The sequence below is a fragment of the Vicia villosa genome, linkage group LG3, assembly GCF_029867415.1.
Source record: "Vicia villosa cultivar HV-30 ecotype Madison, WI linkage group LG3, Vvil1.0, whole genome shotgun sequence".
Lineage (NCBI taxonomy): Eukaryota > Viridiplantae > Streptophyta > Magnoliopsida > Fabales > Fabaceae > Vicia > Vicia villosa.
In genome coordinates, this window is record NC_081182.1 from 81,930,094 (window position 1) to 82,002,182 (window position 72,089).

General features: G+C 33.6%; 2 protein-coding genes and 2 long non-coding RNA genes across 4 annotated transcripts; all 4 read left to right on the forward strand.

The window, feature by feature from the left end:
• Positions 1-7,638: 7,638 nt before the first annotated feature.
• Positions 7,639-9,521, forward strand: LOC131656208 (sugar transport protein 5-like). Its single transcript, XM_058925968.1, has 4 exons — positions 7,639-7,780; positions 7,877-8,196; positions 8,359-8,988; positions 9,081-9,521. Exons 1-4 carry the CDS (start codon positions 7,639-7,641, stop codon positions 9,519-9,521), a joined length of 1,533 nt encoding a protein of 510 aa, XP_058781951.1.
• Positions 9,522-20,753: 11,232 nt separating this feature from the next.
• LOC131656209 (sugar transport protein 5-like) lies at positions 20,754-26,809 on the forward strand. Its single transcript, XM_058925969.1, has 4 exons — positions 20,754-20,961; positions 21,131-21,450; positions 25,541-26,170; positions 26,251-26,809. The coding sequence occupies exons 1-4, from the start codon at positions 20,820-20,822 to the stop codon at positions 26,689-26,691; spliced, it is 1,533 nt and encodes a 510-aa protein (XP_058781952.1). The 5' UTR covers positions 20,754-20,819; the 3' UTR covers positions 26,692-26,809.
• A 12,332-nt stretch (positions 26,810-39,141) lies between these two features.
• Positions 39,142-41,758, forward strand: LOC131662051 (uncharacterized). The gene is made up of 2 exons (XR_009301376.1): positions 39,142-40,188; positions 40,866-41,758. It is a non-coding gene; the product is annotated as an uncharacterized LOC131662051 (long non-coding RNA).
• A 5,435-nt stretch (positions 41,759-47,193) lies between these two features.
• On the forward strand, positions 47,194-49,810 carry LOC131662052 (uncharacterized). Its single transcript, XR_009301377.1, has 2 exons — positions 47,194-48,240; positions 48,918-49,810. It is a non-coding gene; the product is annotated as an uncharacterized LOC131662052 (long non-coding RNA).
• The last annotated feature ends 22,279 nt before the right edge of the window (positions 49,811-72,089 follow it).

Below are 72,089 nucleotides of genomic sequence, written 5' to 3' on the forward strand. Positions count from 1 at the left end.
CGTGGCCTATAAAAGGTAATTCGCTCTTGACCCTCTTATTCTCACCCCTTACTCGTTTCTTCTCTGATTTGCGTTAGTTTCTAGTATTTTTTGAGAGCCTAGGATCACAACCTTAGTGTACAAAATCATAATTACTATGCCTTCTAAAAGAATTATAACCACTAGATGTTCATTTGCTTCAGTATTTTTCTCTGAAGACTTCTCAGCTCTAAAGAAAGAGAATGGATTCAAGATGGATTATGCTACCACATAATCTTTCCATCATACTACTTTGATGTGAGTGACATTAAAAACTGTGAGTTCTTCAAGATGCCAGATGAGGAAAATTAGAAAAGCTTCATCAAAAACGCATCAGGTGAGATTTTCCCAACTTTCAATAAGGATGTTTTTCTGTAACCTCAGATATACAGGTGGAATCCTTACTTTTGAAATTCAAAAGCATTAAATATCTCTATCTCTGAATAAGTTTGCCGAGATGTGCAATATTCTATGCATCATATCCCTCTACAATGAATTAGAACCAGATGGAGATTTTTTTTACACCGGTTCCCGCTCTTCTGTTAGATCTGAATGACAGTGTTACTTCTCCTTGACATATGTGCTTTAATTTTTTTTATCTATTTGTTTATTATTTTCTCCATTTTGATAATGGTAAAGGGGGAGAAATATACTCTCATGGAGAGTGAAGTATAGTCTCTTTATTAATCAAGAGGAGTTCAACAACTCTAATCCTTTATCTATGTTTTCCTATTTATTTCACATCCCTGAGAATGAGGGGGATGTGGATTTATGTGTTTGCATGTATAGTGTCTACAACATCTAGATGTTCATAATGGTTTTGATGATGACAACACTAAAGTGTGTAGTCTTTATAAGACAAGCAATGAACATAGATGAGGAGGTTAATGAAGGTGTTTCCATGAATTCTGGTGAAGAGGGATTGATCAAATGCAGATTTCTTTTAATTTAAGGAAAATAGTAAGGAAGAGAGTTTAGAAAACCACTGTCTGCTAGCCTGCTTCAAGCCTATAAGAGACTTTTGAACCTTTCAAACATGGTCAGGATTGGATGGGACAAGGACAGAAGGTGGTGTCATTTAAACCTCTTCATTAAGATCCCCATGAAGGAAAACGTTATTGACATCGAGTTAAATCAAATTCCAATTTTGTGAAGCAGCAATGGCGAAGAGTAACCTGATGGTGGTCATTTTAGGAATTAGAGAAAAAGTGTCCATGTAGTTGATACATACAGTTTGTGTGTATCCTTTAGCAACCAAATGAGCTTTGTATCTCTCAATTAAGCCATCAACTTTTCACTTTATTTTGTAGACCATTTGAAATCGATGGGTTTCTTATGAGTTAGTAAGGCAGACATGAGCCAACTGTTGTTTTGTTGTAGGGCTTGAAGATCATGTAACATATCTTGATTTCAACAATTGTATTGAGCAGCTTGTTTAAAGGTAGTAGGCTCATTTTGAGAGGTTATGATAATAATGTATTGGTTAGAAGTAGAAGGAATGTAGAGGTTAATGAGATAAGGTAGATAGTATGATGTGACAAAGAAAGGTTATTTCACACAAAGTTAGCATAACGTTTAGGAATTTGAATGACTCTGTTGGAAATTTTGGAAACAATAAGTTTGGGGTTAGGTGAAGTGTTGGTGGAAGGATTGTCTTGAGATGTGGCTGGGGATGGTGTAAGTTAAGGTGAAGGTTGAAAAGGAGTGATGTTAAAAGGAAAATGAGTTGTAGGTGGTGAATTGGAGGGTTGTGGAGTAGGAGATGTTTTTGGTGGAGATGAAGTTTCTTGAAGCGTGTCAAGTATTGGCCGAATATAATCAAGTATTTTATGAGTGTGTGAGGTCTGTATGGAGGAAGGAGTTTGGAAGGGGAAACAATATTCATACAAAGAGACATTTCTTGTGATAAATATTTCCCTAGTAGTAAGGTACATGACAACATAACCTTTGATTCCCTGTTTGTAACTAAATAATACACATTTGGAGGCACGAGCATCAAGTTTGTGGCGCCCTTGAGTGATGGTTGAGGAAAATATGAGCCCCCAAGAGTCGCGCACCTAAGCCAGATACACCTCTGGGCCCCTATCCGCCGTAAGCCGGTTACGCATATGGCTCTCTGTCTGCAACAAAGCCAGTTACGCCTCCGGAGCTCTATCCGCTACTCACTGCAACTTAATAGCAGTCACCTTAGTTGTGTGGTATAACACTTTTTGGAAACAAATTCACAACCACTGTAACTCTTTAGCTAAGCATTTCACCTTGGTACGCATGCTTCTTGCTTGGGGGAAATCATATATCATGTAAACCTGGTTATGCACTTAGAAAGAATTTTTTTTTTCTAAAACCCACAAGGGGCTCAAATCATGTTCTATAAAGCCATCTAGGGGCTAAAAACATATTACATAAAAAGCCCATAAAGGGCTAGAAACACTATTCGTTTCCATAAATGCTTAAAGTGGTACAAAATGCAAACATTACAAAAAAACATCTTCATAGATGTCTAATAGAAGTCACAAAAAGGGAATCACATAAAATCACACGCCGAGTTGTTAAAGATGGGGATGGTCATCAAGAGTCTAGCTATTCTCACGATTAATCTCTGATGGCTCCTTTTCAGCTCCACCTTCTGCTTCAGCCTCCGGGTTTTCGGCATCCATATCCACTAGCCAGTCGTCCAAGATGACTTTGAAGAAGTCCATCTCGGCAACATTAACGTCCGGCTAGAGAAACAAAGCTTGAGCTTTGGCCCTTTCAAAATCTTAATCCCCAACAGCTAACAGGTCAACCCGGGCATCTCTCAAAGAATGCTTTAATTGCTCGTTGGACTCTCTGAGCTGCAGAGCTTCCTGGACCAAGCTATCCAAGCTGGCCTTGACATTCTCTTTCTTTTTTGTCACTTCGGCCAACTGCTTTGCGGCCTCCTCCACCTTAAAGGTTTGATCTTTGAGATAATTTTTCAGCTAGGCTACCTATTTGGATAGCCGATGCTCAACTTGCTCAAACTCATCCCCAACTTCAAATAGAAATTGGGTCATCATAGAACATCCATCAGGTAAGAGCTCCCATTGGCAGCCAATTGTTGAGCCCCAATGGATTTGGACTTAGCAACATCTTCATTGGAGTTCAGATGGCCATAAAGGAACTTCATGCCGTCAAAGCTGTTGTCCCAGAATTTGAATTGAGTGGAGGGACACGACTGCTGAATGCTACTACTGTTCTCCCGCATTAAAGCCAAGATCGCTGGGTTGGATATTCTTACGGGGTCACTCGTCACGGTCTTTGCCTTTTTTACAAGGTTATATTGAGATGGATCGAGGATATCACTCCGAGGGACCGAGATCACCTGGGTTTCTTTGTCGGTATCCGGTTTCTTCCTCCTAAGGTTCCGAGTTTGGATACTGGAGGGGGTTAACTTTAAAGCATACTGATCAATTCGCTTGGCTCTGGCCTCGGTCATCAACTTCCTCTGTTCCTTAATGTTGGCAGTTGTCATTTTGCTGCAAAACAGATAAAAGCAAACAAAACATAAGGGGAGATACAAAATAAAAGGCATACAGTATGAGGCTCGTAGAATCCTTAGGCAAATATTCCAAGAGTTTCTCTTGCTCACCGAACATTTCCATTATGTTCTTTACTTTCATCATTTGGAAATAGTTCAGTACGGAAAACGCCTGGATTTCGTATACCTTTAGCTTGTCATATTAAAACAGAAAATAGGTTTTGGATTCTGTCCATTAAAAAAGGAAGCACTAACTTCCACCCATTGCATACAAAACATCGAGACATCTGTTTCCGCTCTTTACTCGGACAAACCGATCTTTGAACCCTTTATAGTTTAAGGTATAAGCTCGGAGGAAACTCCTTCTAGGAGCTCTGTTAAGGGTGACCCAACTTCCCTTGTCGGCACTTTTCAACTCGAAGAAGGAAAAGAAGAGGCCTAGAGTAGGGTTAATGTTCAAAGCTTCACATACAACCTCGAAATCAAAGTCGGAGAAAGGAATTTGAATTTCGAAGTCCTCGAAAACTCCAATATAAAAATAAAAGCATTCTTCACCTATGCTTTTTGGATGAAAGAGACAAACTCTCTCACCATCCTCATTGATTTGTAGTATAACAATCTCCTTGTTCCCGGTGGATGAAAGGTTTCTACTAGTGTAGAGTTTTCCTATGTCACTGTAGTTGACAGTACTGCATTTGTAGCTTAGAAATTTTGAATCTACTAAGGAGCCATCCGTCTCCATTAGAACTTTTATATAACCAGAAGATATAAATTTTGAGTTAGAATCACTAAAGGATTCATTAAGGTCTCCATAAACCTCTTTGATGATTTGGGAAAATTAGTTTCGCCCTAAATGTCCTTCATGTGATTTCATATATTGCGCCCAGAGAGCCTTTCTCTCTTGAGCGTTTTGGGGAACAAACACATTCCCCGATTCATCACACATTACAAGAAAATTTACAGATTGCGACGATTATTTTGGAAGATTACAACATTTACAGTACCGTCGCGGAATCGTGTGTCCCCAATGTATTTCGCGACAGTTGCAAAAAATGTCACACCAACCGTCGCGCAAGTTCACGAAGGTATGTAACTGACTTAAACTATAAATTGCGACATTTAAAAATCGTCGTGAATTTTTGCAGGATTTTTTTCATAGTTATTCGCGAAGGTTAAAAATTGTCGTGAATGTGATATCCTGACAGTTGGAACTGTCGTAAATATGATTTATGTATTCCTTGTTGCTCGCTACGGTCTAGAACGGTCGTGAATACGATATCTTGACGGTGAAAACCGTCTTAATTTGATTTATTAATTTTTAAAATAATTTATTTGGTAACGGTTTAAAGTGCTACTAATTATTTAATTTTATATTTAGCAACAGCTTAAACCATTATTAATTTTTTTATCTATTATATTATATTTTTATAATATTTTTTATTTAAATTTTTTATACTAAAATATTTTTAAATATAGTATTATTTTTTTAATATTTTTCAGTATTATTTTTTATTTTCTATCACTTTTTGACGTAATAGAATTAATTCAAATCAGAAACATTTAATATCAAATAAGCATCATAATATAAAATATGAGTTCCATAGTTATGTAGTACAAAAAATAGAAAAAACATATCAAATCCTAATCTTATAATAATAAGTATCATTATGTCAAAAATACATAAGAAAGTTCATAATCTAGTTATTTTTTTAGTTTTCATTAGTCATCCATGAGGATGCATTTTGTAATATTTTTGTACCACCTTTAAGCCCTTTGTGGCAACACGGTGTATTTCTAGCCTTTTGTAGGCTTTTTACGTAATATATTTCTAGCCCCGACTAGGTCTTTTATAACATGGTTTAATCCCCTTGCGGGTTTTCAGAAAGAAATTTCCTTTTTAAGTGCGTAACTAGGTTTACGCAATATATCATTTCCCCTAGTAAGAAGCTTACGTAGCGGGGTTAAATTATTTGATGAAGAGTTATCCTGGTTGAGAACTTACTTCTGAGAAGTGATATACCACACAATGAGGTTGAGTGCAACCAAGTTGTAGCAAACAGAGGCCTGGAAGCCCAAATTGACTTAGGATGGAAAGAGGCCCGAAGACGTAATCGGCTTAGGGCAGAAAGAGGCCGAGAGGCGTAACTGGCTTAGGGAAAACAGAGGCCCAGAGGCGTAACCGGTTTAGATGCCGACAGAGGTTTGGAGGCGTAACCGGCTTCAATGCAGACAGAGGCCCAGAGACGTAACCAACTTTAGTATGGACAAAGGTGCGGAGGCGTAATCACCTTTGGTACTCGACTTCCGTAGAAGAAGTGTTAACTTGACTCGGTGGTGTAGTTGATTATTACGCTACTCTCACAAGCTTGGATTTAACCCTATTTAGGGATAATCCCAAGACCATTTCCCTTGCAAAGGAAAAGAGTGCTACAAATCAATCTTCTTTTATTCAAAAACTTATTACAATGTTCAACTTGTAATAACAAGATTGGTTCTGCAGTTGACCTTGAATTTTGATGATAACTTTACATGGTATCTAAGAGAACAATTGTGTACTCTAATGGTTTCTGTCTAGTGTGTAGCTTTATCTCAACAAGTTCCGACTCTGGTAAGAAGGCGTGTGACGTCGTCAGGTTCTGAACTCAACACTCTGAAAAAATACCTTTGGTGTGTTACAAAGTTAAGTCAAGATTCTGGAATGCTTCTGATGCAACAGTTCTAAGGAATGTTAGTAGAAGAGCTTCAGATCATGACTTTGCAAGGAAGCTTTGTAGGCTTTCTAAAGCTTTGCTTCTTTTGTCCCAAGTTTTGAAGATGCTGAAGACAAGGTTCTGCTGAACAAGTTATAAAGATCTGAAGACACTGCATCTAAAGACCAAGTGTTGAAGACTCTAAAGACAAGGTTCTGCTAAACAAGTTCTGAAGACTCCAAAGACTTAGGTTACGAAGACTTAAGTTCTGATCCTTCTATAACATGCTTAAATCAACATACATCAGACTTAGGTTACAACTGTATTGTGTAAGACTGAGAGGGTGATTGGGTGGATTAAGGGATTCTAGTTGTACGATAGTAGTATGCATGAACTCAAGAGTGAATGTCTTGCTTATCCTTCAGATGGGAGCCCTTATTTATACCTCTGTACTGGTAAACTAAATCAATCATGGAGTGACTCTTGGAGACCTCCAATAATGGTAGCACTCGTAACTTCCATCGTCATCTTTATGGAGCTTAAAGTTCTGCATAACAGCTATGGCGTCCCTTCGCATCTGTAACGGTCGCAACCGACTAGGGATAGCTAGCGACCGAGGTATTGATTCGCATGCCCATTCCAACTTGGCCAGTGCCCCGAGTAGGGTTGACACTCAGGCCTACTCGGCTGAGTGCTACAGTCCGGTTTCCTTGCTATAGCTACTAATCTTAGTTTCCGAGTTTCTAAATCGGCCTTAGTAATTTTGATATATATATATATATATACTACCTCCGGCCATAAATATATGTGAAGATTTTTTTTTTAGGTTAATTGAATAATGAATGTATTTGATCTACATAAAAGACCAGATACATTCATTATTCAATGAATCTAAAAAAAAAATATTTGCTTATAATTATGGCCGAAGGAAATATATAATATATATATATATATATATATATATATATATATATATTATATATATATATATATATATATATATATATATATATATATATATATATATATATATATATATATATATATATATATATATATATAATATCTGGCCATAATTTATCTGTATTTAGATTTCTCATTCATCTTTATATATTTATTTTATATTTCCATTTATTATTGGTTTTTAATGGAATATTGTTAAATTTCATGTTTTTAGACTATTTCTTGGAAACTGAATATTGGAATAGTTTTTTTTCTCTGTTTTTCTTTTGATTTATTTCTATTTTATCAAGTTTTCCCATTTATTCACTATGTTTTCTTTATTTATTTATTTTGGTTTTTCATTAATTATTTTTCTATATATATTATTTTTCTTTATTTTTCTTATTTATCTACGCATATAAAACTACTGCTATATTTCAAAACCTGAGAAGTAGAAAAATCCATAGAAAAAACACAGGTAGTTTGAGAATGGCTGGTGGAGGATTCACAGTGGATAGTACACCAGTTACTTCCATCAATATTGGTGGCAAGTTAACATTCTCAATCTTCATATCATGCATAGTTGTTGCATCCAGCGGCATTCTTTTTGGATATGACCTCGGAGTTTCAGGTTTTCACTTCTTCTCCTTTTTTATTCCGTTAAACAATTTATCTATTTAGAAGATTCTTTCTCGATATGAATATTATTATTGATATCGAATTTCAGGAGGTGTTACAACGATGGTGCCATTTCTCCAAAAATTCTTTCCTGATATTCTAAAAAAGGTTGCTGGTACCGAAGCAAATCTGTACTGTGTGTATGATAGTCAAGTGTTGACATTATTCACATCTTCTCTGTATCTAGCTGGATTAGTATCATCCCTCGCCGCTAGCAAGGTCTCGGCTGCGTTCGGTCGGAGAAACACCATCTTCTTTGGTGGTATTCTCTTCCTTGCAGGTGGTGCTATTAATGGTGGTGCTGCAAATATTGTCATGCTCATTTTGGGTCGTGTTCTTCTCGGATTCGGGGTTGGCTTTACTAATCAAGTAAGTTTTTAGATGTAAACATTTTTTTTAATAAGTATTTATATAAAAAAATAATATTCAAGTATCTGATGTCTGTGCACAGCTACAAAATTATTTTGGTTTAGTAGTTATCTGCTAATGTATATTTCTTATTCTTATTATAACATTTTTCTATTGTAAAAGGCTGCACCATTGTATCTATCTGAAATTGCACCTCCCAAATGGCGAGGCATTATCGGCACAAGCTTTCAACTCTTCTTAGGAATTGGCGTAGTAGCTGCAAGTTGCATAAACTACGCCGCTTCCACACACACATGGGGATGGAGACTCTCACTTGGACTTGCAGTGTTCCCTGCGGCCATTATGACAATCGGTGCCTTACTCATCACTGACACGCCAAGCAGCTTGGTGGAACGCGGCAAGATTGAGCAAGCAAGAAAAGCCTTACGCAAAGTTAGAGGATCCTCCATTGATATTGAACTTGAGTTAGAAGAACTTGTTAAATCCACAGAAGTCGCAAAATCAGTGAAACAAGAGCCTTTTAAGACTATATTCAAACGAAAGTATCGACCTCAGTTGGTTATGGCATTCGCAATCCCTATTTTCCAACAGCTTTCAGGGATCAACATTGTTGCTTTTTATTCACCTAACCTCTTTCATTCTGTGGGTTTGGGGCACGAAGGTGCTTTACTTTCCGCCATTATACTTGGAGTTGTTAACCTTATTTCTATCTTTATCTCCGCGAGTGTTATTGATCGATTTGGTAGAAGATTCTTGTTCATAACCGGGGGTATTATGATGTTTGTTTGCTTGGTAAGTGAATTACTAAAACCTATCTATCTTTGAATTGATTTATATATTTTTCCGCTACTAATTATTAAATATTTTGCATGAACAATGTGAAGATCGCAGTGTCGATTCTGCTAGCAGTGGTGACTGGTGTTAATGGCACAACCGGCGTAACGAAGGGTCATGCAATATTGGTATTGGTGCTTTTGTGTTTCTACTCTGCCGGTTTTGGTTGGTCATGGGGTCCTTTAACATGGTTAATTCCAAGTGAGATTTTCCCAGTAAATATCAGAAACACTGGACAAAGCATAGCTATTGGTGTGCAATTCATACTAACATTTGTGTTATCACAAACGTTTTTGTCAATGCTATGCCACTTCAAATTTGGGGCATTTGTGTTCTATGCTTTTTGGGTTGCGGTGATGACTCTATTTATTATCTTCTTCTTGCCTGAGACTAAAGGAATTTCTTTGGAGTCAATGTATACTATATGGGGAAAACACTGGTTTTGGTCCCGGTTTGTTAAAGGAGAAGAAGATCAAGAAAATAAACCATGAAGTTTGTAGGCAAAATAATGGAAAAATATTGGTGTTCACTAAGAGGTGTTTGTCTCATGGATTTAAAATTTATTTATTGCTAGGATTAAGTTTGCCCAAGAACTAAGAAGAGAGTCTTAATCTATTGTATTTTTTTTTTATAAAATGTGTTTGGTGAATTTTTTTTTAGAAAGCAAAATATCATTAACGGAAGAACTAGGAGTTCCTCAATCCATTTACAAAAGCCGGAAATAGCCTACCAAAGAAAATATTACCAACCAAATAACAATTATGATAAGAAGAACATAGGGTCCTTAATAAACTCATAAAAAGAGTATTTGGAATCGGTAATATTCCCACAAAAAGACCATCTCCAAATAAGCAACTTAATATTTCAAACGGCATTATTAACGCTCCACTTTTCTTTCCTAAAACACACCCCATTCCTTAAAATTCACAAATGCCACGTTGTCGCAAGCCACACAGCACCCTCCTTTCTATGTTTCACCTTCATACAATCGAAATAATCATGCCATTCCATGAAGTTGGCTAAGCAATCTTCCTCCCTATTTTCCTCTTTACCAACCCAAATTGCTACCTCCCTCCAAATCCTTTTCACCACCGAACACCTAAAAAAGAAATGATTTCTATCCTCCAAACAACTACCACACAAAGAGCATGATAAATTATCAATAGAGAAAGACAAACCTCTAAAAGCCAAAAGATCTTTAGTTGGAAGCTTATTGAGAAAAAGTCTCCAACCAAAAGCTTTTATTTTAGAAGGTACCTCCAATTTCCATATCAAACCAAAAGCATCATCACTTTTATTTTTTGGACCAAACGGGATACGCAATTTTTCATAAAAATTGTAGCACGAAGCTACCGAAAAATCCGCATCCGAATTGACTAGCCACGCTACTTCATCCTTTCCCTCCGACCAACCCTCAAAAATCTCCAACCGCTCCTTTAAAGCACAAAAAGTCTCCAATAACCCGTTACTTTCCAATAAACCATTCGAAATACCAAGATTACTCCAATGCCATCTACCTTCTCTCCATCCTCCCATTGCCGTCACCGAAACATTTTTCAAGCAAGAAGCCTTGAATAATTCCGGAAAATACTCTTTCAACACCATATCCTCCAACCATCTAGCTTCCCAAAATGGAGTTTTAAAACCATCATGAATGGAAAACCTACAATTCTCAACCAATGGGTCCAACAAAAAACAACCACTTATCTTTAATAAATCCTTCCACCAAACAAATTATTTATGAAAATTATTTGAGTTTTATTTCCAATTTTTTATTGTTTTGAAAAAAACAAATTATATATAAAAATAAAAAAATGTGAATCCAATAAGCACAAAGTGTGCTCAAACAAGATCCAAAATATTGGTTCGATGAGGTCACACAAAAAAGAAAATAGAAACAATAAACATTATATTACAAAATGAAATACATTTTTTCAAGCACAAAAAAAATGTTAGTGCCACGTGGCATCTAGCTCAACATCTTTGCTATGTTGGCATTGTCATATGTCAGTGCCAAGTGAGCTCGACTTTTAGTAGTAGAAAATTTAAATTGTAGATGAAAATTTTTTTAAAAAAAATTATTCTTTAAATTTTTTTTTAAAGAGACTAAAATTAAAAAATATTATATTTAAAGGACGAATAACATATTTAAACCTTAAAATTATTTCTAACTATTTCTTTACTCGTATACATCATAATTGTTTTAATAAAATAAAGGCTAAATTACAGTTTTGGTCCCCCTATTTTGCCTAACTCATCACGATATGAGGTCCTTTATTTATTTTTTAAACAGTTTTAGTACCCCATGCCGATTTGTCAACCAAAAAGCGTTGAGTTGTACATTTCTTTTATTACGTGACATTAAAACACTTGCCATGTCATAGAAAATAACTTAAAACAAATTAAAATTAAATTAAAAACACTTAACTCTAATTAAAAACAATATATTGAAAAGTAATGTTAAGTTAAAAAGCAAAATCACTTTTCTGGAAAACAAAAGTGTGAAACGAGGAAGAGGAAGTTCCATTTTTCTACAGAAGACGATACGAGGAAGACGATCGAACATCTCCATTGCAGGGGTCGCATCGAAGGTATGTGTCTGATTATGTAATAGTTGCGAAAGGCATTTCTTCTATTTTGAAACTGAAACCCTAATTCTTGCCTCTTTTCATTTGTTGTGAATCTATAACAGTTGCAAAATGTCTTTCACTTATGGGAAACCATCGTCCATTACTAAGGAAGACCCAAAATTTGTCGCGAGATATGTTGATTACTGCACTGAATGTTGTTACCATGAACTGAAATATTGATTTGTTAAAACAAATGCTTTCACTGAATGTTTTTAACCTTACTGAATGTTGAAAAAAACAATTTAATGTTCGTGTATTTTTTTTGTTATTTTGTTCTAGACCATCTCAGACTAATTCAGTAAGGTTGACAATTAATCATGAGGGGTACATTACTTCAATATCCTTGCAAGCTTTATGTAAATGGAAAGGTTGAAGATATGAACTGGAAACGAGATATTGATATAATGTCATATATGGAAATTGAAGAAGTTATCAAGAATTTGGGCTATGTAACATTCAAATGTCTCTGGTATCATGATCCTAAATATTCATTTGAGCATGGTCTTAAACCTCTAAATAATGACAAATATGTTTTGAAATTTGGGGAAGTTATGTTTGGTTATGAAAGTGCAAATATATATGTTGAGCATGTAGTAGATGAACCAGACGTTATAACGGAAGATGAATTAAGGGCTTATGTTGAACCTATTCAAGAACCAATCATTATTGACTCTGACGAGACCGAAAGGGAAGAAGTGCAAGCTAAGGAAAAGGAAGATGTGTAGGTAGAGGAAAGGGAGGAAGTGCCGGTAGAGGAAAGGGAAGATGTGCAGGTAGAGGAAAGGGAAGAAGTGCAAACTGAGGAAAGGGGGGAAGTGCATGCTGAGGAAATGGATGAAAGTGGATATGTTAGCGAAGAGGATTCAGATTTTATCCAGGAAGATGATGATGACTTGGGTGATATTGAATTCAATGACTTAGAGGAAGAAGATTGGGATTGGACACATGAAGTACCTAGTTATACCTTTGTGCAAGAAGAGAATGATGGAAACCAAGTGTCTTCAAACCAAGAACCAACAATAGCAGCTGATTTTAATGAAGGAAAACAAATTGATTCAGATGACCTTGATACTCCCCTAGGAAGTGAAGATGAAGGTGATAAACTTAGGTATCCCAAATTTAAAATGTCTAATTCTGGGTAAGAAGTGAGATTTGAGCTAGGAATGACTTTTGCAACAAAGAATCTTGTTAAAGATGCAGTTTCGTCGTATGCATTGGAAAGGAAGAAAAACTTGCACTTCATAAAAATGATAGCAAAAGAATAGTTGCTAAGTGTGAAAAGGAGTGTCCATTTTATATGAGATTTAGTAAAAGAGTAGGAAACCAATTTTGGCAGTTAGTAAGTCTGAAGGAAGATCACACTTGTCATAGGACAACGAAGAATAGACAGGCTAAAACCGAGTTGCTAGCTAAGAAATTCATGCATATCTTGAGACATACACCAGAAATGAGGCCAAAGGGATTGATACACAAGCATTTGAGAAATGGGGAGCGAAAGTGTCATTTGCACAAGCATACAGGGCCAAAACATGATCATTGGAACTAATTCAAGGAGCTTTGACTGAGCAATATTCTCATTTGAGGAATTATGCTGAGGAGATAAGGCGATCTAATCCTGGAAGTACAGTTATAATTAAGTGTGACATGTCTCACATTGGACCTGTTTTTGAGAGAATATATGTATTCTAAGAGCGTGTAAAACTACATTTGCAAATACATGTAGGCCTTTAATTGGACTTGATGCATGTTTCTTGAAAGGTGAGTATGGGAACAATCAAAATTATTCTATAGCATATGCTGTGGTGGAAGCGGAGACACAAGACTCTTGGCAATGGTTTGGGGATCTATTACTCGAGGATTTGAATGGTGTACTGAATAATATGGAGTCAACTTCTTGTTTCTAAATAATATGGAATCAACTTCTTGTTTCTATTCATTAAAAAAGACGTGAATGATATTTTTTAGGATGGGATAAAAAAAATTGTTTTGTTTATATTTCATGTGCAAGTACTGTGTTGTTAATTTAGTCGCTACCAAACAAATTATTTATCAATAAAAGATGTTGAACAATTGCGATCATATACAATCAAAGTGATCACATATGCACTATTAAGAGTAAGGCAAGTATTAGTGGCACTAAATTAAGAGTAATGTAAGTATTAGTGGTACTAAATTAAAGAATGAATCATTAAGAGTATGCCAACTATTAGTGGTACTAAATTAAAAGGATTTATTGAAGGGGACAACTTCATTACCCACTTTAAAAAATGGGTGAAATAAATTTTCGGTCCTTATAAATATTACCGTTGCCTAAAGGGAGGACTAAAAATAAAAACTGTAATATTTATTGAGCGCAAAAACTTATTTAACCATTAAAAATATTGGTCTAAACATTTCTGCATGGCATGTTATAAAAATTATTAAAAAAAATTCATTTAAACAACAATAATTTTAATAAGGGTCATGCTAATATGTGCCCTTAGGGCACATGTTAAGAGCTAAATGTAGAAATTTTTATAGAATAATTGTGCATTGTTTTCATAAAAAGTTTATAATTAATATATTTTTTACGTTTTCCAATATAAATTTACTATATTTAGGTTTCTTAACATGTGCCCTTGGGGCACATGTTAGCTTTATCCTTTTAATAATTATAAATCAGCCACAATCATTAAAAATATGATAGTTCCCATACAAATTTATTTCACCCCATCATTAAAAACATATGACTAGTCATTGGTAATTTGGTTTATATCACGTTTAACAATAAGAATAATGATACTGTATGTAGCAATTTTTTATTTTTTATATTTATTTTGTTTACTATAATTTGTATTTTTTTTTCAAAATACTAATTAACATTCTTTCAAAATATTAATAATAAATTAATCAAAAAATTAATACGTTTAACATAGTTAATATGTATATACTCTAACTTTTTTTCTTATATATATTCTTGAATTATTATAATTTATCCATTTTGTGAATGATGGAGATCCCCCATAATAGAACAGCTATTGGTCATGGTGGAGGCCCTCAAGCAACAAAATGAAACTTTGCAGGACAGTGTAACGATCCTGCAGTTGCAAAGTCAAAGGGACGAAAACCCTGAGATGGTACATGAGCCTAACGGCCCAGGAAGTTCAACGAATCCCTGGCACAAAAGTCAGCGTCTAACATGGACGAAATCATCACCCGAACTGAGTGCTACATAAAAGGCAAAGAGAGTAACCATGAGAAGCGCTCTCGGGATACTAATGAGAGGCCGAAGACCAAAAAGGAAAGGTAGGGTTAAAGAAAGGAGCAACCTAAGTCCACAACACGCGGCCGTCCACCTCTGAGGCCATTCAGACGACCTTTTAACTCAGAGGATGACTTGACGCCATTGACCACTCTGAGAGGAGATATCCTCCATGAGGTAGGCCATCTGAATCTAATACTCAAGAAGAGATATTCTCCTGCATGTCTCTAAGGAACCATCCCAGAGCCAGGAGGAGGATCCGCACCCAATTAGCTTTTTAAAGCATGATGTTGTGGGAATTCTCGCTCACGAAAATGATCTGATGGTAATAAAGGTACAAATCCGAGACTAGAGCGTAAAACGAGTATTAGTGGACCGTGAAATCTCTATTGACGTACTCTATTGGGATTCCTTTAAAGGAATGAATTTTGACACAACCGAGTTTTTCCTTCCAGCGGAACCCTGGTTGGATTCTCCGGGGAACAAGTACAAGTATTGGGGCACCTCCTGGTGCTGACCACCTTTGGAAGCAGAGTCAATGCAAAAACAGTCAGGGTCAGGTACCTAATTGTCAATGTCGCCTCCCCCTACAACCTCATCATAGGCAGGCCATATTTCAACGCCTTAGAAGCTACCTTCTCAACCCTGTACCTCACAATGAAGTAACCGTTGGGAGAATGTCAGGTTGGGGTGGTTAAAGGAGATCAAGGGCTTACAAGGAAATGTTACAAGGATAGTTTGAAGCTAAAGAAGAAAACCCAACCAGGGGAGGAAGGACATGCAAGCGCCCTTAAAGTTAACCTGGTTGACATAGATCCCCGAGATGACCCTCCTGAGGACAATCTATCTCCACGCGAGGAAACCAAGGCAATCCAGATCATGCAACTACTGTCAGAAACTACATACATCGGTGTCAAGCTATCTCCAAGGGAGAAGAAGGAGATCGTGGAAATATTGAAAAATAACGTAGGGTTGTTTGCCTGGAAACCTTCAAACATGCACTACTAAAAAATTCGCTTTTAGTGACCAATTTAGTGACCGAAAAATTTTGGTCACTGTAGTGACCGAATTAGCCACCAAAATTTTATATTCATGAGCAAATTTTAAGAGGTCACTAAATCGGTCACTAAAATAAATCAGCCACCAATTTAGAGACCAATATTTTGTGACTGGAATTTTGGTCACTATAGTGACCGAATTAGCCACCAAAAATTAATATTCATGAGCCAATTTTAAGTGGTCACTAAATCGGTCACAAAAAATATTTTTATATACAATTTAATTTTTATATATAAATTAGAGACCGAAATTTCGGTCAATAATATTTTTTGTTTTCTTTTTCTATTTTTAATCCTCTTTATTATTTTACAATTTCCTTTCCATTTTTTTAAAGATTTTAATTCTCTTTCAAATTTAAATTTTTACTAAAATTTTCATATTTTTATTGTTTTAACATATAATATGTTTATAAAAAACTATATGTATGTATATATGTTTAAATATAAAATATAACAATTGTTGTTAAGTGGTGTAGTGGAGGTCACAAGTTCGATTCCTAGGTATTATAATTTTTAATTATATTTTATGAAAAAGAACCCTAAAATCGGTCTCTAAAATCGGTCACTGAATTCGGTCACAAATTCGGTCTCTAAATTTCGGTCACTAAATTCGTCGCAAAAGCTTAGCGACTAGCATTTTTTCAACCGAAAAGTAATGGTCGCTGAATCGGTCTCTAAACGTATTAGTGACCGATTTTTAAGCTTTTTCGGTCTCTAATTCGGTCACTAAAAGCGAATTTTCTAGTAGTGATGCCAGGAATAGATCTGAATGTCATGTGTCATCACCTGGCACTAAATCCTGAGACAAAGCCATTATCGCATAGAAAACGAAAAAGGGGGTGAGGAGAAAAGGAAGGCCGTGAAGTAAGAAGTCAGGAAGTTGATAGACGTCGGGTTCATCAAAGAAATTAAGTACCCTACTTGATTATCCAATGTGGTGTTGGTAAAAAAGAAATCCGGGAAGTGGCGCATGTACGTTGACTTCACTGATCTCAACAAAGCATGTCTCAAGGACCCATACCCACTACCACAAATAAATCGACTTATCGACGTGGCTTTGGGGTACAAGTTCTACTCTAACTCCCAATTTCATAATTGTCCAACTTTTACACGTATCTCCCAAAAGTTCCTCACATTAACTATATATTCAACTATAAAAATCTCAATTGATTCTCTCACTCCTCTAAGCTACTCACACCCCCCTAATATTTGATTTGATTTAAAAATTTCTAATATCATATTAAATAAAATATCACCAATATTTATTTTATAAACAAATATAGTTTCTAATTAATTAACAAATAATACTCTAAAATGATTATTTTATTTTTAATTCAACTAATTTTCTAATTAACTCAGATATCTAATTATTTCTATCAAACTAATTAATTCAATTTTTTTCCACTCTAAAATTCTTCTACTTTTCTATTATTAATTCAACTAATAATATAACAATAATTCAAGAAAGACACATATATTTACTTAATTAAATCAAATACATAAATTAAAAAATAATTAACTAAAGTTGGGGTGTTACGGTGGACTTTCAGAGGTTCGATTGCTTAAATTTAGAATTTTTTATTTCTTAGTCTCATTTACACGATATGGATGGTTCGATAGTGAAAATTCTAGTTGGTGATCTTCCATTCAAGAAAATAGTCAGTTGAGAATGACACTTTCTAGTGGAAGCCTTGTGAATTGTGATATCGGAAGGTGATGGTGGACATCCGGGAATCTAAGAGATGGAATTTCAATTTTTTTTGGTTTTTTAGTCCAATTTATTATGTGGACTGTTTGATATTGTAAATTCTAATCGATTTTCTCCTAATGAAGGAAATAGTCATTCGAGAAGGGTCATTTCTAGTGGAAGTGTTGCTAATTTCAGGCTCCTTACCCCTACTGACTTGTTCAATCTCTTTAGCATGAATCTAAATATCATAAAATTAGTTAGGTGAAGTATAAGATCAAGAATTAACATTTTCTATGCATAAATATCATTTAATTGTGTTATACCTCTTTTTTTGATGCAACTGACTCGGTTTGCCGCGGAATCCCCTTATCTTTTGATTTGGGTTTTGTAGGAGTCTAACATTACCATGAAAAAAATGTGCGTAAAATGCTCGTAAAAACTTTGAATACCCAAATGTTCATAATGGTTTTAAGCATACCTCATCATCTACGCGAATGAGGCTTAACGACCATGCAACATACACGCCTATTGCCTCTCCCACCAATGTTGCATCAGAAACATTGTCTGGTATTGGTAATAACGCACCTCCTTCTAAAGCAATATCAATTGATACTTTCAAATATCCAGCAAGCAGCGGTTGGTGGTGAAGTACTTCTCCCAAAGTATTATGCACTTTTCCCTTGGCAACCATCCGATAAGTCGGCGACGATAAATACAGTTGATAGGGTGAAATGCCCTAAAACCAATAATAAATATTCCATTGTTAATGTGTGTATATATATGTCAATTAAATAAATTACACTAATTTAATTTCATAATAATATATATATATATATATATATATATATATATATATAATTACCTCAGGAATATTCGATTGAACATTATAATTGATACTAGAAGAAGAGAAGTAGAGGAATATAAAATTATAAGAAGAAGAAGAAGGTCACAGTAGAAGTTTGAGAAGCAACGCATACATAACTGGAATTATAACTCGGTCCTCAACAGAGGCTTCACTGTCGCCGACCTGGAAAACAATGTTAAACAAACACAAGCATGAAAAAATTGAATCATACAAACAACCCTACATAAAGCAAAACTAACCAAGAAGAAACAAGTAGAAACATACCTCTAATACCGAAGAAGATATAACCCAGAAGCGATTTTTGTGCGATTTCGTGAGAGAAGAAGCGATTTCGTGAGAGAAGAAGCCATTCAGAAGCGATTTTCGTGAGAGAGGAAGCGATTTCTTGATTTATGTAGGGTTCAGAAGCGATTTCGTGAGAAGCTAGTGTTTATCGTTTGGGAGAAGAAGAAGCGATTATTGTGATTTATATAGAAAGTAAAAATACTGATTGTTACTATTTTTTTAATTTCAATTTTATTCAGTTTAGGTAGCGCTTCTGTAAAGCGCTTTCTAAAGTATAGATTTAGCAGCACTTTCACTTTACAGTTGGGCTTTAGCAGCACTTTCCTAAAGGAACCTTCTTTGGACCCTTATAATTTTCTCTCAAACCCAAACATGAATTTTTAGAAAAGACAAGGAGAAGATAAGGATATCATTAAGGACCGATTTAAGTAAGATCACCAGACCCTCGTGCTAACATACTAATGTCTCCACGAACTTAAAAGACTAGAAATCAAACTAACTAGAGGTTCTCACGTAGACACACTGTGAGGTTTTCCCCGACCATTAACCCTAGTTACTGGAAGGGAATGGACGCTTTCTTACAATAGAAAAAAAAATCACCAATTAAATTCATGAAGGAAGGATCCAATTTAAACCTAGCGAGACTGCTCTTTAAAAAATTAACTCGAAGACCCGTAGCAGGCTCAAAACCCTTGAAGAATATCTTTTATTGACCAAATGTTATCTACTGAAGACTCCGCAAAGATAATTTTGTCGTTCACATACTATAGATGGGAGACACTGATATTCGAGGAGCTAACTCTAAAACAAAATAAGAGACCGAGACCTACAACTCTAAAATACAACCCAAACACGCCTTTTGCCGTAAACATGGAAAAGAAATGAAGTATGGGGTCGCCCTGCTTCTAAGCGCTTTGGAATCTGATTTCTTAGGTCAGACAACCATTGATCAAATTTACAAGATTTCCATAGAAAACACAAGCACGCGTCTATGATCTTCAATTAAGATTAAACCCGAACTTAACAAGCATATACTTCAAAAATTTCAACTTACTGAATCATACGACTTTTCAAAGTCCTCCTTAAAAATGAGACAAACGTTTTTATTTTCTTAGCAAGTCCACTAGTTTATTCAAAACCAACTATCAACTAGTAATCTATCTTTAAAAAATATCGATTGGATCGAGAAAATAAGTTGTCTATAACCTCAACAAGTCTGGATACCAATACTTTGGCAACAAGTTTATAGATACCAATACTTTGGCAACAAGTTTATAGAGAGATCCCAAGAAGGAGATAGGCCAACTAGAAAGAAGAATTAACTTTTGAAATAAGAATGACAAAATAGGACGTGAAATAATGCAGAAGAAAGACAAATTGGTGAAATTGATTAAACATCACACCTATATCCACTCTTAGAAGAAGCCAAAACTTTCTTTAAAAAAAAAGGAAATTATGCCTATCTAGTCTATCTCAGAAAAATAGACAAGGAGAAGTGAGAGCAACACTAGCCCCTCTCTGAAATTGTGTGTATTTTTAACTAAAAATATCTCAGAATTCATTCCAATTAACAATTCATTATATTGGGAGACTTTGGATACTATCGTAAATTGTGAAAATTTTCAAGCTAATGCCACCAACATATTTTTTATTTTAAATAAAAAAAACCATGATTAACTTTATTGAATACTACAAAATTTATTTAAAATTTATAAATTTTGATTGAAAACCATAATTTTTTTTTATCATAATCAAAACTGTCTAATGTTAAATTTAAATTTAATTGACCAAGTTGATGTCTTTGATAGCAAGATTTAGTATCTCCCAATATAATAATAATAAAATTTATAATAATTCATCCTTGTCTGTTTCATCATGAATAGCCCATTTTGCACAAGACAAACATGCATGCAATCAGCATAGAGTTAAACTAAACAAGATTCATACCTATAAGTTTGCTGCTATATTTTAGAACCAAAGCAGTAGATAAGTCCATAGACAAAAAAACAGGATTTCGAAAATGGCTGGTGGGGTATTCCCAGTGGATAACAGTCCAGTTACTGCCATCAACGTCGGTGGCAAGTTAACACTCTCAATCATCATTTCATGCATAGTTGCTGCATCTAGCGGCCTTCTTTATGGATATGACCTCGGAATTTCAGGTTTTCATTTCTTCTCGTTCATTATTCAGTTAATTAATCTATCTATTTATTTGTTTTTCGAAGATTCTTTCTCGATATAAATATTATATATAGCGTCTAGTTTGTTGTCTGTTTATCTGCTATTTCTGTATAATTTTAATAATATAGTAAAATTGATATCGAATTTCAGGAGGTGTTACGACGATGGTGCCGTTTCTTCAAAAATTCTTCCCAGATATTCTAAGAAAGGCTGCTGGTACAGAAGTAAATCTGTATTGTGTGTATGATAGTCAAGTGTTGACATTATTTACGTCTTCTCTGTATCTAGCTGGATTAGTTTCATCACTTGCGGCGAGTAAAGTCACGGCGTTATACGGTCGGAGAAACACCATCTTATTTGGTGGTATGCTCTTCCTGGCCGGTGGTTCAATTAATGGTGGTGCTGAAAATATTCCCATGCTCATTTTGGGTCGTGTTCTTCTTGGTTTGGGAGTTGGTTTCACTAATCAAGTAAGTCATGAATGAAACGTTTTTATATTTCATAAATAAATAATCATTTCATTTATTTTCACTAACTATAACAAATAAACCACAACCGTCTTTAAGGACGTGCAAAGCCGAATTACCGTACAAAATTTTAAATTTAATAGAGTTTAACTATAATTAAATAGGATTTCATATAAATATGTCATATTAATTTGTGCTTAAATAAGTCCCGTATTTATTTTATGAGGTGTGCTAGACACCACCCATTACATCCCAATTTAACACCGCATGCACTATTCACCATATTTATACGGTGAATACGGTGAACAGTATTTTTATTGAATTTTTTAATTAATTGTTGTGAACAATATACGTGAACAATATAGATGTAGTCATTTTTATTAGTAATATAAAATTGGTTAATGAAATATAAAAACTTGATTAATAAAGTGATGAAGTTGTTTAATAAACAATCAGATATTCAAAATAATTTAATAGTAAAATAAAATTGGTTAATGAAAAGTAAAATATTGGTTAATTAAATGATGAAGTAGGTTAATAAACGTTAGATATTAAAAATAATTTATAGTTATAAAATAAAGTTGGTTAATGAAAAGTAAAATTTTGATAATGACGATATGAAGTTGGTTATTTTATTCCTTAAAATAATTTATGTCTTGATGTCAGTACACTCAATAACCAAGTTCTAAATTACATTAACCAACTTTTCACACTCTATTAACTAATTTTATTTTGCGACTGAATAATATTTTTTGATATCAGAATATATATATATATATTAACTAAATATAAATTGTAATTAACCAAATTTTTATATACTATTAATCAAAGTTGTTTTAATGTAAAAATCAAAAAAAAAAAGTCAAAATAAAAAAAAATTACGGTTTATTGTATTTACGAACAATAATTATGGTGTAGATGTAATGTTTGTATTATGGTGTAGATGTAATGTTTGTGTCAATAACATTACTCTTATTTTATAAAACTCTGAGACGGCTAAAAAACTAATTTGTCTCTTATAAAACTTTCAAAGATCAATGATGTTAAGACAAGACAAAGTACATGTCATGCTATACTATATTTTTTTCTTCACCAATCTATTTATATTTATGTTGCGTCATTTTCTGCAATTTGTTATTCACTTTTCATTGAATAATATTTCTCTTTTAGGTAAAGCCAAAAAAAAAATATATATATTTCTCTTTTAGGTAAAATTAATCATTAGGAAGTACAAAGTAACCGTTAAACCTAAAATAGATTTGGCAATTGTTTAGAGCAACGATAATAAATATTTTTATTTATTCGAAACCACCACTAAATAGATCCATTGAAAATAAAAATAGTGGGTGGATATTAGGAAGAGATGTTCCCTTTCTGTCCATTTTTTTTGTAAATTTTGTATTAAAATTAATTAATATTATACAAATATAATTGTATAAACGTATTAAAAATTATCCTAAAATATAAAAGTTATATTCGATTTCTTTATACTACACCCGTCTAAAATATAATTTAATTTATTTTACAATTATCTTCATTGTTAAAAGAAGTCTTTTACTAATAAGAAATTAGTGACATCTCTTGTTTTGTTTTTTATCTCACTTTCACTCTCTTGACTTATAAAGGCCATGAAATATAAACCCGTCCTAATCAATATGAGCATTGTGTACAATATACAGAATAAATTAAATTACTCACTATAAATAAATAAAAGTCAACAAAAAAAATTAATGATGATAAAAATACATTATTTATTCTATATTGCAAGTCACAAGTTCAACTCCTCACAAAGACAAAAAATTCTCTATTGAAAGTCTTAAGTTCAACTTTCACTGAGATACAAATATTTGTGAATCTAAATATTAAAATTGAAAATTATTAAATAAATTATTATTATATATTAAAATTATGTTTCAAACTATTTTGTTGACAATTTATTCTCTTACATATCAAATATATATTTTTTATACCCAAACATATATTTTTAACTAAACCCTAATATTTATCACAAATTACAATTACAATTTAATTAATTAAAATTATATATATATATATATATATATATATATATATATATATATATATATATATATATATATATATATATTACAAATGATAACTTTTATGAACAAACCTACATTAGAGATACGCCTCTAAACATTTTAAAAGAAATAGTTGTTTTTTTTTTTATGAAGCTTTATAGTGGTCGAAACTGAAGATTAGTAGATTTTCACTTATGACGTTTAACAAGCGAGTTTTTCATTAATTTTTTTAAGAAAAAAACACAATTTTGATTACAATGAATTGAAACTAACTTAGATTTTAATATAATTTTTTTTTTGATATTTTCAATTTTACTTTCATTTTTAATTTTTATTTATTAATAACTTATATTTTTTTAATCCAAGAAATATTTTATAAAGAAATATTTATTTGAGCTAATAAATAATTATATAATTTTTTTGGGTGTCTATATATAAAAACTATAAAGTAATTAAAATAGATATTGGTCTTTTATTTAAATAAAAAAACTTGTTTAACTTACAATAAAAGATAATTTTTAGTTCACCATGATAACCCAATAAATATAGCGCGCTTATAATTAAAATATTTTTATTTTCACATTTTACAGTCATCTTCTTTTATTCCTCTAATAATATTCTTTATTTTCTTTGCTTCTCCATTTCATATATATAAAATTTCATACATATACAAATTATACATTCACATTACATCTTGACACATATTATTATAAATTACATACATGTACAATTAATATATTCAACCTACTGCAAACTCAAACTATTAAAATTTGATTTTATTTTCTATTACATACACTTATTTTAATAAAAATTGAATTAATAAATTTTCAAATAATTTGATAAAAACCTATAAGAACTTATTCAATCCCCCAAAAATTAAATTAATCAACTTTTATGTAATTCAATAAAAAATTATAAGAGCTAATTTAATTCATATAAAAATGAAAACAATTTTTATTCTGTCAATATAACTGATAACATTATCACTACTTAAATCGTTCACAAATAAGAGATAATCGACTGTGTATAAACAATTATAGAAATGCAATTTATTATATTTTTCCATTATCATTATTTTTCCTATCTATATTTTTTTCCTATCAATATTTTAAAAAAATAATATTCTTTTTAAAATATAAATTTTAATGATAAATACTGTTATATGTTCCAAAATTTTAACTTCAAATATTAAATCTCATATCAATGATAAAAAAGTTATCAAATAATTCTTTCAAATTTAACTTATAATTGTGAAATAGATAAATAAATACTTTAAATTGTTTCTAAAATATTATTTTACATTATAATTGCAGATACATATCACAAAATTAAATTATAATTTTCAAAAATCATTTATAATTTATTACATAAAAATGTCCAATAATGTATTGTTAAATTATTCATTACCCTTTAAATTGAGGAGAGTAATTGTTGCAAATGAATTACTCTCCTCAAGGAGAAAAAAAAGTTAATTGTCCTGAGGCCTGTTACGATTTTCAGGTTGTGATTCCATACCATAAATCACTTGTTCATACACCACATAAACTGCAGATATCAGATTCATTTGCCCAAGTATTACTAATTACTTTGCAATTCGAGCAACTAATGAAAGGGGGAGAATTGAGAAAGAAGAATTGTATTGAGATTGATAGTCACTAATACAATAGAGAATGTGGTTTTGTAGTTTAATTACAACTTTCTAATTGGTTTACTTGTTAAGCAATTTAACCAATAAACTCAATTATTCTTGGCTAACTTTCAAACCACCTAATTTACCAACTAATAACAAACAAACACAACTAATTAGTTAGGTTGTAGAATGAACTTTGATGTAGTTCTATAATAAAATTTATCAAGAAATACTTTGATAAAATTATTTTTATAAAAATATTATGGAACATCTGTGATGAAATGTTTATGGAACCTATTTGAGTTTCACACACTTCTAACAAGTTGTCCTACAGTGCTATGGTCAACACATTTATTAATACTATTGAAAACATTGTTTTATGTATATTTCTCATTCTTATAACATTCTACTATTGTAAAAGGCTGCACCATTGTACCTATCTGAAATTGCACCTCCAAAATGGCGAGGCACAATAGGCACAAGCTTTCAATTCTTCTTAGGAATCGGTGTAGTAGCTGCCGGTTGCATAAACTTCGGCACTGCCAAACACACATGGGGATGGAGACTCTCTCTTGGACTTGCAGTCTTCCCTGCAATAATCATGACATTTGGTGCCTTCTTGATCACCGATACACCCAACAGCTTAGTAGAACGTGGCAAGATAGACCAAGCCAGAAAAGCCCTAAGCAAAGTTAGAGGATCATCCATTGATATTGAACTTGAGTTAGAAGAACTTATTAAGTGGACCGAAGTCGCAAAATCGGTGAAACAAGAGCCGTTTAAGACTTTATTGAAAAGAAAGTATCGACCTCAGTTGGTTATGGCATTCGCAATCCCGTTTTTTCAGCAACTTACGGGAATCAGCGTTGTTGCTTTTTATTCACCTAACCTCTTTCAATCTGTGGGGTTGGGACATGATGGTGCGTTGATTTCTGCTATTGTACTTGGTGTTGTTAGCTTTGTATCTGTCATTGTCTCTGCCGGTATTGTTGATTGTTTTGGTAGAAGATTCTTGTTCATAACTGGTGGTATTGTTATGTTTGTGTGCTTGGTAAGTGAATTACTATAACAAGTTTATCTTTGAATTATAATTATATTTTTGATATACTAATTTGCATGAACAATGTGCAGATTGCGGTGTCCATTGTGTTGGCAGTGGTGACTGGTGTTCATGGTACAAAGGACATATCAAAGGGAAACTCAATATTGGTATTGGTGCTATTGTGTTTCTATGCTGCTGGTTTTGGTTGGTCTTGGGGTCCTCTAACATGGTTAATTCCAAGTGAAATTTTTCCAGTGAATATCAGAACCGCGGGACAAAGCATAGCTGTTGCTGTGCAATTCATAGTGATATTTGTGTTATCACAAACATTTTTGACAATGCTATGCCACTTCAAATTTGGGGCCTTTGTGTTCTATGCTTTTTGGGTTGCAGTGATGACTCTATTTATTATCTTCTTCTTGCCTGAGACTAAAGGAATTCCTTTGGAGTCTATGTATACTATATGGGAAAAACACTGGTTTTGGTCTCGGTTTGTTGAAGGAGAAGATGGTGAAGGAAATCATGCATAAAATTTGTACACAAAATGGTTGTAAAATATTGATGTTTAGCTTATGCACATTGTAATGAAGACTCATTTTGAAACACAGTTTACTACTGTTATTAGTGATACTCCCTCAATCCCTTAGTATAATAACATCTATGCCAACTATGATCGTATGATGAGTAAACTGTGTATTAATTTTATAAAACTTCATCAATAATATAAATATTATTAAAAAGTGTCTTAAAAGTCAATGCACATATCTATAATTAACAGTGCACATATTTCAGGTACATGTGTAATGAAAGGGAATTCAGGTACGCTAATAAGTAATTTTAGTTCATAGGTGAGGGCTTCATTGATATTTAAGTTGTTTGGAAGGGTAGTGTCATTTATCTAGTGAATGTTTATTCGTCCTGTCAATTGAATTTGGAGTGATTGTTATGGAAGGAGTTATTGGCTCGTAAGGCTAAGTTTGATGTAGGGGAGTGATATATTGGTGGTGATTTCAACGCAATTAAGAGGTTGGAGGAGAGGAAGGTAACTAGTTTGGTCAGCAATAGGGTGGAGTTAAGGGAATTCAGGAAGATTATATTAAGCTTGACCTTGTGGATCTGCCTATATTTGGGGGCAAATTTATGTGGTATAAGACTGATGGTTCTGGTATGAGTCGTTTGGACATATTTCCCGTTTCTGATGGTTTGATTGCTAGTTGGAAGGTAGGAGCTCAAGAGGTGGGGTGGCGAATATTTGAGACCACAATCCTATTTGGATTAGAATAAGGAGTTTAATTGGGATCCTAACATGGTAGTAGGTAAAAGGGCTTCTTTGTTGAAGTAGAAGTTGAAACTTCTCAAAGTTCAGTTGAGATTTTGGAATAGGACAGTGTTTTGTTCTTTGGATTTGTAGGTTGATGATGCAGTAAAAAAATTAACGAATCGGACAAAGCATCGGTTGCAGGCGAAGGGGAAATATGTAAGCAGTTAATGGAGGATTGTTTGCTTGCTTCGAGTTCCGTTTGGAATGAGCTATAGCGAAGGGAGAAGGATATTTTACAAAAATTGAGGTATGAGTAGGTCTTCGACGAGGACAGGAACTCTAAGTATTTTCACAATTCTTTGATGGAGAGGTATAAAAGAAACTCAGTTGTGGGTTTAGAATATAGATATGAGTCGGGGGAGAATTGAGAAGGTGGAGAACATCAAGCTGAAAGCTTATTCTTTTTTCAAGAAGAGATTCACTTAAAGGAAGTATAGTAGACCCAAGCTGGATAGTGTTTAGTTCGGTATACTGTCTAGTGCTGAGTGCTCTTCGTTAGAGGCACCTTTTTGGTTGGAAGAGATCAAACAGGTAGTATGGAACAAAGAGAGGGATAAAAGTCTTGGTCCAAATGGGTATAATATGAGTTTTTAAGAGTTGTTGAAACATCATGCAAGAGGATGTAGTGGGTTTCGTTAATGATTTCTATAGTAACAGAGAATGCCTAAAGCAGTGACTTCCATCTTCATTGCTTTGTTACCACCACCAATCTGCAATGCTAGGAGGAATTCAGGCCCATTTACCTTGTGGGGTCCTTGTATCGGATTGTGTTGAAGTTGTTGTTGTCCTATAGAGTGAAAAAAATGGTGGGTAAGTTGATTTCTACTCAACATACTGCTTTTATTTCAGGAAGAGCTATGATGGATGGAGTGTTAGTTCTTAACGAAATCATGGACTATGTTGTTAGAAATAAAAGTGAGTGTAATTTAGTGAAAGTGGATTTCGCTACAGTATATGATTATGTTTCGTGGGAATATTTGAAGTACATGATAGGTAGAATGAATTTTGGATCGAGATGGCTTAGGTGGATGGATATGTTGGTCTTTTCAAGTTCTAAGTTTGTTCTTACTAACGGCACTCCTCGGCGAACTTTGAATGGGGGAAAGGTTTGTGCCAAGGGGATCTTTTATCTCCTTTCTTATCTTTTATACCGGCTGAAGGTCTTGCAGGGTTAATGAAGAATGTTATTTGGCTTGAGAATTTTTTTAGTGTTATATTTGAAAATAATCTTGCCTAGGGCAACACTTTGGGACCGTCTTAGGAAAGGGCGACAATGTGAGGCCGCTTAAAGGGAGGTATCGTCTCACCCCTATGTTTTCCTCGCCCATAGGGAGAAGAAACGTGGGATAAGATATGTCTTGGATAAAGAGAATGTCGTAGTAGTTACTGACCCATGTTTCTCTTGGGAATAGGGATTTAATAGTTCACCTCTTGACTATGTGGGTGACGATCTTTCCCAAGAAAACCCTAAGAATTAGAAACTCTTATAAATACATTATCCCTCAAACGGATAAGTGGACTCTCATATTCACTCAATACTACACAGAGAGAACTTCGCTCATAGTAGCCCTAACAGCGTCAATCTAACTGTCTGCCTGCAGCCTTGCAAAACCGGCCGCCAACAGAGTCTCTCACCTCACATGAGCTAGTCCCTTAAATAGCCTCAAAGACCACCATATAGAGCTACCCGATGCCTTGAGCTAGCCCTCACCCCTAAATGTGTAATATACCTACTAGGGCCTTTGAGTCTCCATGCCCTTGCAGGGAGAACACGCACACACACCTGTACTTTTTAGACAGTACAGTGGCGCTCATCGTGGGTCCCAGTAAAACTAACCTAGGCCACACCACTATCTCATTTTCCTCTCAGGAGATGACTGATAGGGTCCTACATCACGTAACAAGCACAATCGCTAGGGGTATCTCTGGGAGGGGCCTCTCCAGGGCTGCTCGACAAGGATACATGAGGAATGTGCTCGGAGTAAACATCATATCCCCCGGTTTTCCTAAGGGCACCATAGGAATCACCGGGGTCAACATCACTTTTTCTGAAGAAGCCCTTAGTCATCACTGTCCAGCATGGCAACTAGAATATCTTGTGTGTCCAGATATACCCATGTAGTTCAACTAATGTCTTATTCTAGAATGCCTTCCATAAGTTACAACTGAATATGGACAACGTGTAAGGATCCATGGGCTCTCTAATAGGATTATCGGAGGAACATATACAGATTATGAGTCATGGGGCCCTGGAATCCACCTGCGACGAGGGAGCTGATGCTAAAACCATTAAAGTTAGCTACCTTATTATGGACACCATGTCGCCTTACAACATTACCCTGGGGTTCCCGACCATCAATGCACTAGGAGCGGTAGTATCCACCGAATATTTAACCTTAAAATATCTGCTCCTAAATGCCAAAGTTGGAACCATCCAAGGAGATCAACAAGTGGCGCATGAGTGTTATCTGAGCAGCCCAGAGACAGCCAGAGAATAGCTTGCCCTTATTGATAACCACTCTTCCGAATTTCAAAATATTGATTCCGAGGGTTGGGACCCCAAATTGGGCGTAGAGGCGTGGCGACCGACGCCCATAGAGGACCTGAAGGAAGTTCAAATAAAACCTCATATCCATTAGGTCACAAAGATAGATATCTCCTTGTTTTTAGGGGAGGAGAAGGAGCTAGTTGACCGACTCAAAAGAAACGCCGACCTGTTTTCCTGGGACCCCTCAAACATTCCAGGTATAGATGCCTAAGTCGTGAGCCATCTCCTTGCCATCCATCCATCCGCCAAACCAGTGGCGCAAAGGAAGCAGAAGGTGGGAGAAGTGAAGAGGGTTGCCATTGATGAAGAGGTGGAAAAGTTATCCAGCGCTAGATTCATCACTGAGACGAAGTACCCCACCTAGCTAGTCAATATAGTCTTGGAACAAAAGGTCAACAACAAATGGCGCATGTGCGCAGACTTCACAAATCTGAATGTCGCCTCCCCCAAGGACCTTTACCCATTGTCGGATATCGACCTCCTAATCGACAGGTCCTCAGGCTACTATGTACTGAGTTTCATGGACGCCTACTTAGGAAACAAACAAATCAAGATTGACCGCCTTCATATCGAACTAAGGAAACTACTACTATAATTGCATGCCCTTAGGCCTCAAAAACTATGGCTCCATATATCAGCGTGTCATACCCCAAAATTTGCCCATCATATCCCAAGATATTTTGAATCACCTGACTCTCAATTGCTCAAAATAATATATGAACAGAGCACATTTACTCCCTCCTAAGCAACAAGACCCAAAATTAGGGTTTCTGATTTAATTAGGGAAAATCAACCTCTGATGCCTCAAGTGAATCCCATGGCTTCTCATATGATTCAAAGTATCCTCATGCCAAGTTTCAAGCCCTGATTCAAAAGATTGCTCACTCAATGGCCCAAACGATCAATAATCGACTAGTTGACCTAAAAGTCAAACTATGGTCAAACCACAGTCAAAACTTCTAATTTTTTGTCAACATCCTCATTATGAAGCATCATTCATCATTTGATCGAGGATTGATCATGATGCGTCAAAGAAAACTCCAAAATCATCAAAAACCTAAGTTTCTAAATTAGGGGTTTTAAGGAGAAAGTCAACCCAACTTTGACCAGCCATAACATTCACATGGAACATCAGAAATTTCCCATCCAAAGCTTATTTTGAAGGAAATTGAATTCTCTACAACTTTGTGTCTCACATGCCAAGTCCAAAAATGCTTTATTTGGAAGATATAAGCCAAAACATTACAAGTCCTTCTAGAAGATCACAAACAAGTCATCTTTTTGCAAAGAAGTGTACATGAACATGAAAGCTTCAATGAAGATGAAACCAAAAGGAGTGTTTAAAGGACTCTTTGAGCTTTCTAAAAATTATGAGAACACCTTCATATGATTAAAAATGAGGGAGATACAAGTCGCACAAGTTGAGCCTTTTTGAAGAGGTGCATAAAGGAAAATACTTGTCAAAGTCAAAAAAATTCCAAATGGGCCTAAGTTCTTATGATATAAATTGATTCTTAAGCCCATCTGTAACCTCTAAGGCCAATTGCACGTTTTCTTATTATTTATTTTGGAATTTATTCATTTAAATCCAATTTTAATTAAGATAAAATATAAAAAAACAAATCTTTAAGTGAAAGGATTATTTCTTACTATTCTTGAGGACCAAGCAAGCCATGGGATCTAATATTTTCGAAAATATTGAGATTGGCACAATATTGAATCAAATTGGAAGATTTTCATACAAATTTGCAATCAAATATTTTCCATTCAAAGAGAATATATTCTTTCATTATTTTTGACCTAAAAATATTCCAATATATATACTCAGTCATTCAGTATACCTAGGGACGAAATTAAGAGAAAAAGGAGGCCACCACACTAGGGTTTTCACTCAAAATTCTTTCAAAAAGCTTACAAATTCGAACCTCTAATGGTAGCCATCCTCAAGTCCTTCCAACCATCAAAATCAAATCCTAAGGTGACAAAAGAGGGGATCTGAATCTTTAGATGGAAGCTTGAACGTGTGAAACCTTGTCCACCATTGTTAGGGCTTTCGAGGTCCTATTCTTCGGACTACCATGTACAGGCGTTTTAAGACAATATAAACACCACCATGAGATTCGCAGCATCCCAATTAGTAAATCTGGGCGTTTAGTTTTCTGTTTTAACGTTGTTTGTGCAGGTTTCACGATTCAAAGGTTTTTTCGCGGCTAAAACCGCAGCAAAAATCCTAGGTAAATTCGCAGGAAATATGGAGGAAGAAGATGAAGTCTAGCATGGCAGACAGGATCACGCGTGTAGCTGTTTGTATGGCTGGTCAGCGCTAATCTCTCTCTCTCTCCCTTTGTCCAACACGCGCGGAGCATCACAAGTGGCCAGTCAAACTTTCCACTTTCTCTCTCACGCTCTGATTCGCTCATGAATCCAACGCGTGGGACCCATGCGTGGACTATTCTTTGTGAAGTCAAATTTATTCTTTTCTCTTTCATATTTATTGTTTGTTGGTTATGTTACTAACAGATGAATGAAACAGCATATATGGCAAAAGCATTCTTGACGCATCCTTTCCATCCTAGGTTCGATCCCAGGCTAAGTAGTGTGTTTTTTTAATTGTTGGTTCACAGATTCAATACAGCAGTCCCTGTGTTACCACGATGCATCCTCGCCTATCAGCCATTTGATCCCCAACGATCAGGATCTGAAGGTCCAGGACGAAGCTCCACCATACACCCTCATAAACTAACCACACCCAATCTGAGCTAAGTTTTTTATTTTTTATTTTAGTTTTAGTTTTAATTACATAACTTTTTTTATTTGTTTCTTTTATTTTCTTTTACTTATGTTATTTAAACAATTATTTTTATAATAATAATCATTTATTTTATTTAATCAGAAACTCGATTCTTCCAAATTTATCAATAATTGTTTTTACACGATAAAAATTATTATTTTGTATATATTTTTAATTAATTAATTAAAAATTAATAATTAATATTTAGGGTTGTTAACCTTGATGCATTTATAAACCAGGTAGGTGTTATTCATCAATGCATTTTTAGCCTTCTAAATCTTTTGGGTCACAATAAGTTTTCTTAAATAATCCTTTAAGTTTAGGGTTAAGGTTTGTAAACCTTTTTAGGGTTTGTAGATCATTCATACACTAAAAGTTCTTTTCTTTTGTGCGAATTTTTTGCAGGGTTACTCCAGTATCCTCCGATTACGCGCCATCAATCAAAAAGCTAAGTTTCTAACTCTCTCTTTGTTAATTATCATTTTAATTTTAATTTTGCCTCATAGGATTAAATAGGGTTTGTTTCAATGGTCTATGAATTACTCCTACACTCACCCCTATTGTTTTTCTGTTTAATTCTCAGATATCAGAGTCAATCGAAGATTCGAGGAAGATCGAGGCATTCAATGTTTAAAACTAATTATCGATCCTTCTTATTTTTCCGCCTTTTAATTTCCCCCATCCCCGCAGGTGTTTATTGTAATAGCGTAGGAACTTTAATTTCTGCCTTTAATTTCTGCTCATTTTAAACTGCGTGGTTAGTAATCCTAGGGAGTGCAAGCCTTGAATTGAACATAGAATCACCAATAATTACAAGATAAATTATCTAAATTGAATCACGTGATTGTTGCACCCACACACCTTTAGGGTAATCTCTCTTGTTGCCTGTTGCCTTATAAACATGTTGCCTCTAAGTATGCTAAATAGTCAAAGTCCCTCGATTCCGAGGATACCTAAAGCAATGTTGCCTTCAAAGTTATTGAAACTCCCTCGATGTTGCCTCGGTAAATGATTTGTCCCTGTAACTCGGTGAACTGACTTTTATTTTATAAGCAACAATGTTGCGGTGAGCATGAGTCGCCACCGACTTTTATTTTGTCCAATGTTAGGAAAGGTAAAAAGTACAGAAAAAGACCTTTTTTAAAAGAAAACGGGCTCGGGGGTAAGTTATGAAAAGGGAAGGTGTAAGCACCCTTTTCATCCGTAGTTATCTACGGGCTCTTAATTTGCTTAGCTCATGTTTTGTTTGTTTTGAGTTGAAAAGAGGCATAAGGACTTTAGCGTAAATGCGTAGCCTTAGTTTTTCGAAATAGTAGTGAAAAGATGTTTTTTATTGAGCTAGGCAGGTTAAGAGCACTACCCTAACTAATTGGTCTTTTTCCGTAGTTTTTAAGGTTCCTAGGACTATCCATACTATATAGGAGTAGGTAGTCCTTGTTTATATTGGACGTGTGGGTCATCGAAGAGTCATCGAGGTCGTTTGAAGGCAACAAGTAGAGGTACCTTTAGCAATTTCGAAGGGACGATCGTCACTTTTTCGTAGGCAACAATCGAGGGTCATCGAGGGACTTAATGACGATTTTATACCGAGAGACCTTTGCTAATGAGTACCTCTACATTCCGAGGGACACGACCTTTATAATTATCCATAAGGCAACCAAGAGGGGCGTACCCTAAAGGTGAGTGTGTGAGCAGTAATATAGGTGTGTTATGTTCAAATATTTAATCTTGATGTTAGTGATCTAACGGTTGATTATTAGTCTTGCCATACAATCCTATTAAACTAACAGTTAAATATGTACAAAAAATTAAAGTGCGGAATGTAAAGGTCATACGCTATTACATAACTAAACGAATGGGGATAGAAAATTATTATAATAATCGAATGATTAAGTGCAAAATTAAATAACTTATAAGTGTAGTACCTCGCAAAACAAGAAAACCAGAAAGTGTTAGTACGTATATATAAAATGATATATGAATAATGAAAAAATATGAAAAATATTATCAAAGGGAAATCTAACAATTAAATCCTAAATGAAATTGAATATTTTTTTGTATTTTTGATAATAGTAAGAAAATAAAATTTAACTAAACATAATTTTTTGTATTTTTATGTTTGATATTGTTTTTGGTATTTTAATGATATTATACTAAAGTTAGTAAAACTTTAAATCTAAACACATGATAGTTCTAAGCACATGTTAATGATACTGGATAATAAAAAAAATACAAAGTTTCACACCTAAAACTCATACTTATTAAATAATAAAACTAGAATAATAATAACTAATAAAATAAATTGAAAAAAAGTATAGAAAGAAAAATTCAAATAGGAAGGCAAACCCTCCTTTCACGCAAATGCCACGACAAAAAAAAAATATAGAATCCAACAACAAATTACAACCTGACACGTGGCGATTTGTTTAGAATAAATTAAGTAAAAAAAATTCACTAAAAAAAAGGAGAGCATTTGGTATAGCATGGCATTGACATCTCTTTCTCTAAATAGATTTTTCTATCTCTCTTCATTCACAGTAATAAAATCCCAACAGCAATTCAAACAACACATCAGATACATACATAAAATTCTCCTTCTCTGCATATTTCGTTCAACTCTCAACTCTTTTGTCTCTGTTTCAAAGGTCTCTCACTCAAATTCAACAACAGTCTAGAAACATAAAACCTTAATGAATCAACCTTCCCTCTAATTTCTCAATTAAAACCAATCAATTAAAATCCAAAACACAGCATTCATGAGATTTCAACAAAAATTGGGAATTCTAACACATGAACAAGCAATAATCAAATGAGAAATGGAAATTGAGAACGAAAAAGAAAGCACATGGTTACCGTCGGAGTCGACGCGTTGCGATACTTGATTTTGTGCATTTTGGAGATGCGGTGTTGCGAGTGGTTCGATCGGTCATCTGTCTGCGAAGCTGTGGCAGAGGTTTCAGATGTGTGGTCGGAAAAGAGTTTGTCCAAGGAGACACGGTTGCGCGTCTGAGACTCCGGCGATGACCGATTCTACATCAGCGGCGGTCCTGACGGTTTGCGGTTTCGTGAGTCCTCACAAGTAGATTCACGTTCGTCGTTTCGGCCAAGCTGCAATCGGAGGCTTCTCACTGCGGTTCAGGGGCTCGATGATGGAGGGCTTCTTTCAGTCTTTTCCTTTCTGCAAAAACAAAACAACTGGGAACAAGATCTGTTAGATTTTCATTATTGTTTACGGCTGTTTTGTGTGAATTAAATCAAAGAGGACGATGATGATTATGATGTTGGTTTTGATGTTGATTGTTGTCACAGATTTATGTGAAATTTTGAAGGCTGATGGAGAGATTCATTGTAATGAGCAAGGGATCTCTTTTATTGAACAAAACAAGGTTAGTAATGGTTTAACTTTTGTACGTGACTGTGATTAAAATGAAGAGATGATGGGATCATGGAAATTGGTGCGGCCGTCCCCCAAAGTCTTAAATTGAGACCCTATTTATGCAAAGATGTTAGGTTAACAAAATTGGTAAAAATCAAATAGTAATTAACATAATCAAAACTTCAAATCAAAATGTGATTTGATTTTGATATTTTAATTACTTATATTGATTCGTTCCAAAAATAAAAGTGTTGTTCTAAAAATAGAATAATCTAAAGAAGGAATAAAATCTCTAAATATTTTTTGTTTATATATATTTTTAAATAGGATAAAAATTAAGTTATATACTATTCTAAAGCGAAATGCTAAATGACTATCCTAACATGAAACGAAACATAAACAAGATATATATATATATTTTTTATTTAATGATTTTTTTGATATTTTTGTGAATAAAAAATGAAAAAATTGAAAAATTAATATTTTAAAAAATGCTTAAATACGAAAATTAAAAATTAAAATAATAAAAATATTCTTTTTTGTGATTTTTGAATATAAAATAAAAATAAAATTAAAACGGTTAGATGCAAAATAAAGGAAAAATGTTAGAGGTGAGATTTGAACCCGGGACTTTGCACTTGCAAACCTTACTTCCTCACCGACCGGGCTATGTCAATTATTTGAAATAAAATGACATATGAAAATATATGCGGGCAAATTTTGGGGTATGACAGTCCCTATTGCTAAGGTATCCTCGCATGATGTCTAAAAAGATTAATGACTATTATATCCTTCCCTTAGACTACCTGCCCTCTTTATGGCGAGGGACAGTCTTATGGCGAGCGATAACTCGATGACCCTTTCAACATCCAATTGAAAGACTTCCTGCCCTCTTATGGTATGGATAGATCCTTTTGCCCAAAAAGCTAAAAGAACAAATTTCTAAACTTAGGGTAGTTGCTACTAATTGCTTGCTCTAAAAACTCTTTTTCAAATTCAAAATTCATATTCAAAATTTCCCCACTCTTTTCCAATACTTTCAAAACAAGGCTACGCTTATTTATAAGCTAAAGTCCTTAACGAAATCTTTTTACTATTCACACACGACACTTCAAACTTTTCAAATAATTCAAAAGTGAGCTAAAGCAATTAAGAGCCCATGGATAACCATGGATGCAAAGGGTGCCTTACACCTTCCCTTTGTATAACTTACCCCCCGAACTCAAAATCTTTTTAAGGTCTTTTCCTGTTCTTTTAGCCTTTTCTAAAATTGGATAAAATAAAAGTCGGTGGCGACTCATGCTTAACCGCGACATTTTCTTTAAAAGTCAGTTCACCGTATTACACAGCGACTCATGGATGTTGCCTTTGCTCATAAGATTAGACAAAACCTTAAGGTGTATGTTGACGACATGATTATCAAGACGACAAAAAGACACAATCACGTTAATGAACAGGAGGACATCCTGCAATCAGTAAGAAATTATGACATGCACCTAAATCCGGCCAAATGCTCTTCTAGAGTACAAGCGGGAAAATTTTTGGGATTTATGCTAACGAGGAGGGGGATTGAATTCAATCCAAAAACTGCCACGCATACATCAATATGAGGAGCCCCACTAATATGAAGGAAGCGCAACATCTTACTGGACGTCTAGCCTCCCTTTCTCGCTTCCTCTCCTGCGCGGGCGACAATCTTTGTTTTCCACCACACGGTTAACTAGATGTGTAAGAACAAAATGACCATTTTTATATAAGCCCAGATATCATAATTCACCCCCTTTATAAAGATTCTCATCATCTATGTCAACAAAGCATGCCCTTTTCCATTGAAGGATGGAGGTCTGTTTAGTGAATCGATTAAAGTTATATCCTCTTGAGACAATTAGTCTTATAACAAAAATTAGGCTCTGATGCCACTTAATGTCTAAGTAACTCCAAACAAAATAGGGAGATAATTGTGATATTGATATTTTGAAAAAACAATTACTAAAAAACTTTAATTTTAAAAATGTTATGTTAGAATATAGAAGAAAGAAGAGAAGGAGAAATTGAATAAAATAAATAACTGAAAATGAAAGAGTTAAGGAATAGAAAGATCAAATGAGAAAATTATCATGGTTTGGCCTAAACCACTTGGCGTACTACATTTATATAGATTTTTCTCTTGAGATATCCACTAAAACAATCTTGAACTTTTCACATGATTAGCCCAAACAACCTTTCAATAACAACTTGAACTTTTGCACATGATCATCCCAAAAACCATGTACAACCAAGTAGAGCTACACATGATCATCCCAATAACCGTTACTCAATCTTTTTTAAGTTTTATCTTTCAACCTTCAAATTTATTACAAAGATATTACAAGAGAACTATTGTCATACCCCAAAATTTGCCCACACTTTTCAAAAATTCAAAACTATTTCAAAAATTGGGTTTTTATAAAATCTAGGTTTCATTTACATTGATATCCTGAATTTTATAAATATTCGATTTAAAATCTATTTTAAAATATAATAGTTTACTCTTAAATTGTTATATTTTAAATAGCAAAATATTGATTGATGCTTCTTAAACTTTCAATTGGCTTTTTATTTTGAATAAGTAATATAGCACAATTGGTAAGGAAGTAAGGTTTGCAGGTACAAGGTCCCGGGTTTGAATCTCACCTCCGACATTTTTCCTTTTATTTCTTTCTAACTTTAATTTTAAATTTTTATTTCAAAAATCACAAAAAAATGTATTTTTTTTATTTATTATTTAATTGAATTTTCGTTTTTTTAAATTAAGCATTTTTTTTATATTCAATTTTATGCTTTTATTCACTTTTTATTAAAAAATAACCAAAAAAAAAATTATAAAATAAAAAAAAAAAATTTAGATGTTATTTCTTCAAATATTAGATTATTTTAAATGTATATGTATATATTATTAGGTAGATTTTTATAATTATCATTAGCTTTATTATTTAGAGATTTCCAACTCTTTCCAAAACAGTAAGAGACAAAATCATTCAACCTTCCAAAACAACCTTAAGACAGCTTCTTCAAAAATTAAAAGGAAATTAACTATAGAAGACAAGGCCTTGATGACAATTAACTGACTGTTGGTTCCATTGACGCTATAAGGGCTAACAAATCCTAACCCTCTCCTCTCACGTATTCTACCAACAAAAACTCATAAACCACAATTACACACAAATTCTGATCCTAACCCTACACACTCTCCGTTCTCACAGCAAAAACAGTTTTTCCATTCTTTCCCAAACAATTAACCTTTTCTTTCTCACGGTACAAAACCAATTCCACTCCACTAATCTTTATTTTCAGATACAAAACATATTGCCCTCGGCCGACAATTCACAAAGATCTTCTCTCACAGGCTGTGCACGTTTTTTTACAAATAAACCAAATTCCATAGCCATGTAAATCACCATTAACATCTCACTACTCTCACCCTTGTTTTTTTTTTACTCATAAATACAATCCAATTTTCATGAAACTTCACATAACCTTCACTAACCTTACTGTCAGACTTCCACAAACACCACATAAACCTGGGTAGTTATTCAAAATATAAACATACAATAAACTCACAATTGTACAAAGTTATTTTTTCTTTCAGGAAGGCAGAGATAAAAAACAGAGGTGAAACGAAGTCGATCGAAACGGGTACCATCTGAACCCGACCGTGAAGCTCCGCCATCACCGGATTCGGAGGAGAAGCCGTCGCCCACCACCGTGGAACTGCTCCGGCCGCGGACGTTCGACCACCGCACCCAGATCCAGCCACCGCCGAGTTCAGTCGTCCACACTTCAACCGGTAATCTCCATCTATTGATTCACGTATGCCTTCATCTTTTTTTTTTTTTTGATTGTTTATTGCTTTATGTGAAAAAGCTTGGTTTTGTTTGAGACCAAGAAAGGAGAGAAATATGGATGAAAGGAGTGTGGATCCTAATGTTACTGTGTCTCTCTTCTTTTCATAGTATGTGTTTTATTTTTATCTTTTTTAATTTTTGTTTTATTTTAATCTTAATTAACGGACACGTGACTATCTTGCATTCGATGTAGATTGGTTTTGAAAAATTAACGTCATAGTTTTTGTTTTATATTGATTGATATTTATTTGTTTTTAATCTTTGGTTTGTAAATATATAATAGAAATCTCAAACTTTTTTTTTTTTTTTATCTATTTCAAAATATGAAACTTGGAAGTGGAGAAATATGGAGCACCGCCTGTATGACATTTTGTTAAAAAAATTTAGGTGTATATACTTGAAGTTTGTTTGATTAGTTTAATTTTCTGTTAGTTGAATCTTTTAGTATTTAGTTTTTTTCCTCTCTATAATACAACTAACTTTATTTAGGTTATTTAAAATATAAAAAAAATACAAAAACATTCAATTAGATATCATTTTTCCATATTAAAAAACACCAAAATATTTTATTTAAAAAAAATATATATATAAAAATATTTTGTTTGATTAATTTAATTATGTTTAATTACTCATATTAAAAAATATCAAAAAATATTTTAGTTTATTCTTTTTTTTTAGAATTTCATATTTTCTTAAAAACCTTTTGATTAAATGTTAATATTTCTTTATCATTTTACATGCATTCTTTTATATATCCGTACTAACATTTTTCTTGTTTTGTGAGGTACCACTTGAGACCGAGATTCATGGATTTTATGGACATTTACCATTTTAATTTCTATTTTGGATTGTAATAATATTTTAATCCCCATTTGGCAAACTTGTAATCCCCACCCCGAAGCCATGTAATAGCGTAGGAACTTTACCTTTTTGCACCATATAAACTGCTATATAATTGTTAGATGTATGGTTAATAGGATTGTATGGCAAGATAATAACTGGACATAGCTAGCTAACTCAAGATAAATATTTGAATTAACACACTTGCACTCACTCACCCCTAGGGTACGCTCCTCTTTGGTTGCCTTCGATTATAAGGTCGTGTCCCTCGAAATATAGAGGTACCAATTAGCAAAGGTCCCTTAATATAAAATTGTCACTAAGTCCCTCGATGACCCTCGATTGTTTCCTACGAAAAAGTGACGATTGTCCCTCCGAATATTGCTAAGGGTACCTCTACCTGTTGCCTTCAACGACCTCGATGACCCTTCGATGACCCATACGTCCAATATAAACAAGGATTTCCTACTTCTATATAGTATGGATAATCCTAGGAACCGTAAAAAGTATAGAAAAGGACCAATTAGTTAGGGTAGTGTTCTTAATCTGCCTAGCTCAACAAAAATATCTTTTCAACACTCTTTCGAAAAACTAAGGCTACGCATTCACGCTAAAGTCCTTATGCCCCTTTTCAACTCAAAACAAACAAACATGAGCTAAGCAAATTAAGAGCCCGTAGATAACTACGGATGAAAAGGGTGCTTGCACCTTCCCTTTTCATAACTTACCCCCCGAGCCCGTTTTCTTTCAAAAAGGTCTTTTTCTGTACTTTTTACCTTTCCTAACATTGGACAAAATAAAAGTCGGTGGCGACTCATGCTCACCGCAACATTGTTGCATATATAAAAATAAAAGTCAGTTCACCGAGTTACAGAACTGGCGACTCTGCTGGGGAGTCTTTAAGAGGGGTTTACCTTAGGGCTTAGTTCATTATAAATGTTTTTAATTGTTTGTTTATTTTTGAGGGAATTGCTTGGGTTTGTTATTGTGTGAAAGGTCCTACACCCGGATCTAGTGTACCTTAAGTATGTGGCATGAGACCAGGGAAACTGTACGACATGTATCGTTATGGTTGAACCGGTGGCCACCGTTAGTGCGACACTTTGGTTTGTCCTGATGGCCCTTGAATTTGATCGAGGAGACATTTGGCTACCGCGTGGTGTCATTAAGCACTAATTCGCCCTTAGAACCTTAGTGAACTTGACTTTGGCCTATAGGAAGTAGTGAGATGGCTGGCTTTGGATTCCTGACTGAAGCCGGTTGATACTCGATGCTACACTCATTGAGATTGGACTCAAGGGATGCTTTTGGCTGGCCGATTGAGTGCTATGTTGAGACAATGCCCACGAGAAAGATCAGGGATATGAGCACCCTAGAACCCGATCTTTATCTAGGACAGGTTGAACCAACTAAACTTCAGTGGGGAGGGTACTTACCTTTGAACTTCATGCAAGCCTTTAAACCTAAGGCTACTTGTGTGACTTGTTTGTATTCATTATCTAACCGTTTGGTTTCCTTGCAGGATTTGTTTATACACTAACCGTTTGGTTTCCTCGCAGGATTTGTTTATACCCTAACCGCTTGGTTTCCTTGCAGGATTTTTGTGTACGCTAACAACTTGAACTCTTTACCTAACTAACCTTTTTCAAGGATCTCAAGTATTTAGGGCGCGCAATTCCAAGTGCCATCCTCAAGAGCCAGATTCCTAACAAGGGGCAAAAGAATTTATTTTCCTCTAGCCATATGTCTTCAGTTTATAGGCACCATACCTATCAAGGGGCAAGAGGATTTATTTTCCTCTAGCCATGTACCTTCAAATTCAGAGGTATCCCGAATCAGAGGCTATGACCCACTGGACATGGTGAGCTTGATTCTTATAAAAGGAAGTTCGAAGATGAAAATCAAAGGTCTTCAGGCAAAGCTGCAACAAAATCCATTTCTAATGTTGCAAACTAGACAACGATTTTCTCGTCTTCTTCCTCAAATCCCTGAAGCTGTACACTTACAACTCTTGTGTGACTTCGTCAGAATCTTCTCCCTAGGAGTAATCGGCAGGTTTAGACACTAAAGCTCGGTTTGTTTTCCACTATAGGGCACTTGGTCATTCGATTGATGATGGCCATTCATTCAGAAACAAGGTTCAAAGCCTGATCGACACAAAGGTTATCATCATTTGGACCTGAAATCCAGATTTGAATTTCTACTTCGACTCAATGGATCTTCTAAAGCAATAAGTCCATACGGAGAAAATCTCCTCAACTTTGACAATCTCTACATCATCATGCATGTTTATGCATAGTCTTTCTTGTTTTGATTCAATACTGCTTATATGTCATGCTTGTTTGTTTTTGAACTATAATAATGATGCATTGAATATGTTTGTCTTGAAAAAATCCATTCGCTCTCGCTCTAATATGTTTTTCTTTGCTTGTGATACCAAACTCTCAGTGATAAAGCATGATGACTCTGAAGGGAGAATGACAAACACATAATACCAATAATCTCAAATGGTGTGCTTTCGAGTAAAACCCTGTTGATGATGTACAGGCATTGTTTCAAATTCTCAAATACTGGAGATATAAGGAAGTTAATCCCTTGCCAACCCCTTTGAGCCTTGAAGTAGGAGTTTCTTTTCTCTGCGAAAAACCCTCACATTTAACCTAGGGGCAGGGTAGTGTTCAGTTAACTTGATTGAGTATTCAAAATTCATCAGGAGCACGCGTCTAAGGATACAAAAATGATTATCTTTCAAAAGGTTGTGGAAAAGTCGAGACCGCGTTGGTCATCCCTCGCAACAGGAGGTCAAAATATGACAATGCAATAATGGCTATCCCTCGTCAACCAAGAAATGAGGTAGTCACAATCTTTCCAACAAATCGAAGACATCTTAGGATCATACGACTTGTTCAAAAAAAGAAAAATAAAAAAAAAAAGAGAAAAGAAAGCCAGCTAAGTCAACAAACTTGAAAACAAGTGACTTAGGCAAAAGTTAGGGCATCTCGCTAGACTTCAAACCCGAAATTCAAAAGAATTTGTCCAGACAAAAGTTAGGGAAACAAAAAAAAAACAAAAACAAAAAAAGATACTCAATAAAAGGGTAAAGTCGCGTGACTATAAATTCAAGATCGTGTGATTAGACACCAAGAATATAAGGAAAGTGACTGCCATGTCCAAACACCTCATTGATTCCTCAATCGTCTCAAACTCCTCTCGAAGGATGAATGCTCGCGTCAAGTTAACTGAACTTAGGTTGGAGAACATCACGAAGGGGGGTGGGCACCAATAAAATTTTGAGCCTAAAAATCTTTTTTTTCTAAAACCGTGAACCTGGCCACGTTACAACCCTCAAAAGTCCTAATTGAAGCAGGGTTAATTCGAAAGCATACTGTAACGAGAATACGGTAAACCGACTCCTATGAGTTTTGCTAAAACACTTGAGTTGGTATCACACCACATTTCACAAAAGAAAAAATAATGATGTTTTGACATCCTTTCAAAAAAAAAATTCTTCTTTAAACTTCAAGACAAACATGCACTTTGCATTAGAATTATATTTCTCATACTAAACATTCTTTGCATATGAACAAGTATTTGACACCAGGAAAGCTTCCATCATGAGCTGCTGATGAAAAGTTTAATCCTCTCAAGGGACAAGTTGTCTTCAGAACTCCGTTGAGTTCGAGCAAGAATATCTTAAATTCCGATCACCCTCAGGGGCACAAAAGCAGTCGAAATACTCTGTTGAGTAAGCATTCGGATATCCAGGGGCAATATGGTCATGATTCATCAAATCTCTCGAAGGCGGTGAACAACCAGAAACGCCAGTCCATCACTGGGGGCATGTTGCATTGGTCACCAATCTCAGCAAGAGTTGTTCAGCTACTAGTATCAGATGGTGTCAGTATCAGTCTCTCATTTAAAGTTCTGGTTCCAGTCATCTCAAGCGTCAGGTATATCAGGCTACCGACCCTAGGGGCAGGTAGACTCTCACAAACGAAGGACCACGTATGGTACCTAAAGACATGGGGCAATGAAAATTTGAAATCTCCGGGAATCTTCCCCACAGAGTTGTTTTCACAAAATATCTTCACAGAGTAATCCTCGAGAAGTTATCTTCAAATATTCTCTTCCCAACAGAAACTTAGTTCCCCAACAGAGTTTACATCTGCGACACTGCCGGTTCTCTGATACAATCTTTTGCTCCAATTGGGTTTGTTCAAACTCACTCTCCAGTAAAGTTGGCACTCACAGTGGAAACTTGGTCATTTATCCATCTCTCTTATCCCCAATCAGGGCACATCAGGATCAAATCACTCAAGCCACTTTAATTTCATCCCCAAGCGGTAATAAAAATCCCCAGCTGGATATCATCGAACGGAAGACAAGAATTCTCAATCCCCTTGTCATCATCTCCGACATCACACAGAGATTTATTTTCTCAACCAGCAATTAATATACAGAGTTACCAATATGCTTCGACTATATAGTCCATCCATGCATCATTCATAATACATACATAACATACAACATTCTCGTTTATCTCGAGAACCTCACCAATACATGCATCATGATTCATGACATTGCATAAAACTTATTTTGCCTTTTCAGGTCATTCCACAATCAAAAGAACATTATCATCCAAATACAATACAAAGACGATTGTATCAACAATTCAATCATAACGCTCATTCAAGACATAAATAGGATTCTGATACTTCATTCCATGTCTTTCTCCAAAGATAATTCAAAGAATTTCTCATCCTTTATAGGAACCTTTCTAGGTAGTCTTTTCTAAGACGTTTATCAACCTTTCCAGGTAGTCTTTTCTAAGACGTTTGTCAACCTTTCCAGGTAGTCTTTTCTAAGACGTTTATCAACCTTTCCAGGTAGTCTTTTCTAAGACGTTTATCAACCTTTCCAGGTAGTCTTTTCTAAGACGTTTATCAACCTTTCCAGGTAGTCTTTTCTAAGACGTTTATCAACCTTTCTAGGTAGTCTTTTCTAAGACATTTATCAACCTTTCTAGGTAGTCTTTTCTAAGACATTTATCAACCTTTCCAGGTAGTCTTTTCTAAGACGTTTATCAACCTTTCCAGGTAGTCTTTTCTAAGACGTTTATCAATCTTTCCAGGCAAGTCTTGTTTAAGACACGTCATACCTTTCTAGGTTAGTCTTATTCAAGACACATCATAGTCTTTCTCGGTAGTCTTCTCTAAGGCATATCTCCACCTTTTTAGGAAATCTTCTTTAACGCATTTATCCAATCTTTTCTAAGATATTTATTGTCCTTTGAAGGAGCTTCTCAGTTAATCTTCTACAAGACACTTCTTCCCGAGCTTTGTTTAAAGCCTAAATCTCCTTTACATCATTCAGTGATCTACCCCATTCAGGAACCTATTCAGGTAGTCTTCTATAAGACATTACTTCATCTCCCATTAAGACACAATCAATGTATATGACTCAGTCTGAAAAGCGTCTGCTTTAGACAATACTCTGTCAACACCTAGATGGCATCTCTAAGCCCATCTCAGACAGTTCTCTGTCAACCTCCGGATGGCATCTTTAAGCCCATCTCATACAAAAGTCCCTACATCAACAAGGGCAAATTTCTGGGTATTCTAGTGTTCAATACTCTTCCACCTTCAGATTCCGATAGGCACACAAGCCAATCTACATCCTCAGGTTTAAGAAGATTGAACAGGGGCAGCTGTCATACCCCAAAATTTGCCCACACTTTTCAAAAATTCAAAACTATTTCAAAAATTGGGTTTTTATAAAATCTAGGTTTCATTTACATTGATATCCTGAATTTTATAAATATTCGATTTAAAATCTATTTTAAAATATAATAGTTTACTCTTAAATTGTTATATTTTAAATAGCAAAATATTGATTGATGCTTCTTAAACTTTCAATTGGCTTTTTATTTTGAATAAGTAATATAGCACAATTGGTAAGGAAGTAAGGTTTGCAGGTACAAGGTCCCGGGTTTGAATCTCACCTCCGACATTTTTCCTTTTATTTCTTTCTAACTTTAATTTTAAATTTTTATTTCAAAAATCACAAAAAAATGTATTTTTTTTATTTATTATTTAATTGAATTTTCGTTTTTTTAAATTAAGCATTTTTTTTATATTCAATTTTATGCTTTTATTCACTTTTTATTAAAAAATAACCAAAAAAAAAATTATAAAATAAAAAAAAAAAATTTAGATGTTATTTCTTCAAATATTAGATTATTTTAAATGTATATGTATATATTATTAGGTAGATTTTTATAATTATCATTAGCTTTATTATTTAGAGATTTCCAACTCTTTCCAAAACAGTAAGAGACAAAATCATTCAACCTTCCAAAACAACCTTAAGACAGCTTCTTCAAAAATTAAAAGGAAATTAACTATAGAAGACAAGGCCTTGATGACAATTAACTGACTGTTGGTTCCATTGACGCTATAAGGGCTAACAAATCCTAACCCTCTCCTCTCACGTATTCTACCAACAAAAACTCATAAACCACAATTACACACAAATTCTGATCCTAACCCTACACACTCTCCGTTCTCACAGCAAAAACAGTTTTTCCATTCTTTCCCAAACAATTAACCTTTTCTTTCTCACGGTACAAAACCAATTCCACTCCACTAATCTTTATTTTCAGATACAAAACATATTGCCCTCGGCCGACAATTCACAAAGATCTTCTCTCACAGGCTGTGCACGTTTTTTTACAAATAAACCAAATTCCATAGCCATGTAAATCACCATTAACATCTCACTACTCTCACCCTTGTTTTTTTTTTACTCATAAATACAATCCAATTTTCATGAAACTTCACATAACCTTCACTAACCTTACTGTCAGACTTCCACAAACACCACATAAACCTGGGTAGTTATTCAAAATATAAACATACAATAAACTCACAATTGTACAAAGTTATTTTTTCTTTCAGGAAGGCAGAGATAAAAAACAGAGGTGAAACGAAGTCGATCGAAACGGGTACCATCTGAACCCGACCGTGAAGCTCCGCCATCACCGGATTCGGAGGAGAAGCCGTCGCCCACCACCGTGGAACTGCTCCGGCCGCGGACGTTCGACCACCGCACCCAGATCCAGCCACCGCCGAGTTCAGTCGTCCACACTTCAACCGGTAATCTCCATCTATTGATTCACGTATGCCTTCATCTTTTTTTTTTTTTTGATTGTTTATTGCTTTATGTGAAAAAGCTTGGTTTTGTTTGAGACCAAGAAAGGAGAGAAATATGGATGAAAGGAGTGTGGATCCTAATGTTACTGTGTCTCTCTTCTTTTCATAGTATGTGTTTTATTTTTATCTTTTTTAATTTTTGTTTTATTTTAATCTTAATTAACGGACACGTGACTATCTTGCATTCGATGTAGATTGGTTTTGAAAAATTAACGTCATAGTTTTTGTTTTATATTGATTGATATTTATTTGTTTTTAATCTTTGGTTTGTAAATATATAATAGAAATCTCAAACTTTTTTTTTTTTTTTATCTATTTCAAAATATGAAACTTGGAAGTGGAGAAATATGGAGCACCGCCTGTATGACATTTTGTTAAAAAAATTTAGGTGTATATACTTGAAGTTTGTTTGATTAGTTTAATTTTCTGTTAGTTGAATCTTTTAGTATTTAGTTTTTTTCCTCTCTATAATACAACTAACTTTATTTAGGTTATTTAAAATATAAAAAAAATACAAAAACATTCAATTAGATATCATTTTTCCATATTAAAAAACACCAAAATATTTTATTTAAAAAAAATATATATATAAAAATATTTTGTTTGATTAATTTAATTATGTTTAATTACTCATATTAAAAAATATCAAAAAATATTTTAGTTTATTCTTTTTTTTTAGAATTTCATATTTTCTTAAAAACCTTTTGATTAAATGTTAATATTTCTTTATCATTTTACATGCATTCTTTTATATATCCGTACTAACATTTTTCTTGTTTTGTGAGGTACCACTTGAGACCGAGATTCATGGATTTTATGGACATTTACCATTTTAATTTCTATTTTGGATTGTAATAATATTTTAATCCCCATTTGGCAAACTTGTAATCCCCACCCCGAAGCCATGTAATAGCGTAGGAACTTTACCTTTTTGCACCATATAAACTGCTATATAATTGTTAGATGTATGGTTAATAGGATTGTATGGCAAGATAATAACTGGACATAGCTAGCTAACTCAAGATAAATATTTGAATTAACACACTTGCACTCACTCACCCCTAGGGTACGCTCCTCTTTGGTTGCCTTCGATTATAAGGTCGTGTCCCTCGAAATATAGAGGTACCAATTAGCAAAGGTCCCTTAATATAAAATTGTCACTAAGTCCCTCGATGACCCTCGATTGTTTCCTACGAAAAAGTGACGATTGTCCCTCCGAATATTGCTAAGGGTACCTCTACCTGTTGCCTTCAACGACCTCGATGACCCTTCGATGACCCATACGTCCAATATAAACAAGGATTTCCTACTTCTATATAGTATGGATAATCCTAGGAACCGTAAAAAGTATAGAAAAGGACCAATTAGTTAGGGTAGTGTTCTTAATCTGCCTAGCTCAACAAAAATATCTTTTCAACACTCTTTCGAAAAACTAAGGCTACGCATTCACGCTAAAGTCCTTATGCCCCTTTTCAACTCAAAACAAACAAACATGAGCTAAGCAAATTAAGAGCCCGTAGATAACTACGGATGAAAAGGGTGCTTGCACCTTCCCTTTTCATAACTTACCCCCCGAGCCCGTTTTCTTTCAAAAAGGTCTTTTTCTGTACTTTTTACCTTTCCTAACATTGGACAAAATAAAAGTCGGTGGCGACTCATGCTCACCGCAACATTGTTGCATATATAAAAATAAAAGTCAGTTCACCGAGTTACAACTATGCTTTTCAACAAATACTTTCAACACAACACCACTACAACAACTCTTAGATGAAAAGGCTATAAAATAATGAGAGAAATAATGATAAATGAAAGTTTCTATTCAAATAACTGATGTATTTTGAAATGAGGTGAATCCTCTTTTATATAAGAGAAAAAATCTAAAATAGAAAACAATCAATGGGCCATTTTAATGAGTTAATCGATTAACCAAGATAAAATAATAAAGTTTGAAGCTCTACATCACTCAATTGATTATTGGGATCCTAACTTAATTAGAAGTGTTACACTTTGATATAACAAGCTTTTAATCATGCGCTTACCCAGGTTTATTTTAAGAAGTTTTATCAAAAGATAAGATGTTTGAAAAAATTATTTGTGTATGTGTGCATTGACTTAGTACCTATAGACTTAATCTTGTTCCTTTTACAAATAAACTGATAAGAACTAGGAAAACCCTAAACACATAAATAGGAGAGCTTTCACACTTTCACATCTTCGAGTCCACAACTTCAAGACTTCAAGATTTCACATCGTTAAAGATGACATCTTCAAGATCCTTCGCTTTCTTATTCATGTGCCATCATTAAGAATCATTATAAAATTGCCGTGATTCAAGCCTTTTGACACATGTCACCAACACCAACATTTGACATTTGTCATCATCAAATCAATTTGACTATTGTCAACATGGTTGGACAATTGACTCCAAACAATATCCAATAAAAAATATTTTATAAAAGCAATTGTTTAAAACTATTTTGAAAAGATATGGAAATATAATCAAACTTAATGATGACAACTGCAATAAAAAGATATGGAAATAAATAGAGATGAGGGATAAGAAGAGTGCACCATAGATTTATAGATGTTCGGCCTAGCCACTTGGCCTACGCCTACTCCCCAATAATTACCTCTTGAGAGTTCCATTATATGGGTGAGCTTTCTCATAGGTTATGCTCATGAGAAGGCTAATCCTGAACCAAATGAGAGCTTTTCTACTAGACACAACTCACAAAGCAAATAGAGATTTTAATAGATAATCTCACAAGCCAATGAGAGCTTTTATAACAGGCAAAGCTCACAAACCAAACGCGGGATTTTAATGAACAAACTCATAAAACAAACAAGAGCTTTTAAACTTGGTTTAGCTCGGAACCAACAAAAAATCCTACAAAAGATACTACAAAATTTCTACAATACCATAATCAAATACCTCACGGGTAAATTTCACTCTCAAAGCACTTAGGTAATGAGAGCTTTTATAACAGGCAAAGCTCACAAACCAAACACGAGATTTTAACGAACAAACTCATAAAAAAACAAGAGCTTTTTAACTTGGTTTAGCTCGTAATCAACATAAAATTCTTACAAAAGATACTACAAAATTTCTCCAACACCATAATCAAATACCTCACAGGTAAATTTCACTCTCAAAGTAATAAGGAAAAAAGTGAAGAAGAAATAAAGAGAGTGGAAATGAGAAAGAGTATTCAAAATACTTTTAGTGTAAATTAAATGAGAAATAATTTCTATATTTAAAGAAAAATTTGTTTCTTAATAATGGAAAGAATATATGAGATGATTAATGCTTATAATCGATTATGCATATCTCATAATCAATTATGCATTTCAAGTATGGAAAGTTTTAAATGGAGTTGTCACTAATCAGTTATAAGATATAATATTCTATTAGGAAGTGTTACAAAAGATATTATTGATTAACTCTAGTGTGGTAATCAATTATCTAGTGCAAACTACACTCCTAAAGGATTATTCAAGCTAGTAACCAACTAGCTACTTGCTTAAAATATTTAATGTGATTTTATAAAAGAGAGGTTGTTCGATCATTCCAAAGTGTGTGTGCGTGTGTGATTTTACTTAATATTTCATGAGGTAATCTTATACCTTTACATACATAAACCACTTGACCTAGACACGGCGAACTTTCACACTTTCTCTATTTCACAGCTTTAATGATTCAAGATGCCTTGCTTAATACATCCATGATTTAGAAATTCATCTAAGACTTGACTTTACTTCTATAGATAAGGCTTGATAAGGCTTTTTTATAGATACCATCATCAAATATATTGCTTGACTGAGATCATCAAGGATTCCACCAAATGTCATTTGACATTAGGTCTCGTCTTTTAGAGATTGGGTTTGACATCTTGATCTCCAAGCACAACAACTTGTTCATCATATCAGATAAAAACTCCACCACATAATGTTGTCATCATCAAAACCTAATAGGTAAAAAAAAGTTGAAGTCATTATACCTGCAAGCACATAATTCCAAATTCTCCCCCCTTTTTTACGATGACAACATGATAAGTGTCAAATTGTAGCTATTTTTGTATATAGTTTTGTGACACTTATCGTCTCTTATTCCCCAACTTGTGGGTGAATGCGTACATTTTCATTATATTTGTACATATTACATATTCTTCGAGTTTTCGATTCATTTATGTACCATTTTATAGTTTTTCATTCATTTTATATTCATGCATGGTTGGAGCATTGAGTAATAAAGACCAAAGGCTAAGCTTCAAGATTGCAATGTTTAGCAATTCATCAAAAAATAAGGCTCAAAACAAGGATGATAAAAATCATAAATTTGGTTGCCATCTAGTCATTTTTAGATAGAGCATTGAATAAGCTTTTCAACGCTTCGAACCGGGCGCAAATCGGAGTTATGGTTCTCAAGTTATGACCGAAACAAGATTTCAAGTTGCAGTAGAGTTCGCTTAGCGAGCTCTGCTATCGCTAAGCGAGATCAGGTGGACAGAAACACGTTAAAAGGACCAAAATACCCATTTTTTAGATTATGTTTGGGGTATTTATTCACAGCTCATCAACCTTCATTTTTTGGTCTATAGAGCTTAGAAAACAACATTTGAGCTTGCATTTGGATGATTTGGAGTCGAATTTCTCATCGATTGGTGTTGACAAACCAAGAAATGTTAGGTTCATCTTCTTCTCTTCTCTTTGTAATCTCTATTTGTTGGAGTTTGTATGTAACTTTACCTTGATTATATGTATATTTATTGCTCATGGTGTTGTATGAAACTCATTTTACAAATCGATGTTGATAATTGCTTACTTTATTTGGGTTTGGGTTGTTGCATAAATGGACGGTTCGAATCCGGATTTAGGATGAACATCTATTGGATTTTAGTTTCAGAGATAGATTAAGGCTTAGTATTCACTTGTGTATCGAAGCTTAATGCTTCCGTATTGTTTGTGTTGTGCTGAAAAATCGTCGACGCGAGCAAAACGGTTGATTTCTCACTTTGCGTTAGACATAACCTCTGTGTCAGTGGTACATGATGAGATTAACGAGTGATTTAGGTTGAGTACAACTGGGTAGTAAGTTCAAGTATTTTATAGGGTAGATGAAATGCAAACCCGAGAGTTCTCTACTCTCCGAAGAATGAATTCTTTTTATGTTCATAAGTTTAATTCCCGCATTATCCATTTTAACCCAAATTCATTAACGCGAGAAATTGTCAAACGAAAATTCAATAACACTAATCCCTATGGAGAAAATATGATAAAACTAAATAAATACTTACATTTTTGATGTCGCTTCAACACAACACATCTCTCAAAAAGGTGGACAAACGAGAAAACAAAGGTAACATATTCGAGTGGTTAAACTACCCTGAAAGTGTACTTCTCCCCCTTTGATGTTACCAAAAAGGCAGAAAATAGACGATTAACTGATATGGAAGATATTCAAGTTCATATATCACAATATAAGGAGAAAAAAAGGCACAATCATTTAATAACTAAAATACTTCATTAATTAAAAAAAGATTTCACATACAATATAGGTGGGAAAATGTAGGAATTTAAACACTTACAAAACACAAAAGTGAGACATCTACTGGTGTTCACTATTTTCAAAAAATTTAATTTGACTTTTCACATTGTATTCTTTTTTATGACAGCAACTTCCATGGACAAACTTTTAAGAACTGGAGAGTTTTCTTGGGAGATTTCCAGAATGATGTCCATTACTCCTTCATTGGTTGAAACTAGATGAGCTTCGACTTCTTCTTTTTATTCTTTTTAATACTTTGATTTGGCTTAAATTGTACGTCTTCCCCCTTTAGCATTATCAAAAAGGCATAAAATAGACGATAAACATATATGAAAGACATTCAAGTACATAAATCACAATATAAGGAAAAAAGACACAATCATTTAATAACTAAAATATTTCATTAATTAAAAAATGAACACAAATAGAATAGGTGGGAAATTTTAGGAATTTAAGCATTTACACTATTACGAAAAACACATATAACAACGGTTGCAAAAGACCTATAATAACGGTTGAACAACCGTTGTTAGGTAGGATGTGATTGTAAGTGGGTTATTTACAATCATGGTTTATTTCCCATGGAAGTAAACTAGATAGTACGCTAGATACAACCACAGTTGTATTAAACAACCGTTGTTGTATGTCATTTAATAAAATAAAAAATGCAGCAGAAGTACAACAACAGCAGCAAGAACAACAACCAGAACAAAAAAAAAGAACAACAATAACAACAATAACAAGAAGAAGAAAAAGAACAACAACAACAACAACAACAATGACAAAACAACAACAAGATTAACAAGAATAACAACAAGAAAAACAAGAACAACAACAATACAAAAAAAAACAAGAAGAACAACAACTAACATTGCTAACTTGAATCCATACTTTCCTTGTCTCATTCAAGTTGAAAAAGAGATGATGGAGTTTTGAAATTTGTTTACAAACGAAATGATGTTTTCGAGTTTTGTTTATGGAAGAAATGATATTTTCGAGTTTTGTTTATGGAAGAAATGATATTTTCGAGCTTGGTTTATGGAGAATTAGAGTGTCGTAAATGAAAGATGAGGTTTGGAGGTAGAAGATGAAGTTCGTCTAAGTTGGAAGTTCGTCTAAGTTTTAGGTTTCACGCGAATCACTAATGGAAGTGTCTTGAGCGTTGATACTCACTAAATGGACTATAAAGATTTGTTTAAGGGCGGTGAAGAAACTCAATAAACATGTTTATATTTCCCCATGATCCTGAGTGACTTTTCATCGTGGTTGGAAGTTCTAACCATTGTGAAAAGTGGCTTAAAAATAAATAAATAAATAAAATTGTAGGTATTAGCATTCGAACCCATGACACTGATTGAATTTTCACCATGGTTGGAAATTGCATCCATAGTAGTAAAATGGATAGCGCGCTACATACAACAATAGTCGTATTAAACAATTGTTGTTGTATGTTTTTTAATAAAATATAAAAAATGCAGCAGTAAAACAACAACAACAACAACAACAAGATTCGAACTCATGAACATGTGCCACCTTTTACCATGGTTAGAACTTCCAACTGTGGTGAAAAGTGGCTTAAAATGAAAATAAAGAGAAAGCGCCTACTTAAATAGATTCTACCACGGTGGATCCTTTGGTCGTGGTAACGTGGGTGTTGTTGCATATCCTTTTTGTAGTATTGTAAACTAGAAAGTGCGCTACATACAACCACACTTGTATTAAACAACCGTTGTTGTATGTCTTTTAATAAAATAAAAAATGCAACAGAACAACAACAACAATAACAATAGCAAGAACAACAATCAAAACAACAAGAACAACAACAATAACAACAAAAACAACAACAACAACAACGACAATAACAAGAAGAAGAAGAAGAAGAAGAAGAAGAAGAAGAACAGCAAAAACAACAACAACAAGAACAATGACAAAACAACAACAAGATTAACAAGAATAACAACAAGAAAAACAAGAACAAGAACAACAATACAAAAAAAAAGAACAACAACAACTAACATTGCTAACTTGAATCCATACTTTCCTTGTCTCATTCAAGTTGGAAAAGAGATGATGGAGTTTTGAAATTTGTTTACAAACGAAATGATGTTTTCGAGTTTTGTTTATGGAAGAAATGATATTTTCGAGCTTGGTTTACTGGAGAAATAGAGTGTCATAAATGAAAGATGACGTTTGGAGGTAGAAGATAAAGTTTGTCTAAGTTGGAAGTTCGCCTAAGTTTTAAGTTTCACGCGAATCACTAATGGTAGTGTCTTGAGCGTTGATACTCACTAAATGGACGACAAAGATTTGTTTAAGGACGGTGAAGAAACTCAATAAACATGTTTATATTTTCCCATGATCCTGAGTGACTTTTCACCATGGTTGGAAGTTCTAACCGTTGTGAAAAGTGGCTAAAAAATAAATAAATAAATAAATTGTAGGTGTTAACATTCGAACCCATGACACTGACTGATTTTTCACCATGGTTGGAAATTGCAACCATATTAGTTAAGTGGATAGCGTGCTACATACAACAACGGTCGTATTAAACAACGTTTGTTGTATGTCTTTTAATAAAATATAAAAAAATGCAGCAGTAGAACAACAACAACCACAACAACAACTACAAGATTCGAACTCATGACCATGTGCCACCTTTTACCATGGTTAGAACTCCAAAATGTGGAGAAAAGTGGCTTAAAATGTAAATAAAGAGAAAGCGCCTAATTGAATATATTCTACCACGGTGGATCCTTTGGTCATGGTAACATGGGTGTTGTTGCATATCATTTTTGTAGTATTGTTAAAAAAACACAAAAAGTTAGACATTTACTAGTTGTCACTATTATCATCATTCTTTACTTTGGATTTTCCCATTGTATTCTTCTTGATGACGATAACTTCCATGGCCAAAATTTTAAGTGCTAGAGAGTTTTCGTGGGAGATTGCAAGAATGTATTTCATTACTACTTCTTTGGTTGCAAATGGCTGAGTTTGACTTCTTCTTCTATTGGATCATTTGATTTGGCTGAAAGACGTTGAGTCCATTCAGCAGTGAATTACATCAATAGATTCACCTTTAAAATAAACTTCAGATTTAGCCACGATCTTGGTGACCAGACTTCCATAGGGAAATTAAGATGAGTGACTCCTTCTACAATAGGACATGTGGTTAAAATCTCATTGACCCAATTGGTTGTGAGATGTTGGGTTAGCATCTACATAACAATAATTTCTTGCTTTATGAGGAATCCATTGTTCTTTTATCTTGGAAAGAGTAGTAAATAGATAATGTATCATACAATATCTAGCTTTCAAGGGTTTTGTCTTGATAGGAAGTGTCTTGTGATAAGTGCTAGATTGTAGTTATTTTTGTGATAAGTGCCAAAACTTGTTGATTCTTGATTTTTGGATTTTTGCGTTTGTTTCCTTGAGTTAGTTAATTCTTGTTTAGGGACAAACAAGTTTAAGTTGGGAAGAGTTTGATAATTGCCAAATTGTAGTTATTTTTGTATATAGTTTTACGGCACTTATCGTCTCTTTTTCCTCAACTTGTGCTTGAATTCGCATATTTTAGTAAGATTTGTACATATTGTATATAATTTGTTTTTTTAATTCATTCATGTATCATTTGATAGTTTTTATGTCTTTTTGTAGGTATTCATGCACGGTTGGAGCACTGAGTAATAAAGGCCAAAGGCTAAGCTTCAAGAACGCAATGTTTAGCTATTCATCAAAGAATCAGGCTTAAAATAAGGGTGATAAAATAATCAATTTGGTTTCCATTTAGTCATTGTTAGATATATCATTGAATAAGTTTTCCAATGCTTCGAACCGGGCACAAATCGGAGTTACGGTTCTTAAGTTATGGCGAAAACAAAATCTGATTTTTTTAAGTTGCAGCAGAGTTTGCTTAGCGAGCTTCTGCTACCGCTAAGCGAGATCTGTTGGGCGTAATTGTATATTTAGAGCAAAAACACAATTTTTTAGGTATGGGTTAGATATTTTTTAGTCCAAACACCATCAACATCATATTTTAGTAGACTGAGGCTTAGAAACAACATTGGAGCTTGCATATGGATGATTCGGAGTCGGATTTCTCATCAATCGGCTCTGAAAACCCGTGAAATGTTTTGTTATTCTTCATTCTTCTCTATGTATGTCTCTATTTTTTGGGCTTTTTTTTAAGCTTACTCTCAACCTATGTATATTTGTTGATCATGGTGTTGTATAAAGCTTGCTTTACAAATCAAACTTGTTGTTTTCCTTGATCTTTTTGCATTTATGTTTGAATATGTGTTGCTATAGATATATACCTCACAAATCTTGATTGAGGATGGATATTAGTTTCTAGGTTCTAGAGATAGATTTAGAGCTAATATTCACCGTGGGTATCGAAGCTTAATGCTTCCGTGTTTGAGTTTTGCGCGAGAGATCGCCGATGCGAGAATACAGATGTTCTTGCAACTTTGCATTAGAGATAACCTAAGTTGTGATATGTATCGTTGGTGCTTTTGAGATGAACACTGATGTGAGTGATACGTGATTATTTTGACAAGTATTGTAGGTTGAATGCAACTGAACGATAAGTTTAAGTTTGTGAGGAGTAGTTTAAATTCATGCCTGATAAGTTTCTCCTCTCCAAAGAATGCATTTATTGTCTTGTTCATACATTTTTACTTTAACCCATTCAAACCCAAACTCAAGAACGCGAGACTTGTCGAACGGAAATTCAATAGCACTAATCCCTTGGGAGACGATAAATTTCCATAAAAATATTTCCAAATATTTTTGTTGCTTTCCCTTTACTACTTCAACAAAATGGCGTCGTTGCTGGGGATTGGTGTTTTTACTGGATCGCATCGCGATAGTTTCTTTGTTTTTGAGTTTTGCACATAATTTTCATATTGTATATATTCTTGTTTTATACTTATTTCATATACTTGTGAATTTGTATATGTTTTCTTTACTTGTGAATATCGTATACTTGTTTGGTTCTTTTCACGTTTGCTTGTGTGTTTTTGTTAGGAATAGCCAGACGGGAGCAACTTGGAGGAATGTTCATAAATAAAGGCGTCGAGCTTACGACATAAAACAAGCATGTTCATTCTTTTTAGTTTTTGTTTAGTTTAGGTAGTGTGATGCAATTGTCTAAACAAATTTAGATCGGACCAGTTCTTAAATTTCAAATCTTCACATTTAAATTTGTTTAGACAACTTCATCTGGTATTTAGTTTGTGTATATTAATAGTTGTGTGTTTTCCTTTGAGCTTGTTTTGAGTAGCTCGAGGAATTTGAGGTGATTTTCCAAGTTTAATCGTTTCGACTTGCGGATGTATGGTAATGATTTTGTTAAAGTTGTGTACACGTCCAAGGTATGTGTTTATCGATTTCTAGACTATAGCATATTCATGATATTTAGGCTTTTTACAACTTTTATGTCATTCATTATTTTGTATACTTGTTCATTTGTGAATCACTTTAGTTCCCACTTTTTTGTGAGGTAGCTTTCCATTGTTCACATATGCTGGAGACCACAATTCTTGTTATAATTGGATTTTATTATACTTAATCTTTTGCTTGTGTTGACTATATGAAAGCATGAAAAGGATCAAGGAATTTTTGTTTCATTTTGAGCACAACTATGTAGCCAAATAGTCATTTCACCGTGTGAGTGTGTGATCATTCATACTCCCTTTTGAGCCTTTTGTAATTGTCCATATTCTTTGAATTTGATGCTTTTCTATGAGTATTGATTTCTATTCTTTTATGGATTTTTATTGTTATTTTTCTTGAACCCTAAACTTTATGTTGTTGTATGAATTTTTACCTTGCCTTAGAAAGTAATGAGTATTCACATAATGATTCGGTTGAATTCAAGTTGGGAGAAAAATGTTTGTGCCCTTGTGTTTGATTGCTATGAGGTTGAAAGAGAAAAGAAAAAGAAAGAAAAAAAACAAAAAAAGCTTTGAAAAATAAAAACAAAAAAAGAGTTCGAATAATTGTGCAAATAAGTATGGTGCTTCGGTGTGAAATTTGGATTGATGAAGTTTGATTAGAATTTTGTGTTTGAATCTTTGGTGAATTAATCACTCCCTTAGGTTTAGGCAAGTTTTTGTTTCGATTGGCCTTATGAATTATCCCTTGTTTGTTCACCCGACCATGCTACCACCTTGAAAAGTCCTTGTGATTCTTGCTTTTGTATATTCAATACGATTTTTGGATGACTGTACAATTTAGTCTTTTGTTTCCAAGATTGTTGGATGAGTGAAAATACCCCACTTTTGTGTTTTTCATCTACAAATGATTGTGTGATAGATGTGATTCCTTTTTGAACTAATGTTGTTTTAGGATGTTTGGCATGATTCTTCGTATTTAGCATTTTTTTTGTGATTATGTTGTCGTCGTAGTTTAGTGGTAAGTATGTTTCTTTGTGTGTACCGTTTTGAATTTGAGCCATACATTTGTTTTCGTTTTTCAAAACTTGTTGATTCTTAGTTTTTAGATTTTTGCGTTTGTTTCCTTGAGTTAGTTAATTCTTATTTAGGGAAAAAACAAGTTTAAGTTGGGAAGAGTTTGATAAGTGCCAAATTGTAGTTATTTTTTATATAGTTTTACGGCACTTATCGTGTCTTTTTCCTCCACTTGTGCATGAATTCACACGTTTTAGTTATATTTGTACATATTGTGTATAATTTGTGTTTTTGATTCATTTATGTAGCGTTTGATAGTTTTTATGTCTTTTTTGTAGGTATTCATGCATGGTTGGAGCATTGAGTAATAAAGGCCAAAGGCTAAGCTTCAAGAATGTAATGTTTAGCAATTCATCAAAGAATAAGGCTCAAAATAAGGATGATAAAAATAATCAATTTGGTTGCCATTTAGTCATTTTTAGATAAAGCATTGAATAAGCTTTCCAACGCTTCGAACAGGGCGCAAATCGGAGTTACGATTCTCAAGTTATGCCGAAAACAAAATCTGATTTCTTTAAGTTGCAACAGAGTTCGCTTAGCGAGCTTCTGATACCGCTAAGCGAGATCTGATGGGCAGAATTGTATATTTAGGGCAAAAACAAATTTTTTTAGGTATGGGTTGGATGTTTTTGAGTCCCAACACGATCAACATCATTTTTGGTAGATTGAAGCTTAGAAACAACACTGGAGCTTGCATATGGATGATTCAGAGTAAGATTTCTCATCAATTGGCACTGACAACCCGTGAGATGTTTGGTTCTTCTTCATTCTTCTCTATGTATTTCTCTATTTGTTGGGTTTTGTTTGTAAGCTTATTCTCAACCTATGTATATTTGTTGATCATGGTGTTGTATAAAGTTTGCTTTATAAATCAAACTTGTTGTCTTCCTTGATCTTTTTGCATTTATGTTTGGATTTGTGTTGCTATAGAGATATACCTCACAAATGTTGATTGAGTATGGATATTTATTAGTTTATAGATTCTAGAGATAGATTTAGAGCTAATATTCACTGTGGGTATCGAAGCTTAATGCTTCCGTGTTTGAGTTTTGCGCAAGAGATCGCCAACGCGAGAATAAGGATGTTCTCGCAACTTTGCGTTAGAGATAACCTGAGTTGTGATATGTCTCGTTGGTGCTTCAAAGACGAACACTAATGTGAGAGATATGTGATTAGTTTGACAAGTATTGTAGGTTGAATGCAAGTGATCGATAGGTTTAAGTTTGTGACGAGTAATTTAAATTCATGTCTGATAAGTTTCTCCTCTCCAAAGAATGCATTTATTTTCTTGTTCATACATTTTTACTTTAACTCATTCAAACCCAAACTCAAGAACGTGAGACTTGTCGAACGACAATTCAATAGCACTAATCCTTATGGAGACGATAAATTTCTAGAATAATATTTCCAAATCTTTTATTGCATTCCCTTTACCGCTTCAACATCTTGTTTCACATTGGATCAACAAGGAAGCTTGAAATAGCAATGGTGTGACTTAAATCATTTGATATAAAAAGGCCACCATAGGTAAAAGACTTACCAAACTAGGATAGCTCAAACATTATTCCAAAATCATCTCTATGAATGTGTATCTCAACACCCTTTACCAATGATGTGAGTGTTAAGTCTTTAAACTTGGTACTTTGATGAAGAACTCTCTAAGAAACCCTCGATTGAAGTTATTAGATGCAAATTTACTAACATATCCTCCTACTAATGGTTGAGTTCCATCTATGAGGATTACTCTCATATTCATTTGGCATTTTAAAATCCTGGATTTGCGTGTTCATTTTATGTTGTTCGATCTTGGAAGAAAATCCATGAATCATCTCAAGAGTGTCCCATACTTCCTTGGCAGAATTACAATTATAAATGTAAAAGAATTTTTTAGAGCTTAGAGCAATTATCAAAAGATGTTTGACTTTAAAACCAAATTTAACTTTTCTCTTGTTTTCTTCGGTCCAATGAAAATTGGGTTTATTTACTACTTTATCATCAAAGCAAAAAGTATGAAAAAATATATCATTGATTATAAAATCCCACATATCAAAATAATTTACTTTTATAAAATTTTTAAATCTCTCTTTTTCCACGATTCAAACCTTTCACCATCAAAGAGAAAGGTGTATTGATGAAAAGACCTTTATTAAAAACATAAATGTTCGCATTCATCATACTACTTCATCAGACGATTAGTCTTATAATTTGAATTATGATCAATAACACTTGTTGGACAAGTAACTCCAAACACAATAGAGTGCTGATTTGTGTTGCTACTCAGTTGTTACCAAAACTACTGAGTAGCCACACTGAATGTTGTCTCCTCTTAAAATTTAATAGCGTGCGCCACACTGTATGTCATGACAGGGGTGCATGCGCCATACAATAAAGTGCCTCCTCTTTAATTTTATTGCATGCGCCACACAGTGGGACGCCTCATCTGTGTGGCGGATTTTTTTATTTGAAAAGTGGTTACTTTGATAATTTTTTTAGAAGAATGATTATTTGAATATTATCTCTTTAAAAAGTAATTATTTAAAAAAATCCCCACTAAGTATTGTTAGTAAATAAAATATATTTTACCAATGAAATAGACACAACTAATTATTTATAAATTCACAAGGTGACATTGTTAGATTAGACATCAACACTCAAGTTCAAACTCAATAATATTGTGTGCGTTTTTTGAGTGATTATTATTATTTTGTTTTAAAAAATAAAACTAATTATGCTTTTAAGAATCAATGTACAACTGAGGCACTTATAACAAGACATAAATTCAAACCGAAACCGACACTAATATTTTTAATAAGTTTACATTAACTAATTTTTACTCAATGAAAAATCTTATTTCTCATAATTCCTCCAATAAATCACCAACTCCCAAATAATTCTAATTAAACAATTAAATTTCAAATAATAAAAAATATGGGGGTGTTACACCAAATTAAGCTGCTTTCCTCTCTCCTTCCTTCCTTCCCCCGATCTATTGTAAATTTTGGATGATTTGTAGTTGTTCTTCAGTGTGAAGAGCAACAACTTTGGAAGACTGGACTTTTGTGAATGGATGGATTCTATGAATTATGGATTGTGGATGATTAGGAATGAAAAAATTAGGCCTTTATGTAGATGAAAATTAGGGTTTTGACAATGAATAGGATCAATCTATTTAAAGAAAGTTTTTAGAGATTGAGATTTGATCCAAGTCTTAGTGAGTAAGACTGTGAATCTGGACGATTTGATGACTAGGTGCAAGATTGGATATGGAGAGAGATTGCTTTGAGAAAAGCTTTTTTCTATTTTTAAATTTTTGGCTTTTTTTGTGTGCCTAAAATCAAGATTTTAATAAAAAGTTAATATTTTAAAATATGCTAAATAAAGGAAAACGAAAAATACTATTTAAATAATAAAAACATTTTTTTGACCTTTTTTAATGAAAACATATAAAAATATTACATGGGTTTTGAACTCGTGACCTTTTTCCTAAATCTCTTACATGTGCTTCCTTTCCAACTGTGATATCTCAATTATTCGAAATAAATTAGCAATTAAAAACATATAAAGGGTGGTCAATTTTGGGGTATGACAATGTGAGTTTAAACCATTGCCTCAACTCGAGTGTAGTAACTAAATGAATCACCCAAATCACAAAATCTCTTGATCCCATGCCTTAGAAGCTTAATGAAACAAATGATTATGACTGTTATGATTTAGTGGAATATACATATGAATGTGAAACACAAGTCAAATTGGGTAAGAAGTATGAGGGTAAATTTTAGGGTGCAACAATAGCGATTATTGGACAAGTGACTCTAAACACAATAGAGGGTTGATTGTGTTGTGTTAAAAAACATTATTCAATTAAAATAATCTTTTGAAAAAGAAATTGTTCAAAACAATTATGAAAAGATTAAGGAGCAGAATGAATAATTAGTTGAATAAAATTCTAGTTAAAAATATATTTGAACACAATAGAAATAAAAAAAAGCAATGAAAATTAAGAGAGATAAGGGATAAGAAGAGTGCATTGAAGATTTATAGAGGTTAGATCTAACCACTTGGCATACGTCCTCACTCTAAGAATTACTTTTTAAGAGTTCTACTATATGTGTCAGCTTTTCATTGGTTATGTGCACGAACCTTTTAACAAATTTGGAGTTTTACATTGTCTATCCTTCAAATCAAACACTAGATTTTGTATAAAGTTAATCTTGAACCAAATAAGAACTTTTATATTAGGTTCAACTCATAAATCAAATAGAAATTTTAACGGACAATTTCACAAACTAATGAGAATTTTTATAATAGATGGATCACAAACCAAACGCAAAAATGGACAACCTCTTAAATAAAATTTAAAAAAAAATTAATAAAATCTCACCATATTACAAAATTGACCCAACACCAGCACTTACAAAATTAAATTTAGTCTTCGTATTTGCTTAGATGTCCCATGAACGTAAACAAAGACTAGTACAAAGAAGAAGGAAAAGTAGACACCCCCTTGATATGTTCATCTTAAAGATTAAAAGGGCAAGATATAGTTTCATCTCTTAGACCACTACAATAAAGACACTGCAAACGAAAAGCGTGTTAAACTATAATCCTTATGCTTTTGTTGTTGTTTTTCTTAGTATAGTAGTAGTTCTCAAAAATCCTTAAATTCATACTTAACACTTTTTTGAAGAGTTATAATCCTAATAGTGTTCATCACTTTTTTAAATTCATACTTAACACTAATAGGCACTAATTGTTTAAATGTTCACAAGCTAACATTATTAAGTTAGACACTAATACTTAGATTCAAATTCAAAGCATCTTAATATTATGTGCGATATTTTTAGTGATTATTAAAATTTGTCTACGAAAAAATAAAACCAATTCTATTGTTAACATCAAGGTACAACTCCATCGAGACACTTATAACATGGCGAAGCCAGAAATTTTAGGGAGCCTGAACAAAAAACTTACACATTGTTTCTACTAATTTTACACCCTGTTTTTACTAATTTTATCCTTGATTTTGTCTAAAAAATTTGCCCTTGATTTTGTCCAAATATTTCACACCCTGTTTTTACTAATTTTGCCGTTAATTTTGTCTAAAAATTATTAATTTTGCCCATGATGTTGTCCAAAAATTGACTATTATGTGGAGAATATGCAACGAAAAGAAGGGTTCAGCCCGGGCGCGTGCCCGAGCTCGCTGGGCTGTAGCTCCGCCCCTGAACAAGACAGAAATTCAAACCGAAACCGACACTAATATTTTTAATCAGTTTACACTAATTAATTTTTCCTCATGAAACACTTCTCCATAACGGTGCTTCATTAGTGCATAGGTGGTGGTAGTAGATATAGAAAGAAGAGAAATAATAAGTGTGCATTTGAACTAAGATAGTAGTAGTAATTGAGTAGATTCTGACAGTTTCTAGTACTCCATAGAAGTGATGGAAACTTGAAGGAAGAGAGGAAACATAAATGATGGGAAAGAAAGGTGGGTTGGGAGCATTAAACAGGACAAACCTGTCGATGAGAATGAAGGAAAAATGGATGACCAAGAAATCAATTTTGTTTTAGTTTGGTCTCAATTGAAGTCTGCATTTAAGTGAATTTAAGGTGGTTTAATGAAGATAGGTAGCCTTACCTGAAACTGACGCCCCATCTCTCTCTTAATGCTTTTAATGACTTGGTAGTTGGATTCATCATTTTTTCTTCCTACTACAACTATTTCTATAAATGTGTTCTAGTAATGTTTCTTAACTAATGTCGAATTTTCATCTATTCCAATAAATACACCTCACTAATTAGTCTCTATCCTTCTTCATAAAATTTAGTCTCCATTTAATCAACCAAAAAAATATTAGTCTCTATCAACATTAGAGAAATGCCATGAAGAAATTTTATTTTTCTTTGTGTCGATAGTTAAAATATTCCAACCATTAATCGGTCACTTATCCATCTCACTTTAGAAAACAACAACAATAACGTTTTATTCTATTAGTGGGGTTGTTACATCGATGAAATTCTGCTATAATGTTATTAATCTTGAGAATTCTTTAATAATTTATCTTATAAATTTTTAGTTCTTTCTCTATCTATAACTTGTTCGACTCTTTTTCATCCGATCTATTCTCTTTATAAATGAATTATAAGTATTCTCTTTATATGCTTAAATCATCTAAATTTATTTTTCTATTATCTTTTTTACTATATATGCTACCTCCAACACTTTCTAATATTTTTATTTTTATTTTTATTATGTCTAGTCTTATCACACATTCAACAAAATCTCTCTACTACACTTATTTTATTCTTGTGTTAGATTCTTAAAGGTTTAACAGTTTGCCTCATACAACATTGCAAGTCTTATCGTTGTTCATTAAGATTTTCCATTCAATTTAAGTAGCACTTTTGTGTTACATAAAACCACTAAGACTATCTTCCATTTCAACCAATCAATTTGAATTCACTAGTTTGCATCTCATTCTATTTCACCATTATTTTGTATCACGAATAACACTACTACAATTTTGATATTAAATAACACTAATAAAATAGCATTTTTTCTAAAACGCTATGAAAAATCTCATACTTATAATAGCTTTTTTTTCTTTGCCGGGAAAGACAAAAAAAATAAATAACACAAATGCCTTTATGTGTAACGCTAATGAAAGGGTATTTCTATAATAACGCTTATCTAAAAACATTATTATAAAGTTTTTCGCAATTATAAAAGTGATGCACGACCTGTAGGTCACATGTTCAACCCCTTCTCATGACATTTATCATTTTAGTGCAAACAAAAAAATATATAAATGATATTTCTTTTTCTTTAAAATAAAAAATAAAAAATGACAAACTATCTTTTTTATTTTTTTATTTTGCGTTGTTGAATTATCTCACAGCCTCACCTTCACCATCCCTCATCGAGCTCTAAGTTTTCTCATCTTCACTTCATCGTACTCAAAAACTCACGCTCACGCTCACGCTCACGCTCACCCTCTATGAACCATCCTTCATTCTTTTCTCCAAATCTAGGGTTAGGATATCAATTGCACCGTCACATTTTCAAACTTTTTTTATGAAGCCATTTAAATTCTCTACGAGGACACAAAGAGACCATTACGTGTCTACAAGTCTACCACTGCAAGAGTCGACAAACACATTTTTTATAGAGTCGATAAACACATTCTCAACTGCTTCTATATCACATCTCTGAGACTCATTCGTCTAGATACTTCCTTGGACCGGTAAGTGTTCCTACCCGTCAAATCCAAGTTAAAAATAGTTTTTTAATTCACAAGTTTTCTCTAATTAGGGTTTTTGTATAAAGGAAAATTAAATGTGAGGTTGATCCATGAGTTTTTTACAATACTTGTTATAGACTTCTCTGTTTTGAATAGTTGGTTGAGTTCAATTATTTTCTTATAGGGAAAGTTAGGGTTTTGATTCAGTTTTATATGTTTTGGTAATGTTGACCATTGGTAGTTAGGAGGGTGCATGGGTCGTTATTTTTGGAGGTTCAATGTTTGTTTTGTGTTAGAATTGGGTTGTGTAGGCGTCTGACTCTGACTCTGACTCTGTTGGTTTATTAAGTGAAATAGACTTGAATTCATTCTTAATGGATGAAATTAATGATGTGATGGGTGATGGAGATTTTCATTGAGTCAACATTTAATCTATATGAATACAAAAAGATTAACTAAGAAAAGTAGAAGCTTAGGTGATATAGATGTTAGCTGCAATATTTGTATACAATTAATAGCTTGATTGAGTAGGTGTTGCAAGCTTCTTCTAATTCATCGCTCTTTATTTATTTCTAATGTATACATGGCTTTTGGTTCTCTTGATTTGATTGAGCTGGATTTGGGATCTCAACATCAAGGTGACATAGTTAGTGAAAGGAGTATCTAAAGCACGCCGCAATAAGCATTGATATACTAAGATCATATTTTCACTATTTAGTGTTGATTTTTATCTAATGTGATCTTTTTTATATATTGATTTATATAAAACTAACTAACTTTTGGTAGCCTATAAATAAAACTAGTTATCGACATTTGTCACATTTAATAGTAAATTTTTAAGGGTTAAATAAGTTTTTTGTCTCTATAAATATTGCAGTTTCATTTTTAGTCTCTCCTGGACTTTGGCAACGGTTTTAGCTGATTTTGGCAACGACTTTTTTGTAAAAAACCGTTGTCTAAAGGCAGGGAAGGACTAAAAATGAAAACTGTAATATTTATAGAGACCAAAAATTTATTTAAACCTTTTTTTAATGCTAAATAGTAAATAGTAGTAGCTAACATTTGTTTTGCTTTTATGGCTTTATAAAGATCATTGGTTGCAAATTATTAAATTATATATATAATTTTACTCTCAATTGAACAACTTCATGTAATTTAACTCTAAATGTCAAATGATGTCATTTCCATACTTCTTAATGGTATTTGAGTTGCATTTGCTTATTAGATTATTCTATAATGAATTTGTTGAATGACTTATGTAGTGGTTTTCTTATGTAGTTTCATTCGCTACACAATCTTTTTTTATATTAAAAGGAGTCTAAAATAAAAAAGCGCTAAAAATCATGTATATGTCAAGACTTATAATAGTGTTATATAAAGAAAGGGTCTGTAATAGCATATCAAAATTAGCTACGATAGCACTTTAATGGAAAGCGCTATTAAACAATGAGCTTTTAATAGTTCTTAATAATGCTATTGTAAGTAGCCAACTTATAATAGCGGGCGTTTAATAGCGCTATTGAAGGTTAAAAAACTATTAAAGCTCCCTTTTGCCATAGTGTAAGGTATTTAAATCATATGATTTTAATTTATGGAATGATACGATCTTCGCTCTATTTTATATAGTTCGTATCTCCGTAATTATAAGGATGCATGGCTTTTCACACATACTATTTTTAAAAAAATAAATAGATAGTAAATTTAATGTGTCCATGGTGTGTGAGGATCTTTTTAAAATGACATATGAATATTAACGTGTCTAATTTTAACTTTTTATTAATAGATGAATCAGTAGTATTAATATAAGGGGTATATAACAACTTAGTTTATTTTTAGGTATAAACCAAAACATGAATCAATTAACTTAGATAAGTGATAATGTGACACATATAACAATTACTGTTGCTAAACAATGTAATAATTGTCTGCAAAAAAAAAAAATAGTCATTGTAATCTTGTCTTGACTTGTGAATGGAAAACTCTCTAAAACGTGTAAGTAGTTTTGATCCTTTTTTAATTGATTATGTTATTAGTTTGCCTTAGTATATGTTAATCACCTCTAACAATAGCCTTGGTGGAACCTAATTTCCTCACTTAGATATTAACTTCTTCCGCGTTCTTGCTACATTCCTCTCTTGTTTTCTTAAACCCTTATTATCTCATTTTCTTTCTCTTTAGAGTCTTTTTCTTTTATCTTCAACCTAAAACCATTTTTTAGACACAACAATGGAATACTTGGGGTTTTTATGACAAGAATGTGTTGTCCAAAGATAAACTTTAAATTTTACATGGATATCTTCTAAAAGCTCCTCAGCTATTGGTCGGTAAGAACTCTTGGACAAATGATGACAGGAGAGAAGATGAATTGTGCTATTTAAAATTTGTCATTAATTTAATGAAGTAAATGACAAAAATTTAAGAAATAATGAATTGTGCTATTTAAAATTTGGCATTAATTTAATGAAGTAAATGACAAAAATTAAAGAAATAAGGTTAGAGATATGATACAGAGAATTATACAGGTTTGACCGAATGTTAGCCTACTCCTTTTTTAAGGAGATCTTCTTGAGAGTTTTAATAAAAAATTTGAGCTTTTACAAGTTATGTCCACGAACCTTCGCTACAAGCTAATCAATATATTTTTACATTAACCTATCCCCCCAATCAAACAATAGCTTTTACATGGGTTGCACTCACAAACAAAATAGAGATTTTACTTGATAATCTCAATAACCAACCAAATTTTTATCGGTAAAGTTCTAGAACCAAACAGAGATATTTACCAATTTATCTCAAGAACCAAACACGAACCTTTAAGAGAATCTCACTCTCGAAATTAATAATGGCACAACACCAGTACGACACTTTCCTTAAAAGTAATTTTCACTCGCAAGGCACTAAGACAACTTTGTTGAAGATAAATATCAAAGAGAGATGAGAAGAGTAATAAAATGGTAAGAAATAGGAAAATTCTGAATTCTTATGTGTTTTAGAATCAGAGACCTCCTTCATATAAGAAAAAATGAGCCTAAAAAGGAAACAATTTATGGGCCGAATTAATGGGATACTCGATTAGGCTAGTCGATTATTGTCCCTCAATAATCGATTGTTCAAGCCACAAATGGAAGGTTTTAATATTTAATCGTTACCAATCATTGAAAGATTGTCCCGATCAATTTTGGGCTCTACAAAGAGAAAATAACCAATTAGGTGATTAGGTCTAATCGATTATTTAGTTGGAAAAATCATTTCAACCAATCAGACACTCTCATTATTATCTAGATGGGACTTAAAAGGAATTTTAAGTAATTTTATCAAATAAAGAGAGACCTTAAAAAAATATTAGGTGTGTGTGTGTGTAAATTGTCTTAGTATCTTAAGAGTTACACTCTCTTACTTTCACAAGACTCGGGTTACTTAGGCAGACACGACCATGCAAGCTTTTACACTTCCTCTCTTTCATAACTCTAAAGCTTTAAAGTTCATTTGATACACCGATCATATAAGCACTTCATTAGAACCTTGGGTCTTCTTGATGAGACTTGAGATACCTTCAAGTTAAATACCATTATTATAGAGTTGAAAATATATCACCACCGACTATAATAAGCATCAACATTGTCGTCATCAAAGCACTAGGATGACCAGTAATATTTAGATTATAAGTTCCATACCTGAAGCACATAGATGCACATTATCCTCCTTTTTTATGATAAAATTAAAACACATTTCTTAGGGAGGTGGTAAAAAAAACCAATAAATAAATTTTGGATTGGTTAAACTCACCCTCACTTGAGTAGAGAGTATACTCTACTCCCCCTGAAAGTATACTTCTCCCCTTTTGACATAATCAAAAAGGCGAGAAACCAACATAGATCACATATAATCATCTAGAGAAAGAAAGAAAGTTGAAGGAGAGAAAACAACTTCGCATATTAATCCATACAAGATTGATTTAAGATTTCTAGTTTAGCTCTTATTAAAAAGAAGCTTTCCTTAAGAAGTGGTTTATTGGAAATGTCTGCGAGTTTATTAGATGAGGTCACAAACTCAAGTACGCATCCCCCCTTTTCAATATGATCCGTAATAAAGTGGTTTCTAACCTTAATGTGATTAGCCTCATATCGGATTTTTGGTGAGGTTTATGGCACTAGTTTTGTCGCATCTTATTGGGACAACTCCAAGATTAACACTGTAATCCCTGAGTTGATGTTTCATCCAAATAATTTGCATGTTACTTCTATCCATGAAAACATATTATACCTCAATTGTGAATAGCGTGACACTTTCTTGTTTCTTGCTATGCCATGAGACAAGCAAGTTCCCAAGTAAGTGAGACATACCACATGTACTTTTCATATCCAATTTACACCCAGAAAAATCAGAATTAGTGTACCAAACTAAGTAACAATATCTCCCTTGGGGTACTATAAACCTATTTGATGTATGCCAATGATATATCTTAGGATGCGTTTGAGTGATTGAGATGTGGTTCTTTCGAGGATGCTGGAAATCGAGAACAACGACATATAATAAACATGATATCAGGACAGGATGTAATGAGATAAAGGAGGGAGCCAATCATACCTTTGTGTTTTCTATCCTCTACTGGTTTTCCATTCTCATCTTTTTCTAGATTGCAAGTGGTTACCATTGAAGTTGCTATAGCTCTGGGCTTCTCCAAGTCATACCTGT

Coding starts and splice junctions, on each gene's coding strand:
- LOC131656208 (XM_058925968.1), top strand. CDS start 7,639: ATGGCTGGTGGAGGATTCACAGTGGATAGTACACCAGTTACTTCCATC. Junction 8,197..8,358: donor GGGTTGGCTTTACTAATCAA/GTAAGTTTTTAG, acceptor CTATTGTAAAAG/GCTGCACCATTGTATCTATC. Junction 8,989..9,080: donor TTATGATGTTTGTTTGCTTG/GTAAGTGAATTA, acceptor AACAATGTGAAG/ATCGCAGTGTCGATTCTGCT.
- LOC131656209 (XM_058925969.1), top strand. CDS start 20,820: ATGGCTGGTGGGGTATTCCCAGTGGATAACAGTCCAGTTACTGCCATC. Junction 20,962..21,130: donor ATATGACCTCGGAATTTCAG/GTTTTCATTTCT, acceptor ATCGAATTTCAG/GAGGTGTTACGACGATGGTG. Junction 21,451..25,540: donor GAGTTGGTTTCACTAATCAA/GTAAGTCATGAA, acceptor CTATTGTAAAAG/GCTGCACCATTGTACCTATC.